Here is a 72,089-nt window from a genome sequence, read left to right on the forward strand (position 1 = left end):
CCCATCAGCCGATAGATTCATTTCATTTTTTTTCTTTATATCAGCGATGATATTTTCTTATTCCTCTTCCCACGCATGCTTTATTCCGGGAATTACAAGTTGACGTTGGTATTTGAAGTAGGTTGTTTTGCCGATTCCTTTGATACCCATGAACTTGAAGAAAAAAATCCAGCTGTTGAAATACGAGACCTGTAAGCAACGTGCAAGCTGCAATAAGGAGATTTCCAACAGGCATTTTCCCCAGGATTGGTTGGCTTTTCCAGGAGTTTTCATGGCCATTTATACACTCATAAAAAACTAACAACTGGCTACCTTCACTTTCAGATTTTCTAATTGTACTTATATCAATTATACTATTGCACGATTCTTCTTGGCATTTTGCACGCCAAAGTAACTCATCGAGCTGGCAATCAAAAACTATATATTTCTTTTCCTTGACAAATCTTGTTGGTAGTGGAATTTCAGATTCAACAGTGGATTCAATGGTCATATCACTCTCTGAGACATCCATACTGGGTTCATACATGGACCCGGTAGCATTGAAACCATCATCAGTTGGTGTCATAGGAATTGTGGAACTATTTGGCGTTTTAATTTCTGTTTCATTGAGCTCAAAGTTTGAAGCTCTTTTAGGAGTATCAATTATACCAGAAATGGGGGAAATTGAACTTGTTTCTAAAAAGCTTTTAGTCACTGAAGTAGTTGCTGCCGCTGGAGTTGAATGCAAAATTATATCCCGATCGTGTTTGACTGTGTAGGTATGGTCTCTCGTTATAACCTGCACATTGAAATCTTTTTGGGTTTCTATCTCCTTTCGAATATCCTCCTCTGTACATGTCTCAGTTCCTATTTCTGTAAAGTTTTTTACGCATTCAACTTGAACTGCTATGGAACTTGTTTCAATATCTACTTGAGTTGAAACAGATGTTGATGCGCATTTTGAACTCTGGTTTTCAAAAGTGTTTCCTGGAATACCTGAGCTGCATTTACCTTCTACCTCTTCTACACTTTGCAAATTGGCGGAATGTGATGGCAAATTTAGAGTTGGATATGCCTCAGGATGCAATTTCTTATGTATTTTCCAGTTCATTAGGCGCTGTTTTAAATCTGGTTCAAAGCATTCTTCAGCGAAATGAACTTCATAAACTCTATATGCGTGATCTTTTAAACTTGTTTGTGTTTCATTTGTTAAATGACCAGATTTAAATTCTTGAAAAGCTTCGTTATACATTTTTTTTTCATCTTCCCTTGCGTATTTAATCCATTTCTTAACTCGTTCGAGATCATTTATGAAGTTGGGAACTCGGAAAAAACTAAACGGGCTCTTGCCTAATATATTTTTAAATCCTGAGATTATACAATACCCCATTTTACACGTAGTACTGTTTATCTTTGAAAATTAAAACTTCATAATTTCACTCAACGTTAAGCCTTGCATCGGTTGTGTGTTGATAGCGAGCAGACGTTTGCAATGTTTGGCCACGTGACTAAAACGCGGCGCGAAGATTGGTTTTCAATTTTATCTAATAGACGAAGAGAAACCAGGAACATCACTTCTTGGTTTCAATTTTTAAAAATGGATTCGCGGTATTCGTGGAGTTTAGGTTGCTTTAATTACCCATAATTCGTAATTTTGGGTAAGCGAAATTTTTTTAACATTTTTCTCATCTTAATTAAACTATACTCTTTCGTTTAGGACCAAATTTTAGGAAAGGTGTTCTTTTCCTTTAACATACCTTATTTCCTATTTTATTAATGCATTGGCCAGCTTGAATAAGAATTATTTCCCTCATAATTTTACAAACTATTTTATCTTTAACGATAAAATTCGGTAACGTTCAACGGTGATGAAACTAGGGCTGCGTTCAGCAGAGCTCACCAAACAAGACAGCGGATTTTGGGAAACTTTTACCGGTGAGCTCTGTCGTCATAATGACGTCACAGCTTGCTGAACGCTTTTTCTAAGTCAACGGTGTTTTAATAATGACGAAAGCGCAATAAAGCGTTCAAGGTACCAAGGCTTAACAAAACTTGTATGAAAACCTATTTATAGAGATAAATAAGAACAACTTAGTAATTAAAATTAGAAAGACTAACATATCTATTAAAATTCTCGCGTGATCAGCAAGTTTCACGGCAATTAAATAGGTAGTCCCACCAGAATCTGAAAGAGCTATTTGTAATAATTCTTCCATGTTTTTTCGCAAAGCTGAGAACTACGCGTTTTACGTCACGCGATCCAAAAAACCGACTATTTTCTTTGGTGACCGCGCTGGCTCAGCGCTGAGCAGCGTGACGTCAAAGTCCAAAAACAAAATCCGTTCAATAGGACACAGCTAAAAGCGCTGACTTAGCGCTGAGCTCTGCTGAACGCGGCGTTGGTCTGGGAACTGCAGGTACCAGTCTTGGAAATAAGGATTTTTTTGAAACTAGTCATGTTACCTGAACTCTAACTTTAATTATATTAGTTTCGGGATTGTCTTAGTAACAGTAGGACTAATATTATAGAAAATAGCTGAAACTGAAACTAAAACTAACGAAGTGTCAATCGAAAACGAAATCACGAAAAGTTCGACTGATTTTACGTCTCATGAAAGTGAAATTGAAAGTGTTAAAACTTCTATGGATTTTCCTTACGAAAGTTGTTTATATCATCTCAAATCTTATCGGTATTCTATTTTAATTAATCAGAAGTAGTTCGTTAATTAGTAACGTAAATAAAATGAAAAAAAAAACAAAAATTGCCCCCAGATTAAGCCCTCATTGCCAAATTGAAGGATACTCAAACAGATTTTATAGTAAAATTAATCCACGTGAATACATTTGCAAATACGGTGCATCCGGCAAATGCAATGATGAAGGGTGCCAATATCAACATATTACTAACGAACACAGAATATGTCAAATTGAATGACTCGTGGATATTGTTTCGTACTGCCCTGAATTAGCTGGTGTTCGCAAAAATGATTCACCGTCTGTTACTCAAGCTAAAATTGGTAAGGATAAGTGTGAAACTTTATTCGTGCATACAGGGAGCCTAGCGGTTCTGTAATTCCTATAAAATCCTATATATTTGAACCTGTCCTATGTTATTATTCTATAATTTCATGAAAGGTCCTATAATCTATATCTATATAAATCAAGCCCTGACTGACTGACAGACTGACTGATAATCAACGCCCAGCCCAAACCGCTTGCCCTAGAAGGCTGAAAATTTGCAGGAACGTTACTCATAAGTAGTAGGCGCGTACTAAGAAAGATTTTTCCAATCCGCCGCCATCTTAAAAAATGGCGCCCAGAAATGTAAAAAATATTCTCTATGTAATGAAGTACTCGCGTTTCAACCGATTTCACAAATATTTAGTACACTGGTTTGCTTTAACCTCAAGACGGGCTAAATGGTCTTTCGGGTTCGATTTTTTGCCATCTTTTAAAATGGCGCCCAGAAATGTAAGAAAATATTCTCTAGGCAATAAAGTCCGCGCGTTTCAACCGATTTCACAAATATTTAGTACACTGGTTTCCTTTAACCTATAGACGGGCTGAATGGTATTTTGGGTTCTATTTGTTGCCATCTTTTAAATGGCGGACGGAAATTATAAACCCTTCTTTATGGAATAATGTCCGCGTGAAAAGTAATTAAAAAAAATTGACGGGCTGACGGGCAACGCCGAGTGACTTCGCTCCTAGGGTGCTACAAAAATATTAGTCAACAGAAAAATCTACACATTCTTTATATCATTTTAGATGGAAGTTCTTATTACACGCGAGCGACGCCGCGGGTAACGGCTAGTGTCCTATATATTTGACTTAGTCCAATTAAGCTTGCGTATAGTTTAACATCAAATTAATCAAAATTTAGTTGGCTCTTTTATCGAGGTGACATTTGACTAGATCTATTTGACCGAAATTGCGGAGTTTGCTCAGGCTTTCTAAATTATATTATATCAGGGATAGATTTAATTTTAGAAGTAGGAATGGAGAACGGTTAGTATTTACTTCAGTGCTCCTCGTAGCCCAGTATAGAGCCCCTCCCTCCAACACGTAACGAAAAGTTTAAATTATCTTATTGGCTGCTCACTTAAACCACGTTTTGATGACGTTGCTGACGGGGACGGCGAAAAATACGTAATTCCTTTTTACCTCTGTCGCTATGACCCGCCTCTTCTTTCATACCCCCCTCCCGTCCCGTGGAAGGGGGTCCGGGACTTCGATGCGCGCCCACATTACTCTGTTCTCCATCCCTACGTCTAAAATTAAATCCATCCCTGATTATATTATTTAATTAAGTTCCTCTGAATTTTCAAAGTAAAATCAAATTTGTTATTTTTTTTCGTAGATTTTTCTACATAGTTTAAACCAAAATAGTCTTATATATAAGCATGCATTTTCATTCCTACATTTTCCTATAAAACACATGCTTTTTTTCTCCAATAAAACCTATTTTTCCTATAAGGAATTTAAACTTTTGCTGGGCTCCCTGCTACGTATGTTTTAACTTATTATCTCCCTTTAGCCCAATTTTGCAAGAAGATTAAGAAAACCCTTAAAGTCAGTGGCAATAACCAAATGACAAAACTAAAGCAATTGTACACAGCTGTTCTTTGCGAAATTTCACTGAAACGGAAACTAGGTATATAGGTTATTTTGCACCATGACCCCAACCCAGCCTAACCAGATATCGAACCTGACTGCTTTCAACTTGCAGAAGCACCATACTTTGCGTCGAAAGTTCTGGCTAGAAAATTTATACCAACTTACTTCGACAGACTCAAAAAGAATGTTATGCCCCTATGATACTTGATGGTAAAAATCTGGCTCTGGAGCAGCAGAACCATTTTTGGAGAGACATAGATGAGGCAACTAACGTTCAAAACCATTATGTTGAAAAGAGATATTTTGAAGTTGACAAAAATGATAATAATGTTGACTCTTTGGAAAAATTGGTTCATTCGGAACCCAATAATATTGAAGTGTGGTTGAAATTGGCCAAATGTCACATGAGCCAGCCAAACTAAAGAGTATGTTCCTAAAAATACAGGGTTGCCACGGGTCAGGAAAACCTGGAAAAGTCACGGAATTTAAAAATGGGCCGGAAAGGTCAGGTAATTTTAAAAATTTCAGCAAAGTCAGGGAATTTTATTTTAATGGGTAAAATTTCTTGGGATGTCTTTATTTTAAAATCTCAGAAAAAGGTCAGGGAAAAAATTTCAGAAAAGGTCAGGGATAAAATTTCAGAAAAAGGTCAGGGAAAAAATTTCAGAAAAAAGTTCAGGGAAAAAATTTCAGAAAAAGGTCAGGGAAAAATTTCAGAAAAAGGTCAGGGAAAAATTTCAGAAAAAGGTCAGGGAAAAAATCTCAGAAAAAGGTCAGGGAAAAAATCTCAGAAAAAGGTCAGGGAAAAAATCTCAGAAAAAGGTCAGGGAAAAAATCCCAGAAAAAGGTCAGGGAAAAAATCTCAGAAAAAGGTCAGAGAAAAAATCTGAGAAAAAGGTCAGGGAAAAATCTGAGATAAAGGTCAGGGAAAAATTTTCAGAAAAAGGTCAGGGAAAAACTTTCAGAAAAAGGTCAGGGAAAAAAATTGAGAAAAAGGTCAGGGAAAAATTTGAGAAAAAGGTCAGGGAAAAAATTTGAGAAAAAGGTCAGGGAAAAAATTTCAGAAAAAGGTCAGGCAAAAAATCTCAGAAAAAGGTCAGGGAAAAATCTCAGAAAAATGTCAGGGAAAAAATTTCAGAAAAAGGTCAGGGAAAAATCTCAGTAAAAGGTCAAGGAAAAAATCTCAGAAAAAGGTCAGGGAAAACCTGGAAAAGTCAGACAATTTGGTTCTGAAAATTCAGAGGCAACCCTGAAATATATTCGTTTCATGCGAAATGATCGACACTTCAATTTATCGTAGGAATAACAATAATCGCTTGAACAAAGCGTTGGACGCAATGTCTAGAGCGTTAGAAGCTGACCAAGAAGATAAACGTCTATGGAAATACTACTTAAAGCTCTTCTCACTTCATCCCGATAACGCCGACGATATTGAATCGATGTTCGAACAGGCTTTAGACTCTGTTAATTCCTACAGCATTGGATATCGATATTTAGAACTTAGCAAATCGTTCGAATCAAAAAGCAAAATTTGCATCGATATTTCTAATCATTTGATAGTGTCTTCATCATCCTCGGAAGAGAACAGCGTTTCATCTGCAAAATCTCATCAGTTTTTAGAGATTTTATTTAACCTTTTACAATTGCAATTGTTGGTGGAGAATTCTGATAAAGCTCTTCATATTTTGAAAGTTAGTGTTCCTGTAGAGCGTTTTTCCAGTGCATATTGCACTTTATTCATATTCTCTGATTCCCTGTTATTGCCGCGGATTACTCGTGATGCCTGTTTAAATCCATTATTCCGGTGGTTTTTTGGTGATTATTTCTATTTCATTGATTTTAATTTTTATTTTGGATTTTCGAATTCCTCGATTGATTATGTGTGATTATTTCACGAAAGGAGTGATTACCGAGGTGATTACATATGAATACTAGAAAATCATGTGATTATTTCTGATTTTCTCAAGATTTCACGTAATTTTCAGTGATTATCGGAGATTTCTGATTACCTTTATTTACCCACAAGAATGATTTTGATTACTGATGATTTTCTAAGTATTCTAGAAATCAAGTAATCGATTTCTGCGGTTTTGTACACCCGATTATTCAAGTGACTAACCCCTCGTTCTCTTGCAATGTTTGAGGTCAATTTGTATCTCTTCTGTACTAATTCTGGGCACACTAATTATATTTACTCACATTGAAAATATGGGGTTTTTCAAATACTTTTAACAAAAGCCTGACCATATATGAATAAGACTTGGCTTCGTAAACTTGAATAGTAAACCATGCTTTACTACGTTTGCTGTAGCATTTAGAAAACCTGTAAATCAAGAGAGATAACATATTCACAATAGAACTATCACTTTTGAAAGAGTAGTTGTTGTTATAAATATAAGCAAACTATTTTGTTCGAATTTAATTTTATGTAAGTTCCGGAGCGAGCTACGCGAATTTTGGGGCTCTGATAAAATCCTAGGCAACACATTTTCTGGTCACCCTGATACTGTTATCCAGACTTTCAATTTCCCTTCAAAATATTTTTCCCTGACCATTCCAGTTGGTTTATGATCCGGTTCATGTTTATACATGACGCGAAATCAAAGCACAAACAATCCACGCGGATATCTCCTCGAAAAATGCTTACTGCTGTGATCCATCTTTTGATCTGGCTTCAGCACGGCCAGTATGGTGATTGCGATCAATTGCTGCTAACTTAACTCTCATGTCATATATTTTATAGCTATAATATTGATAGATAATTATATTTCACAAATACATCTAATTTAATTATGTTACCCTTACCTGAAAGCAAAACGTTTACTTGCGTATTTTAGTATCATACTATGATACGTTTCCAGAAATCCATTGTGCCTACAACAGTATATGAAATTTTACATACAATGATATGTAACAGAAAGTTTTTTTTTCCACAAAACTTACCTAAAATTTGCGTAATAACTTAAGTTATTTAGAACATATTTCTGTGTCACAATAGTCCTAATTTCTTTAAATTGTTCACATTTGGATTCTAACCATTGGTGCTGTTCAATTTGTTCAGGTGTTAGATCCTCATGCATACAACAAGTGGGGGCACCAAATCCCAATGGCAAATTCCATTCATGGATGTTACAGATGTGTTGCAATAAGGACAGCCACAAATAACGCATCGCACTAACGTCTCCATTACATTCCCGTGCACAAAACCAAAAGTGGTTTCGGATTAATGGTGCCCAATGGGCCATTGACACAAAACCTTTCTTCTTGGATTTCTCCATTAGTTTCTTAAGCAGATTTTTAGACGCATGCCATATATCCCAGGAATGTTTTACATTCTTGTATATTCCAGCCCTTGTTGCTAAATATAAATTCAGTAATAGTTAACTAAAAAAGCCAAAGAAAACTAAATTCCAAAAATAAATACCTAATAATTTTTTATTTGGCAATGCGCGTCAGTTACTATCTCCACCAAAAACGGATTTATGGGATAAGAACGTCGGAGTTAGCGAATTCACTCCCCATCCTCGCATACTTTATTGAGAAACTTCGTCTGCTTATATTTTGATTCCACCCACAAATTCTGTATATATAGCTACTTCTAGAGATCGAATTTGTGGGTGGAGTCAAAATATAAGCAGACGAAGTTTCTCAATAAAGTATGCGAGGATGGTACTAGAGGCTAAAGCTACGATCCGACGTTCTTATCCCATAAATCCGTTTTTGTCTCCACCACTTTCGTGTTTGATTTTTGACCTAATTCATGAACTTCCGCAGCTGCTAGTTCGAAACCCATAATTTCCATGTTGACACTCTTCCCATCTGCATGCCTTACATCCCGAGTTTTAACTGACAGTATTTTATGTGCTTCCGTATCAGCCATTGTATAACTGAGATACATAGAAGAATGTCCCGGGGAATCATTTCTGCCGTGTCCAGCCACAATAAGGTTCTTATTGGCCAGTTCCTCAAATGTTTCCTTCTGGGTCTCAATCCAAAACTCATCCACTGCAGGACTTATAAAATGATCTTGGTAGCTAAAACATAAGATATATGTATGAATAACTATAAGTAGGAAACCATATTGTGGATTTTCTAGTGACATAGGTATATCCCAAAAATATGTATGTCAGAATGCAAGGTAAATTAATATCGTTTCCATTGTCATTTCCCATGTAGCAGTTTTATTAGAGTGATAATTTCGAGGGGTTCAACATTTGCACCAAATCGCATACGCTTCTCGCAAAATCGCGAAATCTTTGATGAAATTACGAAACCAAAGATGAAATCACGAAATCAAAAATGAAATCACGAAATCAAAGATGAAATCACGACATCAAAGATGAAATCACGAAATCAAAGATGAAATCACGAAATCAAAGATGAAATCACGAAATCAAAGATGAAATCACGAAATCAAAGATGAAATCATGAAATCAAAGATGAAATCACGAAATCAAAGGTGATATAACGAAATCAAAGATGAAATCACGAAATCAAAGGTGAAATAACGAAATCAAAGATGAAATAACGAAATCAAAGATGAAATCACGAAATAAAAGATGAGATCACGAAATCAAAGATGAAATCACGAAATCAAAGAAGAAATCACGAAATCAAAGAAGAAATCACGAAATCTTTGGCGAAATCGCGAAATCCAGTACGCTTTTTTGGGAATGTCGGACCCCTCGGATAATCTATTGTGTATGATTGCATATAGGTCTAAAACTAATAATTGCCAGTTTTGCCAAATTATATACTTAGAGCCACTTGAGTTTTCAAGAGCTCCCAAAGAACCAAGGCCAAACCTCATTCAGTAACAATTAATTAATTTCAAAAGTTATTGGACTAAAGTTGGAATTCATAAACGTCGGACGCAACACAATTTAGTATAGGCAAAGGCAGGGCGTCGTGCGCAAACTTCCGCCTTTTGCGCACGACGCACTGCCTTTGCCTGTACTAAATTGCGTTGCGTCCGACGTTTATGAATTCCACCTCAAAACTCTTCTGAAAGTAACTTAGATTAATTTACCACTAATAATTCTTTTATAATCATGGGCTGAAACATCAATAATGTGTCTAGATTTATAACTACGCAATAAAGTAACGTTTACTTAGCTCGCCTGAAAACTTCAGTCGGCATTCAAATCCAACGCGCCTCCCTCCCGCCCATTTACTTCGTTGACTTTCCCAAGATAAAATTCCAAAAAAAAAACTTGGCTGAGTTTTTCTCTCTTGAACGCAGCCACGGTACTGTCTTTCCCCATTTAGCACTAACCCCCCCCTCCCGTATAGACAGCCAGCCTACAGTCTATGTCGCGCATGCATTCACTTATAGAGACTATAGGGTACGATGTTTTCTATAAGAACCTTGGGCAGAGCGCGCGTCTGGGGATGGTTGGGACCCGTCACGTGTGGGAGAAGCCCTCTAGTCGACCGGGATCTGCTTCGTTTTTTCATTTCTCCTTTATAACACTGAGTCTCCCCTTCGGATGACTCACAGCAAGGAAGAAAAGATATTCCCACTCTAACCTTGAAGGAGAGAAGAATGGAGTGGAAACCCCCATACCTATAGCGTTGCCTGTGTACCCCCACCTACGGCACCGTAGTCCTCCCAGCATCCTCGGCGGTTAGGTAGGGTCGTACTGGACGAAATTGTAAAGGGCGCTCCCTCTATCTTAAAAATAGAAGCTAGTTCTCATACAAATAAAATGGCGCTACGCGGCAGCGCTTAGCAATCGCCATCCGAAGGGTAGGGGCGTGCGTGAGGTACATTGGGGGAGATACGGTGCCGCAGGTCGCCCATCATTATTTCCAATCCATCTCAACTCCCTTATACCTGCTCTAACCATTCCGCTGTTGCATAGCCCAATCGATCACACAACCTGCTCGCTTTATAAAAGCGGGAAATTCAAATGAGGCTAAAATTATGGAAGGCCATGAGGTTTTTTGGGCAATATCTTCTGTTCTATTGATTTAAATTACATGAAAATTTAATGGCAGGTCTGTTTCAACGTATCGAAATATATCCAAAAATCCAAAATAATGATAGTTTCAGTGAAAACACTCGAATTTCATTCAGATACACTGGTTCGAACGAAATTGGAAGTAAATAGTTATTGAAAATATTTTCAAGACTTTATTTATATGATAAATACGTTGAAACTAAACTCTCGATGTTATTTGTATCACGAGAAAATAGGATATTACCAAAATAGAAATATAATTAAAAAGAAAAAGAAAAGAAGCATAAGAAATATTATTTTTGCGACCATATTGGAAGTTGGTCAGCCAATATTGATGTCACGTCCCCGTACCTCCTCCAATCTCAGTAGCTCTCAATAGCGTCGGTAGCGCGATCAAGTGAGCTAAAGACTGTAGCTAGGGTAGGGCTCGGGGATCGGTTAACTATTATTCAAACATATTAACATACCAAAATTTGTTAAACGAAGATTATATAAAAGTATTTCGTCTCGATTTGTTTTGAAAAAAGGTGGAGTGATGCAATTATTAATCAATGATATCCTCTTCAATGTTTTTGCAAATTGGTTCGGAGGAAACGAGAACAACAGTTTCGGGTGAAAGGTCTACGTTTGAACAAACGCTAGCACTAGGATTAACGTATCCCGGACTGACAACGCAAGAAAACGTTGCGAATTTAAAATCTTCTGACACGACTACAATTTCGGCTACGGTTTGAATTTCTAACAACGCGGAAGCGATGGGAAGTAGTTCAACCAAGTCAGGCCTTCTTTCTCCTAGGCTCAACATTTCTTCACTTTGAACAAGATTTGCGCGCATTTGGTCGTGGTATTAAACATACATCACTCGATTTGTCCGTGGAAGGATCAACAACGGTAGAAGTTCTAAGAATCGAGCTATTATTTGCAATGTTATTTTCACAAACAATGATGTGCTTATTAATAAGGGTTTTTTCACATATGCTGTCACTCTCCTTCACCAAATATTGCCGCTTCTGGGGTTGGCGTCTCCACTGTATAAATCCAAGTAGACCGCCCGGGTGTACTTGTGGATGGGGAACAGGGAACAAGCGTAGCCCACACCGACACACCCGATGTCCCTTTTCGGCAACATCACGTGGCCTTTGTAAATATGATATCGGAAAACTTGGATTACTTTGAAACAGTGATTGGACTCGTGTTTTTAACAGTGAAGGAAGTTGCCTCTTCAAAATTGGAGATGCACTATCTGAGAAGAAAAGTGCCAATGAAAATGTCGAAGACGATTGTAAATTGGGAAACATTTTGCAACTATCACCATCGTCCGTTGAACCATCGTTATTCTTATTGATACCACAACCGCCAATCTTGCTAACATTTTCTTACATTCTCAAACGATACTTCGACAAGGAAAGTTTCCATTTAGGCGCTGTTGAGACACTAGGCACGGTCGTCCTACTAACGGGACTCTTAGGAGTAGGTGGAGACGAACGAGGCCTATTTAACTGAATGCTTACTACAGATATTACTGTATGTTCATTAATATTTTCACAGTGCATCCGCAATATACTGTTGGAGATAGATCATAAGCCTTTCCCCTTTAAAATCCCCAATTAATGAAATATATCATTTTAACACAATTTTTCCCTTTTCACTCTAAGTGCGTTCATAAACACGTGCGTTGTACATTCGCATTGCACAGTTATAGACAAATCATAATCCCACACTTTGAAAATCAAAAATCCCTTTTTCACTCTCCCTTTAAAAAGACGAACCAAAAACGTTGTCAGGCGACTCAAAATGTTAGACAATGTGCCTTCCAAAACTGGAGGTCTAGAGAGCAAGCTTAATCTCTGCGTTGGATCTCGAGTAATTGTTAGGAGAAACATAAATTTTGAAGAAGGTGTTATTAACGGCACCGTGGGCATGATTCCAAAATAACGACAGTGGGAACATTACTGGTACCCGTAGCAGGGTAGATGGGGAACCAAGCGACGAGAAAAATAAGCCCGACTTTTTAGTCGAGAAAATGAGCGTCAAGTTCTTGCTAATGACCAATTTATACGTGAAACGAACGCAATTTCCGGTAATTTTGGCATACGTCATTACTATACACAAAGCCAGGGAATGAGTTTAAAATGCGTAATTATGGATTTGGGATCAAATTTATTTGGAACTGGCATGGCGTACGTTGCTCTATCGCGAGTGACTTCCTTGGTAGGTCTTCATCTCTTGCAATTAGACCAGGATAAAATTATGGCAGATGGACGAGCCATTGCGGAGTATAACAGGCTGCGTCAAAAACACAGACCTGATCTTCCACTTATAGAAATAGTGGGGTAGGAAGCAAAGAGAGGTACAAAAAGGCCAAAGCCGAAGAGTATTTTAGAAGGTGAAGGAGAGCGATCTGATGAAACGGCAAAAGAAAGACCAAATAAAAAGATTACACAGAAAAAACAACGTATAGGTTTTGAGCACATCCATTTGATTTAAACATGCTGAAAATCTAAACCCCTAGATTTGACGTGCGAAAACTAAACACCAACTAGTATCAATGGGTTTAATAGCTAAACATATGAAAACTAAACACATCAACGCAGTGAAAGTCTTTTGAAAACACGTTTAAAATTTAAACATATAGTAAAATGGGCATAAACCGAAACGCCAGGGTTTAAACGTGTTCAAAACAGTCTCTAAGTGCATACGATATAAACATAGTGACGTCATGTGATTAACGCGAGCGCATAAGGAAGAAAAATAAATCGTGTTTTTCGGTGAATCAGTTCTAACCCCTTCTCATACAGTTAAGCCGTTCGGCAGAAATTTCGGGCAGTGTTGCCAATGTGAGGAATACATCTCTTTTCGATCGTTTTTCGACCTGTTTTATAAACTTGAAGCATTAAAGTACTTTTTGTAAAAACCAGTCGAATTTGAGGAATTTTCAATAAGGACGGGAAAATTAATATTTCAGTATTTAAACTAGAAGTAGTGACGGATGAAGTGGCAACCCCATCCTATATCGTATTAACGTTGCCTCTGTGCCACACTTACGGCACTGAAGTCCTCCCACCATCCTCAGCGTTTAGGTCATACAGTATGCGGAATCGTAAAGGACGCCACCCGAGGGGGCCGTCATTACTCATGAGAGCGTACGAGATTTGAAATCTTTCTCGATTTTGATGATTTCAAAGATTTAAGAATTATTTGACTGATTTGCTGATTTGGAGCCGATTTGAATGATTTGGGAGTGATTTTCACGATTTTACGATGATTTCGATTCGATTTATGTGATTTGAAGGATTTGGAAATGATTTGAACGATTTGTACGATTTGAATGACTGCCCCAGTAGCACAAGCCTTCCGCATAACAGTCGGTTAAAGGTCGAATAGTCGGTTTACGGTCCAGTCGGCTGTACCATGCTTATTCCGACACTTTTCCGACTCATAAAGCCGACTACTTCTTATAGTTGGCAATGCCGACATCTATCTGACAGTTGGAATTGAGATGGTTTAAAGTAGGCTTGCCTACCGTCTAGAAAATTCCAACTTATTTTTTGCCAATTGATTACCGACTCTCTCGCGCTAGTCGGTATGGTGACGTTTAAGAAGAGTAAATTTAAAAGCAAAGTTATTCTTAGGCCGTTTAGTTACCGACATTTTTCCGACAGTTGGAACTGAGATGGTTAAAGTAGGCTTGCCTACCGTCTAGAAATTTCCAACACATTTTTTGCCAATTGATTACCAACTCCCTCGCGCTAGTCGGAATTGTGACGTTTAAGAAGGGTAAATTTAAAAGCAAAGTTATTCTTAGGCCGTTTAGTAACCGACATTTATCCGACAGTTGGAACTGTGGTGGTTTGAAGTAGGCTTGCCTACCGTCTAAAAATTTCCAACACATTTTTTGCCAATTGATTACCAACTCCCTCGCGCTAGTCGGAATTGTGACGTTTAAAAAGGGTAAATTTAAAAGCAAAGTTATTCTTAGGCCGTTTAGTAACCGACATTTATCCGACAGTTGGAACTGTGGTGGTTTGAAGTAGGCTTGCCTACCGTCTAAAAATTTCCAACACATTTTTTGCCAATTGATTACCAACTCCCTCGCGCTAGTCGGTATTGTGACGTTTAAGAAGAGTAAATTTAAAAGCAAAGTTATTCTTAGGCCGTTTAGTAACCGACATTTATCCGACAGTTGGAACTGTGGTGGTTTGAAGTAGGCTTGCTTACCGTCTAGAAATTTCGACTCACAAGCAGATGTTGATAATATTATATTTTTGGCAACACTAGAAACATAACGTTACAAAAAACTGCAAAGCAAGAAAACACATCTGATTTTCTAGTTTGAATTTTCCCTCCTGTAATTTCTCGGGTCAGGTGACACGCCTCTGTTCCATTGGCGTAACTAAGGTAACGCCATGCACGTCATTATCGAAGAGGGCGCTGCTAGTGCGAAAGAAAGTCAGCCTTTCCAGTATCTCTGACGCGGCTGGGTCGTTAGAATGTATAAGCGATATTTTTGTGGTTGAAAATGATTATTTCTAGGCTTGCTAACTTTTAACTTCATCGCTTAGGTTCTTTGTCACACTATATAAACTAGAAACGTCTTCGTTTGTCACGTAAGGTGTGAATTTTGTTATTGAATTATCAATTTATCTACCTCTTAGATTCAGTTTTATGCATAAGCCTATGCTTTTTACCTAGCTTCTCATCTGCTGGGAACCACACCCCTATAAAGTGAAACCAAAACTTAAACGTTTTAGTATACCTTCAGTTTCTTTGTTTTAATATAACAGAAGCAAGTGTTTTGGGGCGCTTGGAGTTCAAAAACCTTATATATTAAGTATTTTAAAGATTTTTGGTAGTGAAAATTATACTGAATTCCAAAATAGATCTCAATATGTTTTAGTTACAGAATTTTAATGCGGTTTCAAACATTTTAAGAGAAAAATGTGTAAAATAATACCCTTTAGAATTGTATGTTTTCTTTTTTCTTAAAAAAATGTGTAAGTGTATATTTTTCATTAATATTTCTGTAATTTAATAGATAGCAACTGACCACATCGAAGTTATTAACAATGAATAATAATAAATGCTTTAATTGATTAATAAAAAGTGTCTTTGTACACAAAGACGCAAAAAAGTAAGAGATAAGTGTAGAAAATTAATTGTTTGAAGTAACAGATATTCAAATTTTCATTTTTGAAGACGTGATTATAAAACATCAATTATTTTAAAAAATTTCTTATCTTAGTTTTTTTCACCAAAAATTCTTTAAGTAATATATTTTATCCTTAAACATGTGCATCATTTTAAAAATAGAAAACGTATGCATTTTATTTTTTTTTTTTTTTAAATTTAGAGATAGTTTGAGTATTCGGGCCTATAAAGAGAATAAAATGGACAGAAAATCGTTCATAGCAGACAAAATAAAATAAGCATGAAAACTAAACAAAACGTGTTCGTTAATTTTAAAGTTTTCGAGTTTTCAAAAATTGACGTGTTGTATCTTTCTCAAAAGATCACGATCAAGCTACATATCCTTTTGACTCTAATAACTACATCACAGTCAAAGGGCGAATGTAATTTTCGGTTCGCAATATTTTCAATTTTAAAATAAAAAAATAAATTCTTTTAGCTCTATTTTTCAGATATCCGAGTATTGGAACTTTCTCGAAGCAAATGTTTCAAGAAAATAAACAGTAGTATCAAGGTAGTTTCTCTGAAATTTTTGTGAAAAAAACTAAGATAAGAAATTTTTTAAAATAATTGATGTTTTATAATCACGTCTTCAAAAATGAAAATTTGAATATCTGTTACTTCAAACAATTAATTTTCTACACTTATCTCTTACTTTTTTGCGTCTTTGTGTACAAAGACACTTTTTATTAATATCTGTCACTTCAGTCTTAATATGAGTTAAAACTGTTTAGAAACTAGTATTTTAAAACTTATACTGAAAAAGCAGGCGCTCCATTTAAGTCTTGTGGTGTTGCTCGTTTATTAGTTACCGCGTTTGAACTAACAAGGCCCTAACCATCTATTATAGAAGTATTAATCTTGATTGCTTCAACGCCCAGTCCAACTCAAATTGCCTTCCCGTCGTTTTCACGTGCAAAGCACAGTGGATGCAATAATACAAATAGATTCCGAAGACTTAGGCTAAAAAATTATTACGTAGACCTGTGTACAAAAACAATCTATACACCTGTGCACAAACATATTCCATAGACCTGTGCTGGGTGACCACATATCCTAAATTTTTTCTATTTTCGGATGTCTTCCTATAATTTCGATAATTTCGATAATTTTCCTATATTTTCCTATTTTTTGAAATTGTAGATATTGTAGTACCTACAAGCACCCACAAGTACCCACAAGTACCTACAAGCACCCACAAGTACCCTAAGTACCTACAAGTACCTACAAGCACCCACAAGTACCTACAAGTACCTAAAAGCACCCACAAGTACCTACAAGTACCTAAAAGCACCCACAAGTACCCACAAGTACCCACAAGCGACCACAACTACCCACATGTACCTACAAGCACCCACAAGTACCTACAAGTACCCACAAGTACCTACAAGTACCTACAAGAACCCACAAGTACCTTCAAGCACCCACAAGTACCTTCAAGCACCCACAAGTACCTTCAAGCACCCACAAGTACCTTCAAGCACCCACAAGTAACCACAAGTACCTACAAGTACCCACAAGTACCTACAAGCACCTACAAGTACCTACAAGCACCCACTAGTACCTACAAGCACCCACTAGTACCTACAAGCACCCACTAGTACCTACAAGCACCCACTAGTACCTACAAGCACCCACTAGTACCTACAAGCACACCACTAGTACCTACAAGCACCCACTAGTACCTACAAGCACCCACTAGTACCTACAAGCACCCACAAGAACCTACAAGCACCCACAAGTACCCACAAGCACCCACAAGTACCCACAAGCACCCACAAGTTCCCACAAGCACCCACAAGTACCCACAAGTACCTACAAGCACCCACAAGTACCTACAAGTACCTACAAGAACCCACAAGTACCCACAAGTTCCTAAAAGCACCCACAAGTACCTACAAGCACCCACAAGTACCCACAAGCACCCACAAGTACCCACATGCACCCACAAGCACCCACAAGTACCCACAAGCACCCACTAGTACCCACAAGTACCTACAAGTACCTACAAGAACCCACAAGTACCCACAAGTACCTTCAAGCACCCACAAGTACCTACAAGCACCCACAAGTACCTACAAGCACCCACAAGTACCTACAAGCACCCACAAGTACCTACAAGCACCCACAAGTACCTACAAGCACCCACAAGTACCTACAAGCACCCACAAGAACCTACAAGCACCCACTAGTACCTACAAGCACCCACAAGTACCTACAAGCACCCACAAGTACCTACAAGCACCCACAAGTACCTACAAGCACCCACAAGTACCTACAAGCACCCACAAGTACCCACTAGTACCTTCAAGCACCCACAAGTACCTTCAAGCACCCACAAGTACCCACAAGTTCCAACAAGCACCCACAAGTACCTACAAGTACCCACAAGTACCTACAAGCACCCACTAGTACCTACAAGCACCCACAAGTACCTACAAGCAACCACAAGTACCTACAAGCACCCACAAGTACCTACAAGCACCCACAAGTACCTACAAGCACCCACAAGTACCTACAAGCACCCACAAGTACCCACAAGTACCAACAAGCACCCACAAGTACCAACAAGCACCCACAAGTACCTACAAGCACCCACAAGTACCTACAAGCACCCACAAGTACCTACAAGCATCCACAAGTACCTACAAGCACCCACAAGTAGCTACAAGCACCCACAAGTACCTACAAGCACCCACAAGTACCTACAAGCACCCACAAGCACCCACAAGTTCCCACAAGCACCCACAAGCACCCACAAGTACCTTCAAGCACCCACAAGTACCTTCAAGCACCTACAAGCACCCACTAGTACCTACAAGCACCCACAAGTACCTACAAGCACCCACAAGTACCTACAAGCACCCACACGTACCTACAAGCACCCACAAGTACCTACAAGCACCCACAAGTTCCTACAAGCACCCACAAGTACCCACTAGTACCTTCAAGCACCCACAAGTACCCACAAGTACCAACAAGCACCCACAAGTACCTACAAGCACCCACAAGTACCTACAAGCACCCACAAGCACCTACAAGCATCCACAAGTACCTACAAGCCCCCACAAGCACCCACAAGTTCCCACAAGCACCCACAAGTACCTACAAGCACCCACAAGTAGCTACAAGCACCCACAAGTAGCTACAAGCACCCACAAGTACCTACAAGCACCCACAAGCACCCACAAGTTCCCACAAGCACCCACAAGTACCCACAAGTACCTACAAGTACCTACAAGAACCCACAAGTACCCACAAGTTCCTAAAAGCACCCACAAGCACCCACAAGTACCCACAAGCACCCACAAGTACCCACATGCACCCACAAGCACCCACAAGCACCCACAAGTACCCACAAGTACCTACAAGTACCTACAAGAACCCACAAGTACCTTCAAGCACCCACAAGTACCTACAAGCACCCACAAGTACCTACAAGCACCCACAAGTACCTACAAGCACCCACAAGTACCTACAAGCACCCACAAGTACCTACAAGCACCCACAAGTACCTACAAGCACCCACAAGAACCTACAAGCACCCACAAGAACCTACAAGCACCCACTAGTACCTACAAGCACCCACAAGTACCTACAAGCACCCACAAGTACCTACAAGCACCCACAAGTACCTACAAGCACCCACAAGTACCTACAAGCACCCACAAGTACCCACTTGTACCTTCAAGCACCCACAAGTACCCACAAGTACCAACAAGCACCCACAAGTACCTACAAGCACCCACAAGTACCCACTAGTACCTTCAAGCACCCACAAGTACCCACAAGTACCAACAAGCACCCACAAGTACCTACAAGCACCCACAAGTACCTACAAGCACCCACAAGCACCTACAAGCATCCACAAGTACCTACAAGCACCCACAAGCACCCACAAGTTCCCACAAGCACCCACAAGTACCTACAAGCACCCACAAGTAGCTACAAGCACCCACAAGTAGCTACAAGCACCCACAAGTACCTACAAGCACCCACAAGCACCCACAAGTTCCCACAAGCACCCACAAGTACCCACAAGTACCTACAAGTACCTACAAGAACCCACAAGTACCCACAAGTTCCTAAAAGCACCCACAAGCACCCACAAGTACCCACAAGCACCCACAAGTACCCACATGCACCCACAAGCACCCACAAGCACCCACAAGTACCCACAAGTACCTACAAGTACCTACAAGAACCCACAAGTACCTTCAAGCACCCACAAGTACCTACAAGCACCCACAAGTACCTACAAGCACCCACAAGTACCTACAAGCACCCACAAGTACCTACAAGCACCCACAAGTACCTACAAGCACCCACAAGTACCTACAAGCACCCACAAGAACCTACAAGCACCCACTAGTACCTACAAGCACCCACAAGTACCTACAAGCACCCACAAGTACCTACAAGCACCCACAAGTACCTACAAGCACCCACAAGTACCTACAAGCACCCACAAGTACCTACAAGCACCCACAAGTACCCACTTGTACCTTCAAGCACCCACAAGTACCCACAAGTACCAACAAGCACCCACAAGTACCTACAAGTACCCACAAGTACCTACAAGCACCCACAAGTACCTACAAGCACCCACTAGTACCTACAAGCACCCACAAGTACCTACAAGCAACCACAAGTACCTACAAGCACCCACAAGTACCTACAAGCACCCACACGTACCTACAAGCACCCACAAGTACCTACAAGCACCCACAAGTACCTACAAGCACCCACAAGTACCCACTAGTACCTTCAAGCACCCACAAGTACCCACAAGTACCAACAAGCACCCACAAGTACCTACAAGCACCCACAAGTACCTACAAGCACCCACAAGCACCTACAAGCATCCACAAGTACCTACAAGCACCCACAAGCACCCACAAGTTCCCACAAGCACCCACAAGTACCTACAAGCACCCACAAGTAGCTACAAGCACCCACAAGTAGCTACAAGCACCCACAAGTACCTACAAGCACCCACAAGCACCCACAAGTTCCCACAAGCACCCACAAGTACCCACAAGTACCTACAAGTACCTACAAGAACCCACAAGTACCCACAAGTTCCTAAAAGCACCCACAAGCACCCACAAGTACCCACAAGCACCCACAAGTACCCACATGCACCCACAAGCACCCACAAGCACCGACAAGTACCCACAAGTACCTACAAGTACCTACAAGAACCCACAAGTACCTTCAAGCACCCACAAGTACCTACAAGCACCCACAAGTACCTACAAGCACCCACAAGTACCTACAAGCACCCACAAGTACCTACAAGCACCCACAAGTACCTACAAGCACCCACAAGTACCTACAAGCACCCACAAGAACCTACAAGCACCCACTAGTACCTACAAGCACCCACAAGTACCTACAAGCACCCACAAGTACCTACAAGCACCCACAAGTACCTACAAGCACCCACAAGTACCTACAAGCACCCACAAGTACCCACTTGTACCTTCAAGCACCCACAAGTACCCACAAGTACCAACAAGCACCCACAAGTACCTACAAGTACCCACAAGTACCTACAAGCACCCACAAGTACCTACAAGCACCCACTAGTACCTACAAGCACCCACAAGTACCTACAAGCAACCACAAGTACCTACAAGCACCCACAAGTACCTACAAGCACCCACAAGTACCTACAAGCACCCACAAGTACCTACAAGCACCCACAAGTACCCACTAGTATCTTCAAGCACCCACAAGTACCCACAAGTACCAACAAGCACCCACAAGAACCTACAAGCACCCACAAGTACCTACAAGCACCCACAAGTACCTACAAGCATCCACAAGTACCTACAAGCACCCACAAGCACCCACAAGTACCTACAAGCACCCACAAGTAGCTACAAGCACCCACAAGTACCTACAAGCACCCACAAGTACCTACAAGCACCCACAAGTACCTACAAGTACCCACAAGTACCAAAGGCAGTTGGTAACATAATTTATTAGTGTGGGGGACCTTTTCCAAGTTAACTTGTTAGCTCACACAAAGCTAGGTCCCCTTGTTTTTCAACCACCACGAAATTTGAACCAAATAGCTTTAAAAGTGCTAACATCATAGACTGACTCTTTACACTGCTTAAATATCGCAGATTGGAATGGTTTTGAAAATTTAAATTTAAACATACTTAGACTTAATTATAGTCAATGAAAATTGCTTAGCGGAATGTTAGGTGTTGTACCGTCCATTTGAAACCGTTCTCAAGTCTAACAAACGTGTAGTTTTTCTAATATCGGGGCCACAGGATCGTTTTTTTCAGAAAATTTCCCATGTTATTTCTATGGGAAAAATTCCTGTTTTTCAACAAAAGGTGTGATGAATTTTATGGAAATGAAAACCACCCTTAGCAACTTTATTTTTTATAAAATTAACTAATTAATGGATCTTTTTGAAATTTTAACCACATATTGTGGGCCAGAATTGTAGTTCTGTGGAATTTTTTCAATACAGTTAATGCAATACAAAAAAAGTTACATCCAACCAAAAAACCCTCCTTATACATTAAGAGCAGTATAATATACCGCTCTCTCAGAATACAATAAGAGCAGTATGAAGTCTTATCTAAGAGAGCTACCGCTCTCTCAGAATATAAATATTATACTCGCCCTGAAAAATTTTACTTTTTGTTAAAACCAATTAGCTAGGCAGCTAATATTTCCATTCGACTAGTCGTGTAATATCGAATACATTGTTTAATATTTGAAATTGTTATAATTGATGCTCAACCTGTATGTTACTTGAAATATTCAAAGTACAAATTCTAAAGCGATTTTCATTGAAAATGTAATAAAGAAATTTCAATACTAGGTATCAGTATCCTTTACTATAAGCGAATGAAGCCTCGAGTTAAGGCTTGATCGTCGCAAAACCGTTGGGCCTCGAGTTAAGGTTTGATCATCGCAAAAGCGTCGGACCTCTTGCTGACAGGCGGTTAAGTCGACTCTCAAACGTGTTGGATGAGAGTCGTATTTCATTCGTGTCGTGTAAACCAGTGGGCCGTCGTCCCACCGGGCGGACATTTCGATTTTCAAACTCTTACTCTACCTGCCCTTTACCGACGATTTACCGTTCCTATACTAAAAAGCCGCGAAATCGTCGGATTGAGCGCGGCTTTTGGTAGGCATCATGACGCCGACATATAGTCGGCCAACAGTCGTTATATAGTCGCTTCATAACAGTCGGAAAACCGGCGGGCCGTCGTCCCGCCGGGCGGACATTTTGACTCTTAAACCCTTACTCTACCAGCCCTATACCGACGATTTACCGTTCCTATACTAAAAAGCCGCGAAATCGTCGGATTGAGCGCGGTTTTAGGTAGGCATAATGACGCCGACATATAGACGGCCAGCAGTCGTTTTATAGTCGCCTCATAACAGTCGGAAAACCGGCGGGCCCTCGTCCCGCCGGGCGGACATTTCGACTCTCAAACCCTTACTCTACCAGCACTTTACCGACGATTTACCGTTCCTATACTAAAAAGCCGCGAAATCGTCGGATTGAGCGCGGTTTTAGGTAGGCATAATGACGCCGACATATAGACGGCCAACAGTCGTTTTATAGTAGCCTCAAAACAGTAGGAAAACTGGCGGGCCGTCGTCCCTCTCCCGACTTATTAGTGACTTTTTATCAACTCGTCGGTAACAGACAAAGCCGACCATGTAGGCCCTACGTCGGCAGTGCTACTAGGGTGGTGACTTAACGAGGATTTGAATGATTTGTCGAGGATTTGAATGATTTGGTGTGATTTGAATGATTTGGTAGTGATTTGAATGATTTGGTAGTGATTTGAATGATTTGGTAGTGATTTGAATGATTTGGTAGTGATTTGAATGATTTGGTAGTGATTTGAATGATTTGGTAGTGATTTGAATGATTTGGTAGTGGTTTGAATGATTTGGTAGTGATTTGAATGATTTGGTAGTGATTTGAATGATTTGGTAGTGATTTGAATGATTTGGTAGTGATTTGAATGCTTTGGTAGTGATTTGAATGATTTGTCGAGGATTTTAATGCTTTGGTAGTGATTTGAATGATTTGGTAGTGATTTGAATGATTTGGTAGTGATTTGAATGATTTGGTAGTGATTTGAATGATTTGGTAGTGATTTGAATGCTTTGGTAGTGATTTGAATGATTTGTCGAGGATTTTAATGCTTTGGTAGTGATTTGAATGATTTGTCGAGGATTATAATGATTTGATGCGATTTGAATGATTTGTCGAGGATTTCAATGATTTGATGCGATTTGAATGATTTGGTAGCGATTCGAGTGAATTGCTTGTTATTCGAATGATTTGCTAGTGATTCGAGTGATTTGGCGTTGATTTGATAGTGATTTTAATGATTTCTTGATTTGACTGCTTTGTATAGTGATTTGACTGATTTACGATAGATTTCACTGATTTGAATGATTTACTAGCGATTTCACTTATCAGCGGTTTGAAGGATTTGATTGATTTCATAGCGATTTTAGTGATTTTCTAGATTTGGGAAGTGATTTATGTGATTTGATTCATTTAAAAACCCAGGTGTACGAGATTTGAAGGAGCAACGGCCCCCTCGACGCCACCCCTCTTTCTCAAAAACAGAGGCTAGTTCTATTACGAAAACCATGGCACTATGCGGCACTAACATTTTGCACGGAATTTTAATTCCGGTAAAATTTAAGAAAGGCCATCTTGTTTATTCAAAAAGTCTCCACGCATATTAAAAAAGCCAAAAGGGAAAGTGAGCCAGTCGCCATTCGTTTTATATATTTTTTAAATTATTTTGTTGCCTTTCCGTGGAATTTTCGGAAACTAGTATAGTCTATTTTAGTGGGAGAAGACTGAAAAATAAACGTTAAAAAATTCTGGAAATTTATCACGCCCCAAAATTTTATCTGGGAAATGATTGATTTTCGACTTTAAAACATTGACAACGCTGCTTTAGAGTCTATTTACTCGCCGGTGCTTCACGAAATCTACAATTTTCTCATCTAAGAAAGCAAGATTCTGAGTTCGCAGATATTTGGTAAGTAAACTTGCTTATATTATTATTTTAGTAAGGCTTATAATAGGACTTGGTTCAAATTTGGGTTACAATTATTACGATATGCTGTATTTCTATATATAAAACCTACATTTCCAATTCTAATTTTAAGGTAAGTTTTGCTCATTAAACGGCTTGGTTTGAGTGTTAATTTTGGTGTGACCTATGATTTTAGAATAGACCCTTAAAGAAAATCGTTCAAATTTCCCAACCGTCTTTTGAGGATTGACAGAGCATTCTGGGTAATCAGTATATTAATCTGATTGGTTTAGACGGCTATGGGCCGATTTTGCGCAGTAGTGGCAAGGAAGTGTACTTCAAAAATTTAATGGCGGAACTTGGGAACATAAGTTTCAGGTGAAAGTGATTTAGGAACTGTTTTAGAGCAGATTTCGCTTTACCATAAGCTCACAACGTAATTACCTTGTTGTTTTTAGCAATGAAGTCTCAAATCGTAGAAAGGTAAGGAGATTTCCAAAGCTTGTCATTGAAATTACACAGTTTTAGACTTTGGCAAAGGCTAAGTAAAGTTTTTATAATTTATTCAACGAAACGTTTCGCCACTAGATGGCGTTGGTACTCTATTCGAAAAATCCCGACTCGGCGATATAAGGTGTCCAGCTTGTTTATTTTCTTTAAGGGTCTATTGAGGTTTAGATATTAGAACTTAAAAAACTAGTTATCGTGGAGTACCACTTTAAAAACAAAAAGGTTTTTCTATTCAAAACTAAAATAATTCCAATCTTGAGGTAACACGTTGGCTGTATTACCATTTACCTTAGCAGAGCGGATAGTTGAAAATTTTAACCGGTGAGCTAAGTCGTCATATGAACGTCATAGCTTTGCTGAACACTTTTCCGTAGTCATAGGCGTGTTTTAAAAACTATGGAAGCTCAATAAAGCGTGCAAGGTACCTAGGCTTAACGAAACTTGGATGAATACATATTTGTAGAGATAAATAAAAACAATAATTTAATAATTATAATTGAATTTGAACGACTAAAATAACTCAAATTCTAGCGTGATGTGCTGGTCTCACGGCAATAAGGTAGTTCCATCAGCAAGGACTATTTGTAATAATTGCACCATTTCATATTTCGCCAAACTACGCGTGTTAGCAGGAGTTCATAATAACCCCCCTTCGGGGGGGAGTATGAAACTGGCCATAGAGCTAATGGTAAAAATCGCAAACAACAAGATTCTGTCGTTAAGCATAGAAAGGATTAGCCTGTTCATGAACATACAACTTACAGTATATCGTAGTGGTATCTATGCTCCTTGGTTTTCGTTTTAAAACTTCCGTTGGCTGGGATCTCCGTCGAAAAGAAAAATGGCGATATGGTGCACGTAGAAACACGTTTCAATTCTTACATTAAAGATACTGTGAATAAATTTGTCCAAACCGTTTTAATTTAACCACGGAATTCTCACTCACACATATCACAACAAAACATTATAGACGATCGTTTAAATGTTTTGTAGAAAACTAAAAACCCAGACTAAAAGCCTTCTTCTTAGCCAAGGCTTAATTTACACCGTTTCGACAGAAGCAGACGTGAGCCATTTTCGCTCCCAAAATCACAAGATAAAAATAGTGCTTAACCGGAAGTGTGTATGTTAATGCGCGTGAGTGCTAATAAATGGGGTAACTATTTCTTTGGGAGTTAAGCGGTGTATGAATCCGCTGAGCTTTACGGCGAAACTTTGTTGTTACGGGCTTTTTAACCAGTTTCGTACTTCGGGTTATTATGAACTCCTGGTGTTAGGTAATTTTTCGTAGCGGTTTGATTTCTCGGGGTAGAAAGGAACCGTGAAGGGGTTGAATAAGACCAAATAAAACCCTTTCATTGAACTAGTAAAAAAGTTCAAGTGCCTTTTATAAGTAGTTCCCGAGTTTATTTCGGGAAAATTATTTAATTCATTTATATGATCGTATCTTTAGCAATGACAGAAATAGTTAATAACAACAAAATAAAATATGGGAAGCAAACCCCAAACGCAAATTAGTAATATATCCTTGAAATGTGACAGCGAGAATAATATCAGTTTTAATTCCATTTCTAACTTAGGCAAACAAATTGGTTCAAAGCCATAATTTTGGATGGTTTAAATGGACCTGCAACACTTCATTGTGTGCCAATACTGTAGTTTCTTCACGAAGGACGAGAGAGTACTTTTAAAACATATTATTCGTTACCACAAACACTCGGCTAAATTACAGTTCCGGTGTAATATATGCGGCACAGTTTTTAAAAATTGAAATTCATATCGAAGCCACAAGTTTAGAAAACACCCAAATTTAGAACAACATGTAGAAATAGAAAATTATAATGAACCTTTAATTGAAGCTAATCCTAATGGAAGGTATAACGAACCTTCAAAGCCACAATTTATTGAAGCAAGTTATATCTTGAAACTAAAAGAAAAACATGGTTTATCTGACGAAGTAATTAACGATGTTATGGCCACTACATCTGATCTTGTAAAAACTTACAGAGCGAATGATATAGATATTAATGGAAGTACTATGTTTCAAGGCTTAGAGAGTTCATATAAAAGGAATAATTTTTTTAAATCTGAGATGAATTACATATCGCCGGTTCCGTTAAAAATTGGTTCTTACAACAAGCCAAGCCTCTCGCAACCCACTGCCAATATTAATAATGTGAAACCAGCCATTGCGTACTATGTTCCTTTTCTTGCATCGGTTAAAGTCCTTGAAACAATGCCAGAAATTGAAAGAACTCTATCTAATCACCTTACCCAATCTGATAATGATTTCATGTCAGATATATTTAGTGGGATTGCCCTGTTTCAGATCAAAAAACTTTATTGATTCAACTATACTTAGATGATTTGGAAATTGCAAATCCCATAGGAGCACACGCGAAAAAATATAAAGTAACGGTATTTTACTGGCAGCTCCTTAACATTCCTCCAGTTTTAAGATCAAAATTAACTTCAATTCAATTACTAGCGGTAGCAAAACAGAAAGATGTTATGGCATTTGGTTTAGACATTTTGCTTGAAGATTTTAAAAAAGGTATGATTTTGTTAAATTCTGGGGTTAAAATCATAGTTAATGGCGTAGAAAAAATTATTAAAGGAAAATTGGCGTACATTATTGGAGATACACTAGCTGCGCAGGAAATAGGTGGTTTCAAAGAGGGTGTTGGTAGCGCGTACAAATTTTGTAGAACTTGTGAGATTACAAAACCCGATATAAGGGACTGTATCGATGCTGGTGTTTTCCCATTGCGAGATGAGAAAGAACATGACGACCGCGTGCATGCTTTAACCGAATGTTCCCAGAAAACCAAAATATATTGGTCTAAACAGTGGGGGGGGGGTGAATAAATTGAGTCCCTTTGCTGGACTACCGGAGTTTAGAGTCACTAAAAATATTTTGCATGACCCAATGCACGTTCTTCTTGAAGGTGTTGTAAAATATGAAACTAAGGTCATGCTTCACCATTTCATTTACGAGCTAAAGCTGTTGACACTAAGTGAGCTTAATTATGCCATTCAGACCTTTACTTATCAGAAAAGAGAATTAGAAGCAAAACCCTCTTTAATTGAAGCAAAGCATTTGAAATTGAATGGCGAGCTTAAACAGACGGCTTCCGCGATGAAAACTCTTCTATTTCTAATGGCCTTGTATATCGGCGATGACACTCCAAAAACAAATCCAGACTGGGAAAATTATTTGCGCTTGACTCAAATAACACAAATCAGTCTATCGTCTCTCGCAAACAGCACGTCAGCCACGACTCTCCAATGTCTAATTGCTGCTCACAATGAAAACTTCAAAATTTTGTATCCAAATGTTCCTATAACGCCAAAAATGCACTATTTATTGCATTTTCCTGAACAATTAAAAAAATTATGGACCGTTAAGGTATCATTCTTGTATGAGGCAAGAAAGTAAACATTCTTATTTTAAAAACAAGAAATGGAGATGTTTTAAATCAGTGCCGAAGACAATGGCTTCAATGCATCAACGCTGGCTCTGCTTAGAACAAAGCAATGGAAGCGGAGGGAAAAATGAAAACTTTCTTAAAAATTTGGATGAAGTTAAAGAGGGGTTTATCTGTGATATTGATAAGGATATTAAGCAGTTATTATATTTATTTGATGAAAATGCTATTGAAACCAATTCCATGCATGTCAGCCCAGCTATTAGATTTAATGGACACTCGTACGAAAAAAATACAGTTCTACTTCAAAAATATTCCGAAGAAGAAGGTCCGACCTTCATGATAGTAATGAATGTAGTTTGTATCAACCTTTCATGTTACGTTATTGGTCTTTTAGCGGAATAAGAACATTTTGACGGTCATTTAAATCGGTACGTCTTGAAAAAACCTTTAAGTGGTAAAAGATTGTTAATGCCAATTAAGGAGCTTTTATTTAAATGGCCTCAAATTGCTCATATAAGAGGGGGAAAATTTTATGTTATGCTTTATAATACCCCAAATTTGGAATTCGTTTAAATAAATAAGCTAGAAAAAATCCGTAAAATCAAGTTGTTTTTGCATTATTATAAGACGCGATTCCCATGATAAATTTTGTCTTAAAAAAGCTATCGTTTCTGTTGCAGATTACGCCATAATGCTTTTTAAAATAACAACCTCTAACGTTAAGCTCAGAAAAGCTGTGATTACGGATACTTACGAAAATTTCATTAAACTTGGTAAATACAGTTTTAAATATTTCCTTTAAAATTTTCTAAATGCTATTTGTGAATTGATCGATTATGACTTGTCATTAATGATATTTTCTATCATATGGCGAGTGACTTTATAACTGTAAATAAAAAAAATACTTCCTTGAATTATTAGATTTTTTCATTTTTAGCGTGTGCAAAGCTTTGTTTATCGCCAATACATGGCGTAAAAGCCGTTTCAGAGAGCGATGGCACAGAAGTTGATGATTGGGACATTTTGTCACATTTTAGCAGTGAAACTATTATGATTCTAAATGGAAACGAAATTTACAAATCAAGTGGAATTGAACCCTCACCGAAACAATTGAATTCCTCAGAAGTTCAGGTTTCCTCTGATGTTCAGGTATAGAAACTTAAGTGAATTGTTGAAAAAGGGTTTAATTTATTCTGTTTTAAAATTGACACATATATTATTATTGCAGACTCTTTTTGTTCAAGATGTTTCGGTTGATATATCCAATTTAGATGTTCGTAAGGATGGATACTCTATTATGGCACCTGTCGAAAAGGAATCTCCGATTTCATTAATTGCTGAAGATCAAATAAAGATCGTGGTAATGTTTATATTTAAATAAACATTTCATAAGTATCTAGCTATACCGTCTTTATCATTAAAGACCCATTTAAGACTTGAGGAAACCAAAAACGGGGGGAACAACTAAGCTCGCGGCACTATATTTTTCTATTTCCCCTTTTTTCATGCAAAATATTTTTAATCACAGGATATCACTGACAATACTGCATCCATCCAAAAAGAGCAAGATCCTCTTCACTTGCCAGAGTTTTCAGACCTCATTGTAAAAAGATTAAGAGAGGGAAAGCCTATGGGCGTTTTTAAAGATCTCATCAACGAACTTGCGTATGGGTTTCTCGGGAAATTCGACATGAGAACAAAACATTATTACTAAATTATAGGCAATATGATGCTTCGAAAATATCCATGCATACAAGTTGATAAAAGCAGTCACGAGCCAGCGGTCAGTAAAAACATTTTTTTTAAATTATAGTATTTTATTTCATCAAGTATCAACTTTTTTAATACTTTTTTCAGAGGTTTTTGATCAACAAGCTCCTAACAAAAATACGCATTAATTAATTAGGATGTTGGAAAAAATGAGAGAAAGGAGGTTTGAAGAAAGAAGTGCGGAGGTGATCAAACATGGATACAGCAAACGTCCAAAAATTCCTGGCAAAGGAACGTCTTACACTGTTGAAATCGAAACTTCTGAAACTGAGTTGTAGTATGAGGATGCCATTCTTCAAATTCAAGTAGAATTTAGCGAAATTGATAAGGATATTCCGAAGCTGCTCAAAAAAACCCGCCAAACATTCACGAAGAGGCGAAACTGGATTGAAAAAAGAATCCATTAAATTTGAAGACATTGTTGAAAAATTCCCTCATTTCAAGGATGTGCGCTTTGTAAGTGGTTTAAAACCTAATTGCTTAAATGAATTACGCTATTTACTTGGTGAAATACATTGACCATACCTTGAAGCTGAAATGGATTTACTTCTAAATATAGAAAATTCAAAGAGCACGTTTTGCCAAAACTTTCAAAAACTCTCAGCCATTCTAGAGGAATATTTGGAAATGTTAAAATTGGGAAAATATTTAATGATTTATCAATTTTAAATATCTAATTTGCTTAGGATAATGATGCTGAAAAGAACCGAGAAATGGCACTGATTTTTTACTTGGAAAGTAAAATAAACTCTACACCACGAACCAAAGGCTCAAAGAAGCCTAGCGATAAAACTAAAAAGAAAAAATCGGCTCCATTCTCGATTATTAATGTTTCAGATGTTAGTGTTATCAAACCGTGTTAAGTTAATATTCCTGCATTAACCCAAGCCTTTACAATCTATGACTTAATTATTTGAACCATAAGTGGATAAAGAGATAAGTGTGTCAGTTCCCATTCTTCTAATGCAAAAATACTCAATGAAAGTCTGTTTCAACACAGACCATTTAAAACAAACCTTGTGTAAGGACTAAGAGCTCTCAGTGACTTTCTCTAGTGGTCTATGGAATTTTTAGATCAGTCTGTTCGAACTTAATTTGTTAATACACTGATGTTAGGGGAATGAGAAAACTTTTTAAGCTGCTTCCATAGTATTCTACATGTTCATATTTAGAAGTCAAACAGTATTGCGACCAATGACGATGGTTCTTATAAAAATAGTACACCAATAGAAAACACCAATTTAGATCGCCTTCCTACGACGATTATTGCAATGGCGGCTGAGAATCGGCTATCGCCGTCGGTGTGAGAGAGCTGGATCGTTAAATTGGTTATAAATAAATTAATTTGAATATTAAAATGATCAGTATACTGAAAACGTTTAGACCCGGTAGAGTTTCAAATTCTATTGATTCCGTCGCGAAAGATCAAGGTGTAAATCCTGCGCAATCTACTCCAATAATAGTAAGCGGGCCAAGGCTTAGTAATGTCAACAGTGAAAGTAGCGTTGAAAATACTGTAAACAGTATTGTTTCAGCGGGAACTTCTTTTAATACTAATAATTTTAGTGAATCTCATAGAGCTCAGGTATGTGATTATAACCCTTTTTGTTTTGTCATATATGATGACGAGTAAATGATTCTGAAATAATGTGTTAAGGAAACCGAAAACCTAGAGCGCTTCAAAAATAACATCGCTGTTCCATTACGAGCGTTAGTTTATGAGTTTAGTAACCTAAGAATTACAGAAAAGGAAACAGCTAATAAAGGGGTATGTTGGTTTATAGTATCCGCCTATTTTCAATTTAATTCTAAGTATTTAAATAAACATATAGATTATTTATGAGATCACGAGAAATGGGTCATACGAAGAAATGTATTGCAGTGAACCCTTCAAATATATCATCTCTAACCAAGGTGTTATGAAACTGTTTCTCGCGTCTCACGGTATAAAGGAAGAATTTCCAATCTTAAAGAATGGTGTGTTTTTGACTAACATTGTCAAAGAGACTTTATCAAAATTGGCAAACTCAAATCATGTCTTTTGTGTTGGTCTTGGAAACGATTCAAGAGAAATAATAAAGAGTTTAGTGACTACACCAAAACAATTAAGGACAATTGAATACCCCTACCCTCATCTTGCATCTAGCGCTTGTGAAGGGTGGTTTGTTAAACCAGAAAACCAGCCGATTGAAGAAGTCCGAAACTTATGTGCGAATTGTAAATATCTTCGAAGATATCTTAGGGTGTGTGGAAAGCGACGGCAAGAAGCTATAAAATCTCCAGCTCGACTGAAACGAATGCAACCATCTCACACTTGCCCAACAAAGTTCCTTTCACCTCCAACTCTAATGAAAAAGAGAAAGTTATCAAGCTTAGACACCAAAATATGAAAATTAAGGCGGCGAAACTTGCAACTAACGTAAAGGATTTAAAAAAGCCGCTTCATCATGAACAGCATAAAGAAATGACTGAAGTTGTGTCGACTTTACACCAGAGTTGAATGATGTCTTGAGTCATGAAGAAGGGGCTGATGAATCTGTCAAAGAATGCTACCAACGTCTTAGAGATTCTTGGAACGAAGATTGTGAAACATACTTAAAAAAGGAAAGGGAAGATTTCCTGAACGATCAATCCAGAAATGGTAATAAATATAAATATTGTAATAGGCTAAAATCATCCATCTTAACGACTGTTTTATTTCAAACTTTTAGCTTTTGGATCCAAGGGAAATCAATGGAGCCTGATCACTTATCGCATAGGTGAGTTTTTTTTCATTGATAAAATCTCAACTCTTCATGATTAAGAAAGATATATCGTCTTTAAAGCATTGGCAGTGGCGTGCAGGAGTAGAGCAGCGTATGAAGCTCTTCTCAGCTTTAAAATCTTGAATCTACCATCGTGGAGGTCTATTCAACGAAAAACCTCAAAAAATCTCGATGAGCCTGGAATAAACCATGCCTATTTGCGCGAACAAAAAGAAACTTACGACATATTTGTGAAGGAACAAATTTTGCTTGGACATGCTGAACCTAAATGTGACGGTGTCTTAGTTTTTGACGAAGTAAAGGTTTGCGGGAAACTCATCTGGAATAGTAAAAATAACCGCCTAATTGGTTTGTCAATGCCACCGGATGAATACGCGTTTCTGGATGATTTATACCAAGAGCTAACGGATGAGAAGGAGATTTCAAAAGCTAATTACATGATGCAATTCCTTTGGCGAGACCTTACGTCAAATTATGATATTATTGGACCCTATTTTTCTTTATCTTCAACTGCTGATGCCCACACAACCTTTGGTTGTCTTTTTCAAGCGCTGAAAGCGTTCCAAATTCACGGCTTCAATGTTTCTGGAGTCGTATGTGATGGAGCTTCAGCCAATCTCGCAGTCATAAAACAATGTGTTGGGTTGCAAGGAACTTTTAGCTACAAAAACACTGAAGAATTCAACATAAAAGTCAACGCTAGTTTCCCGAACCCCTTCAAACTTGGACGAAGCATTCATTTCATCATTTGCCCATCTCACCAAGTAATATTGTTATAACTAAACCATGGATAAGGAATGCGCGTGAGGAAATTTGTTTTCACTCTACAGGATCGGCAACTCCCTATCTCGAACGACAGCTTATTCTGTATATACTCACTTACAACATCGGTTGTCAGCACACGCAAAGCTAGTAGTCTATGTAACGTAGCTTTGTTCGTGCTGTCAAGAGACGAAACACTTCAGGATTTTCAGGATTTAAAATTTCCACGAGTGTTTTTCGCTCGAGTGCACGGACCTCTAGGCCTTAGTTTCAAATACGTGTGAAATTGCCTACATCCTACTACACGTATTTGAAACTAAGGCCTAGAGGTCCGTGCACTCGAGCTAAACAACTCGCGGATATTTTAAATCCTGAAGATCCTGAAGTTTTTTGTCTCTTGTCAGCACGTACAAAGCTACGTTACATAGAGACCTAGGTTTGGGCGTGCTGACAGCCGATGCTGTAACAGAGTATAAAGAGAATAAGCTGTCGTTCGAGATAGGGAGTTGCCTATCCTGTAGAGTGAAAACAAATTTCCTCGCGCGCATTCTTTATCCATCACTAAACGCTAAAACAATTGAACTAATCATGGGTATTTATTTTATATTTTCAGCTTAAAAATTTGGTTAACGCATTGTTTGCATCCCATTCTGATCGTGCAAAAGAATTTATCATTGATGGCACCGAGTTTGGTTGGAAACAAATTATTGATTTAAAAAAACGAGACGATCAGCGTAGTGCCAAAAGCATCCCAAGATTTGTTCCAAAATTGCTTCAAAGCTATATCGACCGAGATGCTTGGACAAAACTTAATGTCAAACCAGCCCGGATTTTACAGGTGAGGATTTCTAAGTCTAGCATGTAGCTCTTGGTTATCATCTCCATTTCCTTATTATATATTCTGATAAACTTGCTTTATTCCAGCAAAATGATGTTCTATCAGAGCTATATGAATATGCTAATCCGAAGGAAGGGAAACCTGATGACGCTCCCCAAGTTATGTGCACCTACGCATATTTGAAAGCTTGCCAATATTTATTTGAAGATGGAATGCTATCCAGAATGAAGGTTAAAAATATTACTAGCCCTACTCTCGAAAATCTAGACAAAGGATTGAATTACTTTACTGAATGGCTCAAACAGATTCTCAGTAAGATTGGCGGGTGTGATTGAACTTAATTATCGTAATGTTCGGTTTTTTGTTTTGGTAGATGATGATCCAGAGTATAATCCGAGTAACCCTCGTCAAAAGAAATTTCTTTCTTGGCAGGTGTGTGATAGTTTGGTTAGTTGTTTTAGGGAAGGAAGATTTATTTTTTCAATTACTTTTCTTAGTTTTGGGCTTCATTTCGACATAAACATTTTACAATATTATTATGTTTTTAGACTTGGGCTCTCTTAAGAATAATGGTTTTTGGGATGAAAAGCTTGGCTGAAGAGTTTTTCAAAACATATACGGATGGAAACTATTATTTGTGCCCACTAAGAATCAATGGAAGTGCGGTAGAGACGTTATTTTCTCAATATAAACATAGCGCAGGAGGTAAATTAACAAGCGTTAACTTTAATACATCCCGAAAAAATGTTTTAACAACTCGAGATGTCAAAGGACATCACAGTGGAAAGGGTTATCGCGATGTTCCTTTATATGTACGAGAGGCTTTTGACCAAAAATTTAAGACAAACAAATAAATGAGGTGGATTTATTTCACTGTATCATTAAAATGAATCATCACATTTTTTGGAATATCACATTTTTTTGGAATATCACATTTTTTTGGAATATCACATTTTTTGGAATATCACATTTTTTTGGAATATCACATTCTTTGAAATATCACATTCTTTGAAATATCACATTCTTTAAAATATCACATTCTTTAAAATATCACATACTTTAAAATATCACATTCTTTGAAATATCACATTCTTTGAAATATCATTTTTAAATGATCACTTGTTTAAATGAATACAGATTTTAGACATCATTACTTTAAAATTGTACATAATTAGATAAGTGAGCTGGAGCTCTTTTCTTCCTTTTTCCTAGAGTACTTCCAGACTTTTGTACGGGACTAGTTTGGTGGGTGGCTAAGCTATTGGTACCCGTTGGGTTTTTCTCTGGAGAATTTCTAGTTGAGGAATTTTTAGAAACTGCTTTCTTACAGCTTTGTTTAGGAACATGTTTTTCAGGTACATATGTGGTTGAGGAGTTTTCAGGAAGTTTCTTTGGATTATTTTTAGAAAGGACTTGCTTACAGCTTTTTTTAGGAACACGTTTTGTGGTTGAGGAGTTTTTAGGAACTTTCTTTCATTATTTTTCATCCCATTTTTAGCAATGACAAAAAGCTCGTCTCTTAATCCGTTTGCACCTTTGAAATTTTAATCCCTTGCTGTTAAAAATTTATTGCAAAGCGCGTGTGTAAATTTTCTTTGCAGTTCTTTCTTAATCAAAAGAGCTTCTTCTCCAGAAACCAGATTCTCAGCGCAACCCAAAAATGTTTCCGTTAAAATTCCATCATTGCTTGACACAAAATCTTTAACAGCCTATTCATTAACAAGAACACTGGTTTAACCCTAAACTTAGAAAATTTGTCTACTTACAAATAATAAGTGCATCCACTATTATGACATTACTTGTACAATTTTGTGTCCGTGGCGTTTAACACCGGCTTCACACAACTCGGTCCTTACTACTCTGTTCAATAATATGAAATATGGATTCAGTTGAGCTTTTGGAATGAAGAGGCCTCCTCTATCTCTAATTTTTATCCCCTCGAAAGTTATTTCGCTTTTTTCCGCGGACGTTTGCCGTACATTTAGTGCGGCTTGGTATAATTTGTTCGATTCCTCCACTTGGTCAAAAGATAGGTTTTGAACCTTTCCGGACATGACTCGCCTCTTGCTGGTTCACCATAATTCACCAATACACCCTCCACCAAGTGTCAAAAGTGATCTCGCATAATCTTTTTCTTCCTGCAACTAAACATAAACCGTGTCAAACCGTGAACCTAGATATTAATTAACAAACTTACGGTGGTTTCTTTTAGTTCCGTAACAGGAAGTTCTTTAAGATTATTCTTTTTTAAACACCAAAATTTAAACACTTCCTCTGCGTAGGTGTGAATGAGCGCAAAATAATCATCCTCGTTATACGTCAAGTCCTTTAATATTTCTTGAAAATTTGCGAAATTCTCTCGAACACTTTGATACCATTCGAACGTTGCTTGCGTGCTTTGAAATTTGGAATCTTTGGTGTTACAGTCTCTCCTTGGTTGGTTTTTCTTTATTATTTCCTCAAACTTTGAACTTAAATCACCTACTATAGTATCTAAAAGGCCTGCTGATACTATTTTACTATGGAGATTAGTTTTTTTAGTTCCCTCTCCAAAAGTATTTATCACAATTGAATTAAAATTATCACTTTTTAAATCCATAATAAATTCATTAATTCTGCTACTCCCGTATATCGCCGTTGCCGAAACTTTTTAAGCCTTGTTTAGGATCAAAACATATGCCTGAACCCTGAACTGACAGTCTAGTAGGCGGGGCTATAAGCGGATAGCGCGGAAGGATACTATTATTTCCGTTTTCTTGACTGACGTGTTTCCGATTCCGAGTTTAGCGATTACGCAATTGCTCTGCGACAAACTATCATTAACAAATGGCTTGGTCTGACACACTTATCTCTTTATCCACTTATGTTTGAACCTATAAAAAGAAATATTAATACGTGCATAAAGTAATGAATTATTTTCCTTTTTATAGTTTAAAACATTCGCCCATTATCTATCAATTGTATTATAGAAGATACGACCAATTAAATTTTCTTGGGAGTTAAACCTATCACGCAGTCTCAGAGACAAGAACGCAAAATTTATTGGACAGATCGGTCAGGTGATTCTAGTCGTCCAATAGAGGTGGTCCTCTTCGATGAGAAGCCTAACGCGCGGTGTCCATCAAGAAAACTTTATTGCTCGTATCTTCTTTAATAATATTGATGGAGGCATGCTTCCGAATTGAAATATTCGTTATTATCTAAGCTCTTTAGTGAGTAAAATTTTCATATTTTAGACAACAGCACCAGCTGCAACGCTGAAAAATGCACCCCAACTTGTTGCTTTAACAGATGATCAAAACATTAAAGTATTCCTTGTCTATGGAAACATAGAGATGGAATTGGAAATGACATTCGTTAACTGCATATATCATCTTTTAACATTTTACTATGTTATGGATTTGTCATATCCAACTGTATTTGCACAAGTTCTAGGGTTCTTGCAAGAGTACGTTTTGCAAGACCTTTCACAGAGATCATCATTTAAAAAATCCGCCAAATATTTCAAATTTGTGGAAGAATTTAAGATTGATGAAAAAATGTCGTCGAAAAACCAATTAATTCAAGCAATTCTTTAAATGCATCTTTGATTTTCAATTACGTTAAGCATATCAACCTCGACGTGATTAAAATGGGAGCACAATCCGTTTTCATACTAAACGCGTTGGCCGAACCAAACGTTTAAAACCTGACCATTCGGAAAGTCTACGTGCTTGAAATCTAAACATTTGAAACTTTGACATTCTTAAAACCAAAACATTTGAAACTTTGACATGCTTAAAGTGGTTTTAAACCAAAGCGTTTACAAAACTAGGGGCGTGATCATTCATAAAGGTTGATCTTTAAACCAAGGTCACTATCTGAATTTTATTCGAAAAGATAACAGCTGGTACGAGGTTGGTGATACAACAATCACCAAGCGTGACAGATTCGTCAGGAACTTGACTGATGTCTCAATCATCCTTCTGGAGAAAGTCTCTCCTTTTTAAAGAGAACCCAGCCAAACTAGCGTTGTTAAGGGTGATCACTAAAAAGTGGTAAATTAAGGAAACATAGGAAATTTGCCCTTGAAATATAAGGCGATATTGGTGTAAAATGTAAGCGACAAAAAATTAAATTGTAGGGAAAAAACTTGGAAGAAATTGTGGGTAAAAAAATAGGAAGAAATTGTGGGTAAAAAAATAGGAAGAAATTGTGGATAAAAATCAGGAATAAATGGTAGGGGGAAAAATTAGGAGGAAATTGTAGGGGGAAAATATAGAAGGAAATTATAATGGGAAAAAACTAGGAACAGATTGTAGGGGAAAAAAATTAGGAAGAAATTGTAGGGGGGAAAAAACTAGAAAGAAATTGATGAAAAATAAGCGAAAAGTACAGAAATAAATTATCAATCAAAATCTCATTTCAAATGAAAAGTAGAAACTTTATTATAATTTCATGGTTTGAGAGTTCTACAAAACTAATCAAAATCAAATGATATAACTTTACGATTAAGAGTTAAATTCCAGCGATTTTGAAGTTCTTCCAATTTATAGGAAATAGTTATAGTTATTTAGAAATTATCCACAACTTCCAAGAAAGTATTTGCCTGGCGTCTATTGCTATATATTCCCCGCAAACGAAGAACTCTTTCATTTTTAAATTTCGCAAAATCACCAGCGGCAATTAAATCTAACAACATTCCATTCTATAATGCTGCCAAACAAAACAAGAGGATCTAGCTCAAAATTAGGCCACATCACTTGCGATCTCTCGTTATCCCTGATTCAATCAATTTTGTTCTACTGAAATATCCTCTAGTATTCCGGTGAAAAAAGGGTGGGTGCCGGTTTATTTTTCCTTTCCCTGTGATGCAACGTGGATCACACGTGTTCACGGCCATACTTCCTCATATCCGTTAAAAAGATAATCTTCTAAGCAAGCGCCTATACGACCCTCTTTCCCTTCGACCGCTTCTACTTTTCCCCTCTCTTAAAGCTTTTTGGCACGGTTCAAAATATCATCTTCTAGTTCTTCTCAATGATAAATGTATAGAGTGTATAAAACCAATAAACATTTATATTCTACGTTTCAAATACTGTCATTTTTTAACTTACTTCATAAATAAGTACAACATTATATGCTTATCGGAATCTATGTTATTAGGTATAAATTAAATGTAATTAACGATACTCAAGTACTTCCTCAAACATTCTCAATGATAAATGTATAGAGTGTATAAAACAAATAAACATTTATATTCAACGTTTCAAATACTGTCATTTTTTGGCTTACTTCATAAATAAGTACAACATATTATGGTTATCGGAATCTATGTTATTAGATATAAGTTAAATTTAATTAACGATACTCAAGTACTTCCTCAAAAATTCTCAATGATTAATGTATAGAGTGTATAAAACAAAGAAACATTTATATTCAACGTTTCAAATACTGTCATTTTTTAGCTTACTTCATAAATAAGTACAACATATTATGGTTATCGGAATCTATGTTATTAGATATAAGTTAAATTTAATTAACGATACTCAAGTACTTCCTCAAAAATTCTCAATGATTAATGTATAGAGTGTATAAAACAAAGAAACATTTATATTCAACGTTTCAAATACTGTCATTTTTTAGCTTACTTGATAAATAAGTACAACATAATATGCTTATCGGAATCTATGTTATTAGATATAAGTTAAATGTAATTAACGATAGTCAAGTACTTCCTTAAGCTATTAGAAATGTATCAACCCCTAGTGTATGGCGGTAAAAAAAAAACATAAAATTATTCAAATTTTAATTATATTAAGACTGAAGGGACAGATATTATAAAAAAACGTCTTGGTTTGGACCAAGGCCGAAAAAACAAACGATATGTCTGAGGTTTATTAATTGACTGAAGTTCAGATATTGCAATTTTTTTTAAATTATTTTTATTCCTTTAATCCTTAATCATTATTTAATTCAATCAACTGATTTTACTGTTAATCGATCTATTCCCTCTAAATTAATATAAAAAATTACATATCTACGCTTTTTGAAGAATAATTCCATTTTCCGAAAATATTTTATCATGAAATTAATTATTTTGAAGGGATATCGTGTCGATACTCACTTACTTGTAAGCACCTTGACGGACATAGTTTTAATTAAGGCTGGCTTGACAAATTTTCAAGTTTGCACCAAAAAATTTTAAATCTGTTGTAAGTTGCTGAGAAGACTGATGTTCCATAAAATATGATAAAGAATTTATTTTGCTCAAATTAATTTATTAACTAATGTTGTCTACTTAAGACGAAGCAACAACCTTAGTACTCTGTGGTTTCTTTTAGTAGGTAGCTCTCCTTTTATGCACTGGAAAAATATGATATCGGTATAAATATTATAAAAAAAGTCTTGGTTTCGACCACGACCGAAAAAACAAACTATATGTGTGAGGTTTATGAATTGGCTGAAGTCTCAGATATTGCAATTTTTTTTAGTTATTTTTATCCATTTAATCCTTAAAAAATATTAAATTCAATCAACTGATTTTACTGTTAATCGATCTATTCCCTATAAATTAATTGAAAAAATTACATATCTACGCTTTTTCAAGAACAATTACATTTTCCGAAAACATTTTATCATGAAATTAATTATTTTGAAGGGAGTACGTGCTGAGGGATCAATAATGAATATTTGAAATACTCTGTCTAAAAAGACCAAGCGAACTTTGAGATAATTCGAAAGGAAAATGTAAATTTTTAAAAGTGGATTCCAAACCAGGGTGTTGCACTAATTCATACATTTAATTTCGTATATCGAAATGCTACATTTCTAATGTCGCGACTATGAAGGAAAGGTTGCACTGCAATTTCCCTCTTCGTACTTTAGAATTTGAATAGTCACCACCCCTTTCTACATTGTTGGCGTTACTTGTACACCGGTAACGTATTACGCATAATCATTTTAGCACGCGTAATTACCATTTCGGAAAACACACAGTGGCGAGGCCACCATTGGGTATTCTCCCTCGCACCAAGGGTCACCGCCAGACGGTAACAAAGTTGACTACAGGCAGGAGGCTAGTCAACTTGCACTGCCTATAGCGGTGCTTCTAGGCGAGAGAGAGAAGACCTTAATGGCGGCATCACACCTGTGTTTTAATTCTCTGTATGTAATTTCTAAAATGGTCTACTCACTTACAAATTTACACCGATTAGACTGAGTGATCGGTCCTTCAGGCGCTAGCGAGTGTCAAGCCACAACAATAATCATTCTTGTACACGAACGTTTTATAGTTTTAGGTTATTAAGGTTGACGGGCAAGTCCGGAGAGTCATGTACCGTTCACTAATGTGAAAAGGTTTCGACCTATATGGTAATATTTGCTGGGTGTATTGCGTCGGCTCAGATGACCCAAAACACTGGAACCACTGGTGATTGTAAAATTTTATATATTGGGGAAATGGAGGAAGGGGGGGGTTAAGTTAAGTGTGACCTTCTTCGTTTAAATGGTAATGAATGGAGATGAAACAAGCCATTGGTACTGAAACGTATTTCTTTTTTTGTAATCTTTACCCTTACCTTTGGTTATATACCGATATCATATTTGTCCAGTGTTACAGATAGCTACCTATTAAATGAAACCACACAGGATAAACGATGTTGCTTTGTCTAAAATAGACGACATTAGTTATTTAGTTTATTAACTAGTCTGAACCAAATAAATTTAAATTATCATATTTTTTTGAACATCAGTCTTCTTAGCAACTTACAGATTTAAACGTTTTTGGGTGCAAATTAGAAAATTTGTCAAGCCAGCAACAATTAAATCTATGTCCGTCAAGGTGCTTACACGAAATCCCTTCAAAATAATTAATTTCATGATAAAATGTTTTCGGAAAATGTAATTGTTCTTGAAAAAGCGTAGATATGTAATTTTTTCAATTAATTTAGAGGGAATAGATCGATTAACAGTAAAATCAGTTGATTGAATTTAATATTTTTGAAGGATTAAATGGATAAAAATAACTAAAAAAAATTGCAATATCTGAAACTTCAGCCAATTGATAAACCTCACACATCGTTTGTTTTTTCGGTCTTGGTCCAAACCAAGACGTTTTTTACCTCTCCGAGTGACGTATGTCACGGAGAGGTTCTAAAATCGACAGGCATGGGTGTGTGTGCGTTTGCATTACTATACTTATGAGGACCGCGACGAGAAAACACACCAATCCTGTGGGGACCGTAGTCACTTATGGGGACGCACACCCCGGTCCCCATTAAACCCAAAAATAACATATGCTCAAATTAATTATTTTTTGATTTTAATTGCTTATATATATATATATATATATATATATATATATATATATATATATATATATATATATATATATATATATATATATATATATATATATATATATATATATATATATATATACATATATACATATATATACACATATATAACTGTGACGGGCAGTTTTTTGGGAAGCAAAAGAGTTTTCTTTGCTCTGGAAATTGCAAACGCAGAATTCACGAGGGTTGCAGTAGCAAATCTTCCTATACGTGCTCGCACTGCAAATCCGCTGCAAGGAATTCCAGAAGTCCCATTCGTAGGACAAGCACATTAGCAGACATGCATGAGGCCTTTAACAACCTGCTTAAAGTTGATAGCCTCACGCGCGAACCGGACTCGGTCCTGGACGTAATATTACTGAAACTTGACTCCCTACAAACCCAAATGGCGACTTTGGAATCCAAAGTTATTGCATTGGAAGCAGACAAGAGCTACCTGGAAAAAGAAAACGCCGAGCTAAAGGCCACTATCGAGAAGGGTAGGCAAAGCTGCCTCTGTGCCAAAGGTACATCGAACACTGGTCATACCTTTACGGCTCCCTGGGCCACAGCTTCGACTCAACCCCCATGGCTACGAGCACCACCAGTCCCTGGTGGTGGGGCAATTCTGAATCGTGGTCCAATTCCCTATCAAACGGCTAGGCCTACTATTGTAAATGCAAGAGTTCCACAGCAAGTTACAACCGGAAAAGCCACCGAATCACGTATTAAAACGGCCCCCAAAGTTTCTCGAACGCCTCCAAAGGCCCTGTTTGTCAGCCGGCTTGCGAAATCACTCCTGTCCACGGAATTGCAGGCGACGCTTAATGAGGTAGCCCGGATCAATTCTTCCCACTGCATAAGACTTAAATCTAAGAGCCCAACGGCGTCACATTCCTCGTTTTACGTTACCTGCACAGACCAGAATGATTTTGACAAAATAAGCGACCCTGAAATCTGGCCAGAGGATTGTATCATGGCCCCCTTTCACGGCGTTCCTAGACCGGAACACAAACACGAATCGGAAACAAAACCACCGGATTCCTCCGATGCCGATCAATGAGCCAACTTAAAATTGCTTACCAGATCACTCGGGGTTTACGAACCAAGGCTAATGAATTCTTGGACAATATTATTACCGAAAACTATGACCTTATTTGTATTACCGAAACTTGGTTTAACAATCAACATTTCTCAGATGACTATTTTCCAAACACTTATCGGGTTTTTCGCGCGGATCGACCTGATCCAGACTTTAAAAATGTTCGCGGCGGTGGAGCTCTGATTGCGATCAAAAAGTCATTTGTTTGCACGCGAAGACGTGACCTCGAACTTTTAGATGAATGCATTTTTCTGCAAGTTAAAACTGCCTCTGGTGGGTCATTCCTTATTTCCAATGTATATTTTCCTCCTCACTCCACGGAAATATCTTACCAACTCTTCTCTCAGCATCTGTCTAAGGTTTTAGCTGCTAACGACCTTGACCTCATCCTATTGGGTGATTTTAACCTACCAGGGGTGGATTGGGCTTTAACGTCCACTCAGGGCTGCACCTCCGTTGTCAAGTCCAAAGCACTTACCGTCTTTGAAATGTGCTTTTCCCTTAACCTATTTCAACTAAATGCATTTCCGAATAGTCGCGGTAATATTTTAGATCTATGTCTGTCAAATGTCAATGGTCTTATCGTCAGCTCGTTGCCTGTCCCCTTAGTCAAAGTCGACGACTATCATCCCCCGATTCAAATCGATTACTCTATAGAACCGTATAAACAACTCAATCATACCGAGCCATCCTACAACTACAAAAAAGGCGATTACGACGCTCTTTACAAAAACCTAAGAGACCATAATTGGTCTGTTATTTCAAACTCGGATAATGTTGACATATGCGTTGAACATTTAACATGTACCGTACAAGCTGCCATGCGTATTTCTATCCCTCTGCGACGTCCTATCTCGAACTCTCAGTTCCCGTCTTGGTACTCTTGGGACCTACGGCGTGCTCTTAAACAAAAACGCTATTTCTTCAGAAAACATAAGCGGACTAATGCTTTGTCAGACTTCATTGAATTCAAGAAATATCGTTCATTGGTAAAACGGTACACAGTAAGAGATAGGACCACGCACACGCGGTCGAAATGCGAGGAGGCCTTGTCCAATCCGAAAAAGTTTTGGAGCTTCGTGAATGGCAATATCAAGGACAAATCTAACTTAACCTCCCTCAAAGTAAATAACGAATTGATAACAGATAACACAGAAATTGCCACTTTATTTCAACGACAGTTTGCTAGTATTTCAGTTGACCAAACCGATTCAAACACCTTGTATCAATTTGACAATCCCAATATGTTTTCGAATTCTTATACAAATCAGACACTGTCGCAGAAAGATATATACGACTCGATTAAGAGACTACCTGCTAAGCTTTCTACAGGGGTAGACGGAATCCCCGCATTTATTGTGAAGGGTTGCTGGGAAATCTTGCTACCAGTTTTGGTATACATATTCAATCTGTCCTTGAGATCGAAAATCTTCCCTACACAGTGGAAGAAAGCAATTTTGGTACCAATCTACAAATCTGGTCCTGCCCATCTTGCAAAAAATTATCGCCCAATCTCACTTTTACCGGTATTCGCTAAGATCTTTGACATGTCTGTCCACACTCACCTCCAGAATTGGTTTGCCACCTTCCCTAATGATTGCCAACATGGTTTCCTTAAAGGAAAAAGCGTCGATACAAACCACGCTTGCTTGATGAATTATATGGCTCCAGTCGTGGAATGTCGTGGCCAGGTTGACGTAATTTACCTAGATCTGGCCAAGGCATTCGACCGAGTATCGCTTGTTATCCTGTTGCAAAAGTTACGACTGCTAGGGGTGGATGGAGAATTATTAAGCTGGATAGGCAACTACCTAACTGGACGAGTAAATGTAATTAAATGTAATGGCACTATAACACCAACAACTTACCAAGTCCCATGCGGCGTTCCCCAAGGTTCCTCCTTGGGGCCGTTGCTGTTCAATATTTATATTTATGATCTTCAATTCTCAGTAGTAAACTCTAAATTACTTCAATTCGCAGACGACAACAAAGTTTGCAAAGTTATAAATTCCGCGAGAGATAGCGAACTTCTCCAACAGGACCTTAATGCTATAGCAGATTGGTGCCAGAAAAACAACCTTCCAATAAACCCCGAAAAATCGGTACACATGATATACACTAGAAGGATTAGTAGAAAGTTAACTACTACATACACTTTAGAAAAGCTCCTCATTCCTCAAAAGCAAACCATCAGGGACCTAGGTGTAATATTCGACAGCCACTTATTATTTCGGGAGCACATAACTATGACTTTTAATAGATGTCGCCGTACTTTGGCAGTGGCCTTGAAATTATCACGAACCCTGCGTTCGCCGGCACATTTTCGAATGTTATACTTAGGTCTTGTACGTTCACGCCTGCTATATGGATCAATAGCATGGGGTGGCTGTAGCCTATACCTACGTAACAAAATAGAGGGCGTGCAACGCAAATTCACACACAATATGCACACATATTTTATGCGCAACATAATCTACAATTATGAGGACATGTTGACAAGATTAAATTTAAAAACTACCCAACATACTTCAAATGTTATAGATGTTAAGTTCCTATGGAAATTATTACAAAATCTGATTTCATTACCGGAGCTTCTTGTGGTCCTAAGCATCAATGTACCTAGGAACACAAGAAACCCCAGTACCTTCTACGTGGCACATAAATCTTTAAATCCAATGTCCAGAATGCAAACTGTCTGCAACCAATTCGATGAAACCATTGACATTTTCAGCACTAAACATGGGTTTATCAATTAATACTACTTTCATTGTCTGTTTTAACTGTTAATTTATTTGAAATGTGTACAATCTCGTGAGCCGTGTAAGCTTTTTTTGTGCACAATAAACAATTATTATTATTATTATTATTATTATATATATGTATATACATATATATATATATATATATATATGTATATATATATGTATATATATATATATATATATATATGTATATATATATATATATATGTATATATATATATATATATATGTATATATATATATATATATATATATGTATATATATATATATATATATATGTATATATATATATATATATGTATATATATATATATATATATATATATATATATATACATATATATATATATATTACTAATTTCCATTACGACGGAATATACCAAAACTGAGAGGTTCTTAAAGTCCATAACGGAGCTAAGAAATCAATATCTGAATACTTAATGGGTAACTTGAGGTGTACTATACAATGCCTTATTTTTAATATATTTAAACGTTTAGTTAATAAAAAAAACGTTGGGAATAGGGTCCAAATTTAAACACAAAATTTGAATATTTCGAATTTCAATTTAACAGAAAGACATCAAAAACACGAAGATATTTCTACTTCGTTATACGATATCTAATTAAATCGCATTATTTTCACCAAAAGCAAAAAACATGAAAAACCGTTGGCTCAAAGGTCCCCGTAAAGGACTTAAAAATCCAAAATTAGACACAAAATTGTGTAATTTATAAATTTAATTTATAAAGGTTTTTTTAAACAATTTTCGATACGACAACTTACGAAGTTTACTATTATTCATTTATATGAAAAATAATAATACAACGTTAAGAAAAGGGTCCCCATAGCGGATGTAGTAATTCAAATTTAAACACAAAATGTGATTTATTACAAATTTCAATTTAACAGAAAGATATCAGAACCACAAAGATATTTCTACTTCGTTATACGATATCAAGAATTCTAGATACATCGCATTATTTTCACCAAAAGCAAAAAACATGAAAAACCGTTATCTCAAATGTCCCCATAAAGGATTTAAAGACACAAAATGGTGTAAATTATAAATTTCAAGTAAAAGGTTTTTTTTAAATAATTTTATACACGACAACCTTCGAAGTTAACTTTTATTCATCCATATGAAAGATAATAAAATAAACATTGGGAATGGGGTCCCCATAGCCGATGTTGTAATTCAAATTTAAACACAAATGTGATTTATTACAAATTTCAATTTAACAGAAAGACATCAAAAACACGAAGATATTTCTACTTCGTTATACGATATCTAGTTAAATCGCATTATTTTGACCAAAAGCAAAAAACATGAAAAACCGTTGGCTCAAAGGTCCCCGTAAAGGCTTTGAAAATCCAAGATTAGACACAAAATGGTGTAAATTATAAATTTCAAGAAAAAGGTTTTTTTTAAATAATTTTATACACGCCAACCCTCGAAGTTAACTTTTATTCATCCATGTGAAAGATATTAAAAAAAAACGTTGGAAATGGGGTCCCCATAGCGGATGTAGTAATTCAAATTTAAACACAAAATGTGATTTATTACAAATTTCAATTTAACAGAAATCCATCAAAAACACGAAGATATTTCTACTTCGTTATACGATATCTAGTTAAATCGCATTATTTTCACCAAAAGCAAAAAACATGAAAAACCGTTGGCTCAAAGGTCCCCGTAAAGGCTTTGAAAATCCAAGATTAGACACAAAATGGTGTAAATTATAAATTTCAAGAAAAATGTTTTTTTTTAAATAATTTTATACACGCCAACCCTCGAAGTTAACTTTTATTCATCCATGTGAAAGATATTAAAAAAAAACGTTGGAAATGGGGTTCCCATAGCGGATGTAGTAATTCAAATTTAAACACAAAATGTGATTTATTACAAATTTCAATTTAACAGAAAGTCATCAAAAACACGAAGATATTTCTTCTTCGTTATACGATATCAAGAATTCTAGATACATCGCATTATTTTCACCAAAAGCAAAAAACATGAAAAACCGTTATCTCAAATGTCCCCATAAAGGATTTAAAGACACAAAATGGTGTAAATTATAAATTTCAAGTAAAAGGTTTTTTTTAAATAATTTTATACACGACAACCTTCGAAGTTAACTTTTATTCATCCATATGAAAGATAATAAAATAAACATTGGGAATGGGGTCCCCATAGCGGATGTTGTAATTCAAATTTAAACACAAATGTGATTTATTACAAATTTCAATTTAACAGAAAGACATCAAAAACACGAAGATATTTCTACTTCGTTATACGATATCTAGTTAAATCGCATTATTTTGACCAAAAGCAAAAAACATGAAAAACCGTTGGCTCAAAGGTCCCCGTAAAGGCTTTGAAAATCCAAGATTAGACACAAAATGGTGTAAATTATAAATTTCAAGAAAAAGGTTTTTTTTAAATAATTTTATACACGCCAACCCTCGAAGTTAACTTTTATTCATCCATGTGAAAGATATTAAAAAAAAAACGTTGGAAATGGGGTCCCCATAGCGGATGTAGTAATTCAAATTTAAACACAAAATGTGATTTATTACAAATTTCAATTTAACAGAAATCCATCAAAAACACGAAGATATTTCTACTTCGTTATACGATATCTAGTTAAATCGCATTATTTTCACCAAAAGCAAAAAACATGAAAAACCGTTGGCTCAAAGGTCCCCGTAAAGGCTTTGAAAATCCAAGATTAGACACAAAATGGTGTAAATTATAAATTTCAAGAAAAATTTTTTTTTAAATAATTTTATACACGCCAACCCTCGAAGTTAACTTTTATTCATCCATGTGAAAGATATTAAAAAAAAACGTTGGAAATGGGGTTCCCATAGCGGATGTAGTAATTCAAATTTAAACACAAAATGTGATTTATTACAAATTTCAATTTAACAGAAAGTCATCAAAAACACGAAGATATTTCTTCTTCGTTATACGATATCAAGAATTCTAGATACATCGCATTATTTTCACCAAAAGCAAAAAACATGAAAAACCGTTATCTCAAATGTCCCCATAAAGGATTTAAAGACACAAAATGGTGTAAATTATAAATTTCAAGTAAAAGGTTTTTTTTAAATAATTTTATACACGACAACCTTCGAAGTTAACTTTTATTCATCCATATGAAAGATAATAAAATAAACATTGGGAATGGGGTCCCCATAGCGGATGTTGTAATTCAAATTTAAACACAAATGTGATTTATTACAAATTTCAATTTAACAGAAAGACATCAAAAACACGAAGATATTTCTACTTCGTTATACGATATCTAGTTAAATCGCATTATTTTGACCAAAAGCAAAAAACATGAAAAACCGTTGGCTCAAAGGTCCCCGTAAAGGCTTTGAAAATCCAAGATTAGACACAAAATGGTGTAAATTATAAATTTCAAGAAAAAGGTTTTTTTAATAATTTTAGATACGACAACTTACGAAGTTTACTATTATTCATTTATATGAAAAATAATAATACAACGTTAAGAAAAGGGTCCCCATAGCGGATGTAGTAATTCAAATTTAAACACAAAATGTGATTTATTAAAAATTTCAATTTAACAGAAAGACATCAAAACCACGAAGATATTTCTACTTCGTTATACGATATCTAGATAAATCGCATTATTTTCACCAAAAGCAAAAAACATGAAAAACCGTTGCGTCAAAGGTCCCCGTAAAGGATTTAAAAATACAAAATTAGACGGAAAATGGTGTGAATTATAAATTTCTATTACAAAGGTTTTTTAAATAATTTTATACACGACAACCCTCGAAGTTCACTTCTATTCATCCATATGAAAAATAATGAAAAAAACGTCGGTAAAAGGATCCTCATAGCAGAAGTGGTTAGTGAAATTTAAACATTAACTGGAAATTATTACGAATCGGCAATCTAGCTTAATTTTCTGCAATAGGTAATCTAGCTTAACTTCCTTTAATCGGTAATCTAGCTTAACTTCCTTTAATCGGTATTCTAGTTTAATGATAATAATGAAATGAAATGAAATGAAAAGATTGTTTATTGTGTATACAAAAAACCGCGAGGGTTCACGAGAATATACACATAGGGCTTATACAAGTTACTTACAGTGCAGTACAATGAAAAGAAAAAAATGGCAATAGTGCCGAGACATAACTACATACTTTGTTAAAATAGTTTACTTTGTTACATAATAGTTTGTTATTTCAAAATTGTATAATAGATATCAACATATGTTATATTTATTTATCGAATATCTTTATAATGCATGCAAAACAAGTCGAAAGTGCTACCAAAAGAATCATAATGTCGTTGCATACGTTGCATGGGATCGAGTTTGCGGTTCTTGACATAAAACGTCTGAGTCCGTCGCAGACTTTTAGGGACTAGAAAATTTAGTTTGACTAATAATGCACTCAATGGTATAATATTACGAACTAACTTGAATAAAAATTTAACATCGTTAATTTTCATGGTGTATTCCAAAGACTTAAGGTTTAGTTCATTTAAAAGAGATTCGTAAATATATGGTAAATGACTTAGAAAAAAACTATGAACGTACTCGATAAACTTTCTTTGTATTCCTTCTATTCGATAGAGAAGGTACAGACTACACCCTCCCCATACCAGAGAACCATACAGGGCACGAGAGCGCACTAGACTAAGGTACAAAATTCTAAAATGATGTAATGACTTAAGTGAGCGAGATAGTTTATAACAGACAGCTAGCGTCCGCCTACATCGATTTACACAATTGGCTATATGCTCGCGAAAAAATAGTTCCCTATCAAAAATAACTCCCAAGTCATTTACTTGCAATTTTTGCGGAATTACCGCGCCAGCAACACTATATGTGGAATGCACCTCGCGGCAAAACCTTCTTGTGAAAGTCACGTGTATGGACTTGGAAGGGTTGATCGCTAGGTTGTTGCGAGTGCACCAATGGGCAATGGCATGCAAATCTTCCTGTAGCTTCGCAGAATCGTCAGGTGTATTTATAATATGACAAACTTTGTTGTCATCCGCAAATTGGAATAGGGTACAATGCTTAACCGAGGATTGCAAGTCATACAGATATATATTAAAAAGCAATGGTCCTAGCGAGGATCCTTGCGGTACCCCGCAATTCACCCTATAAGACACATCTGAAAGTTGACCGTTACATTTTAACACATTAACACGGTCTGATAAATAGCTGCGTAACCAACCAAGAGATTCACTGCCAATGCCCATAAAATGAAGTTTTTGTAGAAGGACTCCGTGGGAGATGCGGTCAAACGCCTTAGCCAAATCGAGATAAATGACATCGACTTGGCCTTGCCCCTCGACCACAGGTCCCGCGAAGTCCAAAAAACATAATAATAATAATAATAATAATAATAATAATAATAGGCTTTTATTTAGGATATACCTTTAAGAATTTTCTTATTAACAAAAGCGTCCTGCTTTTAAGTTAAGATTTTAAGATTAAAAAAAGAAAAGCTCTAATTTTTCTGCTATTACTCAAGACTAGTAAGATTGTTCAAATAATTGTTTATCTTATCTATAACAAGTTTATAAGATTGTTTTTGTTTGATGTCCATTGGGAGTCTATTCCCGAGCTCTATACCCTTATGCTTCAAGCTTTTATTTCTATATCTGGAGACGTTTTCCGTATAGAAGTTATTTGTTGTGCCACGAGTTTTTACGTTATTATTGGTTGTTTGAAACCATCCTGGAATAAAGTCAGGGTAATAACTAATTTTTATCCTGTACATGAATTTCAACACTTCTAGGTGGTAATTATGTTGCAGAGATGTAATATTAGCTTTTGCGCTGGCAGCTGTGAGTCAAATTTTTGCGCTTTAGCTATTATCTTGATACACTCTTCATGTTTAGCAGTTCCCCTGCTATGTTCACAAAGCATTCGTTAAGCATGTTTGCTACAGTTTCTGGATCTTTGTTTTTATTGGCCTTGTATTCCATCTCCGTTATAGGTTTGGTATGCTTTTGCTTGAGGTATGGCTTAATGGTTTTCCAAATACTGGTCGTTTCATTACTGCCGATTCCAATATTAATTTTGAAGTATCTTGTCTTCTCTTTATGGATAAGAGCGTTGACCAAGTTTGTCTGTTTCCTGTACATATTTTGGTACTTTTCCTTATGACCATGGTTTACTGTTCTTGTCTTTGTCTTGAATTTGTCTCTTATGTGAATTTGATGTTTTATATTTGAGGTTAGCCACGGGGCACTTTCAATAGATACATATTTTTCTCTTAGCGGAGCATGCTTGTCCATGTGGTTAATTATTTCAGTTTTTAACATCTGTAAGCTCCTTTCTGGGCTGTCAATGGATTCCTCAGCCTTGTTTAATTTTCTATGGAGTTCTTGAACGAATTTCGTCATTTTTATTTTCTTATAGTTACTGGTGGAGGTAATTTTATTATGCAGTTTTATACTCATTTTCTTCCTTATGATCCATTTCATGTCGTGGTCAGATGCTCCACATGGCTTTACTATGACCTCTGTGACTCGTTCCGGGTGATTTACATAAATATTATCAGTCAAACTTGTTGAGTTTAGGGTAATTCTGGTCGGGGATGTTATCATTTGTATGAAATTCCCCAGTGTCTTGAGAGGTAGTCTTGCCTTTGCCGATAGCGTGGTGGCTTTGATGTTACAGTTCGTGTCCCCTATGATCAGAATTTCGTTGTTTGTCTTAAACAGTAAGAAATCAATGTTACTCCTTAGTTTAATGCCATAGACTTGTGCAGAGCTGTATTCTTAAAGAAAATTAATTAGATTTCAACCGAGGTTATCGACTCGCGAACAGACAGCGCTTGGATTCAAGCTTACTTAACTTTCTATAGAGTATTTCATCCATAAAACTTTAAATAGAATTACTCCAATTGTTTTCAACCACTAAACGCTAAAAAATGCGAGTTTCGAACGTGCTGTCAATTTCTAATAAAACAGGGCATCATTGAAAAAATCGTAAATCGAGGTATTTTTGAAAAACTAAAACTAAATATACTTAACATAAAAGTTTCTGAATATAAAGTAGAAAAGGACCTAATATAAAGATCTTATGTTCATTTAAAAACGTTTTGAATCCTAAGAAATTTATAATTTTTGGAATATACGGTCCAGAATTTGGCTTTTTTTTTTATAAAAAATCCAATGTTATTTCAATGGGAAGTTTCGAGTTTTTTTCCAAAAAGGCTGATTAATTTTATGTTAATGAAAACCACCTTTAGCAAATTGACTTTTTATAAAATAATCTATTAGATGGATCTCTTAGAAATTATAACCACATTGTGTGAGTCCGGGTTGATGTTCTATAGATTTTTTTAAAAACAGTAAAAATAATACGAAAAAGGTTAAAACCAATAAAAAAAACACCTCATTAATCATTAAAGGCTGTATGAAGTCTTATGTAAGAGAGGTTCCACTCTCCTAGAATTATAATAAGTTTCAGATAATTTAATGACAATCGAAAACTGCATAAAGCCAATGCTATGGTACTTAACAATTATAGACCGATTTCAAAAGGGGCGTCAAAGGAGCTGCTATCCTCAGTAGACTGATAGAGACATAGATCCGGTGAGAAAGGGGGTACTACTTCAGCGGGAACGAGTACGCTCTGCCTGCTCAACCCCCTTTTTAAATCGGTCTGCGGAAGATATTTTTAAAACGTCGCGCTTGCGCCGAGAGAAACATAAACGAGCTTCAGTCTCAACGCCGAAGGTCGGTACGGGGGGGCTATAAACTCGTCTCGTTTGCTCACCGTAACGCCCGCCAGAGAAAAAATGAAATGTGGAAGCTAAAAATTGGGAGTTTTCTCTTGCAAAGAGAAATATCAATTCAGCTTGAATCCCTTTTCACTCCCGCAATAATATTTAAAAAATTTTTATAGCCAAAAATAGAATTTTCGTGAATATTATATAATATAGCTTAATGGGTTGGGAGGAAAAAATTCGGTTCGATATTCTAATCAAGAATTAAATCTTTCCAGAGCAATTTTTTAAAAGAAAGGTTTTTTATGCATATCCACAATAAAATAGGTTCTAGCACGCAGTAAAAGTATTTGAATATTTTCTATTTATACTGAATTCGAAATCGTTATGTTAATCTCTATGAAGCTTAACATTACGAGGTGGATAATAGTTTGCGAGTTAGACGTTATTGTTGTAAAATTTCGAATCATAGGAAATGTTTGAACTCCTCAATTAAAACCAAATTTCTCTTATTGATAAAACTGAAATTCAAATTGTAATACATGTAATAGTTTCCAATTTCTGGGCCTTTGTGAGTTTACAAAACTGTGGCCAATGATTGTCTATATGTGAAGTTTTTTAAGCACTGCGAAGAAAAACTCGTTTTTGTATAATATACTGTATTTCAATTTTTATAGTCTAATACACTAAAGAATGACAAAGGTTAGAAGAATATATTTACGAATGGCATCGTCAATTAAACTTAGAATAGGGTTTTTAATAACTTCCTCTTTTATCAAAATATTTTTAATAACTTCCTCTTTTATCAAAATATTTTTAATAACTTCCTCTTTTATCAAAATATTTTCAATGCTTATTTTTTACTGCAAAGTGTTTTAATGGTTTTTCATTTTTTTTATTTGTGCACTTAAAAAATAATCATTAATTTGATAAAAACACGGTTTAGTTGATATTGAGAGTAAATTCTATTTTGTGTTTCATTTGACTTATTACATCTATAATACTTTTGTACCAACTATTTTTCACTTTCTTTGCTTTAAAGGAAAATTTGAAGAATTTATGATTCATCTTGAGTTTAACTGTGAAATTTTCATACCCGAGATGGCGACTTTTCGTCTTTTTTCTTTTAATGAATATTAAAAAACTTCCTCAACCAAACGCACGAAAAATGATTACAATTTTTGATGTAAACCTGTTTAAATGAAATGTTAATAAAATCCAGTATTGTGTCTAATTGTTACTATTTACACCTGTTATATGGACCCTTCTTCCAATGGATTTTTATGTTTTTGCTTTAGATAAAAACTGGATAATTTCCGAAGGTATCGTATAACCGTAGCCTACGTTAATCAAGGCCCGCGCATAGTGTTCTGGCTATGGGCGGCATTGAGAGTACGCGCCTGCTTGTTTTTTTGCACTTGATTCTCGAAAGGGGCGCATTTAGATAGTAAATGTCAAGGGATCTTCCATTTATTTGAATTTGTTGAGCGGGAAGATTAGAGGGATCATGCATAAAAATGTTTGGACTAAAATATTTATTTAAATATAGGAAAGTCATGCATTTCTTATATATTATTATAATAATTATTAAAAAGATGATAAAATTTATAATAATAATTATTAAAAAGATGATAAAATTTATAATAATAATTATTAAAAAGATGATAAAATTTATAATAATAATTATTAAAAAGATGATAAAATTTATAATAATAATTATTAAAAAGATGATAAAATTTATAATAATAATTATTAAAAAGATGATAAAATTTATAATAATAATTATTAAAAAGATGATAAAATTTATAATAATAATTATTAAAAAGATGATAAAATTTATAATAATAATTATTAAAAAGATGATAAAATTTATAATAATAATTATTAAAAAGATGATAAAATTTATAATAATAATTATTAAAAAGATGATAAAATTTATAATAATAATTTTTAGAAAGATGATAAAATTTATAATAATAATTATTAGAAAGAAAAAATTTATAATAATAATTATTAGAAAGAAAAAATTTATAATAATAATTATTAGAAAGAAAAAATTTATAATAATTATTATTAGAAAGATAAAATTTATAATAATTATTCTTAGAAAGATAAAATTTATAATAATTATTCTTAGAATGATAAAATTTATAATAATTATTCTTAGAATGATAAAATTTATAATAATTATTATTATAAAGATAAAATTTATAATAATTATTATTATAAAGATAAAATTTATAATAATTATTATTATAAAGATAAAATTTATAATTACTAAATTAGAAAGATAAAATTTATAATTACTAAATTAGAAAGATAAAATTTATAATTACAAAATTAAAAAGATAAAATTTATAATTACTAAATTAGAAAGATAAAATTTATAATTACTAAATTAGAAAGATAAAAATTATAATTACTAAATTAGAAAGATAAAATTTATAATTACTAAATTAGAAAGATAAAATTTATAATTACTAAATTAGAAAGATAAAATTTATAATTACTAAATTAGAATGATAAAATTTATAATTACTAAATTAGAATGATAAAATTTATAATTACTAAATTAGAATGATAAAATTTATAATTACTAAATTAGAATGATAAAATTTATAATTACTAAATTAGAATGATAAAATTTATAATTACTAAATTAGAATGATAAAATTTAAAATTACTAAATTTTAAAGATGAAAATCATGTTATTTTTATTAGAAAGTTAAAATAATTATAAGAGATAAAATAATAACTATGTAAGAAATACAATATTTATAATTATGTCCTTTCCACCCAGCTGTTATAACGCTAGAGGCAGTTTACGCGCCTTGTTCTCTCCCTCTAAGCCCTCTCTCCCCGTACGAAACATGATTTGGATTGCGACACGTGTTCCAATCACCCGCGAAAAGCAGATTTTAAATTTAAAACCGTAATCCTAAGAGCGCACCAAGCGGCGACAAGCGGCGATCCAAAATGCCAAAAATAAATCCTCGAAATCTAGGATGCGCGGGCCTTGATTAACGTAGGCTACGGTATAACACATTAAAGAGCCTCGAATATTTGATATCCACCTGTCCTGTTTCATTGAAATGCATAATACATCTCATTTTTGTTCAATTTTGAACTCTTATATCCACTATGGGGAGCCTTTTTCAAGCGGTATTTCATTATGTTTCTAGTTAGTAGTCTTTGTAAGTAAATAAAATCAATTTTCGATATATCCCTGTTGAATTGTAATTTTAATATCACCCATTTTACACTATTTTTCAGGTGAATAGTAAACTTCGTAAGGTGTCGTATCTAAACTTTTTAATATATACTTTTTTAATTGAAATTTAAAATTTACACCATTTTGTATCTAATTTTGGATTTTCACACCCTTTGTGGGGACCCTTGACCCAACGGTTTTTCATGTTTTTTATTTTAGGTGGAAATAATACCATTCCTTAAGGTTTCGTACATATAACGCAGTAGAGCTTTGTATTTTTGATATCTACCTGTTTAATTTAAATTTGTGATAAATAAAATTTGAATTTAAAATTGACTTACTACATCCGCTGTGGGGACCCTTTTTCCAACGGTTCTTTGTTATTTTCCTTGTGGATGAATAATAGTAAACTTCGTAAGGTATGATGTCTAAAAGTTTTGATATATACCTTTTTAATTGAATATTATAATTAACACCATTTTGTGTCTAATATTGAATTTTAAGCCCTTTACTGGGACCTTTGACCCAACGGTTTTTCATGTTTTTTGCTTTAGGTGAAAGAAATGGGATTTTTTGAGATATCGTATAACGAAGTTGAAACAGCTTCGTATTTTTTATATCTTCCCGTTTAATTGATATTTGTGATAAATAAAATTTTCTGTTTAAATTTGACTTACTACGTCCGCTTTTTCATTATTTTTCTTTGGTTGAAAAATAGTAAACTTGGTTAGGTGTCGTAACTAAGATTTTTGATATATAATGTACTATATATAAGGGCTGTGCGAGTCTTGATTTTTTGGTTTCGAGTCGAGCCTCCCGCCTCTCTTTTTTCGGTTTTCGAGCTTCGAGCCGAGTCTCGAGTTTCTTATCGAGCATCGAGCCTTTAGCTGCATGTTGAAAATCTGGTTTCGGGCTTTTATCGCGCCTTAAATTTCTATGGCGAGCCTTAACGACTTTCAATTTTAGCTCTTAATTTTCAATACTACTGTTTTATACATTTAATTACTTTTCTTAGGAAAGAACACTATTAAGTAGTAAATATAACAGATATACTTTTTTTGACTATAAATACACTTGAATCCTATTATCACTTTTGTAATTCCCTATAAACAGAGAAAAAACCACATGAAAATTGTTAATGAATTTTCCCATATTGGATGTAAAAGTGACAAATTAAACATAAAATTGGATTTATTAAAAATAATAATAATTTTAGAATACCTCAAAAAAGCGAGCGGTTTTAAGTGTAATAGGAGATAGCTCGTGAAATTTTCGACGAAAAAATGTATAACCGTTATAACAAGGGTCCTCAAAACGCGTATAAACAGTCAAAAATAAACACAAAAAGGGATTAATTCTCAATTTGAAAAATAGAGGTATATATCAAAAATTTTAGCCTATTTTAAGTACACCATTGGGCATCTATTTAGTTAATCTAAATCATATGAAAACCCTTGGAACAACGATCAGCATAACGGACGTAAACAGTTAGAGACGAGATGGGACATTTCTGGATTTCAAGTAAATAAGATATTGAAAATACAAGGCTATATTAAATGTTTTATACCTTTGAAACAAAAGTTCAAATTTCTGTGCATAGCATTATGAAAACACTAAAAACCGTTGATTCTGGAGGTAAAAATCAAAGTTAAAAACAGGTCCAGATTTATTCTAGATTTCAATTAAACATTATATCTAAATTATGATTCTAATTTACTGCATGATTCAGAATCTTAAGAAATTATCTACTTTCATCCAAATTCTAAAATAGATTTCATATGGAATTATTTTAAATTTCAATTTAATATGTTTATATATTAAATTCGAGGCTATTTTCAGTGCGTTGTACCTTAGGAGATTTAATAATTTTCAATTTTCAACAAAAAAAAAATAAAAATCATGAAGAAAAAGGTCCCAAAATTGAATGTAAAACCTCAACACCAAAAACATTTTCGATTGATTTTTAAGTCTAATGAATTTGGAAGATAGAAGAAATACCTGGCTTGATTAAGTGTGATATTCATCTTAAGCAAGACCACGAAAACCTGTAGGAAAAAAGGTCCCCATATCAAATGTAAAAACTAAAATAAAACACAAAGTAAGATTTATTCTCAATTTAGAAAAACAGATGTATATCTGGATTACGATTCTTACGTAGTGCATTACTTGATAGCTTAAGAAATTATCTAGATTAATAGAAACTAAAAAAACATGAAAAATCTTTGGAACTAGGGTTGCCACTGCGGATTTAAAAAGCCGAAATTGAATTTTCTATTTATTTCAAAGAAAATTATATATATCAAAAATGATAGGTAAATTTTAGTGCGTTGTACGACACCTTAATAAGAAATATAATGAAAAACCGTTAGAAAAGAGGTCCTTATACCGGATGAAGAAAGTCAAAATGAAACAAAAATTGTATGTATTTTTAAATTTTAATTAAATAGGTAGATATCAAAAATTCAACGTACTTGCGATACCCTAAACCTTACGAAGCTCACGTATTTTAATCGAAAAAAATTATGGAAAAACGTTAGAACGAGGGGTCACATAGCAGATGTAAAAATTGAAAATTACATACAATATGGGATGAATTATACATTTCAATTATAAAGGTATATATCAAAAACTCGAGTCTATAGATAATTCTTTTAAATCGAACTTATTGTTTAGGTTTAAGTTGAACCTGGTCCTTGGTCACCCTCAAAACATCCCTCATTTTTATAATGGGCACCATAGTGTCAGCCTATTGTCCAATTCTGAGATTGCCTATACCTTTGATGGCTCGTTTGACGTGCGTTTGTAAGTTTCGATAGAAATGTATCCCTTAACATCTTCGGGTGGGACTACACTCTTAATTTGAAGCGGTTCCTCGGAATCCACATAAGCAATAAACTTCCTCATCAATAGTAATATTGTCAATTTTTCTTTCCCAATTTTGCATAATTTCGATCATTGACTCAGAAAGTAATGTTTGTTGAGTAATTTCATCAGAGAGTTCAACATCTCCATTTGGAATTTTAAGAATTTTCATCAAACGCAAAAAAACTTCCAAAGTCATTAAGAAAAAGGGTTCCAAAATTGAATTTAAAAACTCACACCAAAAATATATTGGATTGATTTTTAAGTCTAATGAATTAGAAAGATGCGAAAAAAATACGTATTTTGTATGTATATAAATTATTATTTATAATTTTCATCTAAAGCAAAGACCACAAAAAGCTCAAGGAAGTGAAATAAAACACAAAATGCGATATATTCTCTATTACAAATAAATGAACCTCTGATTACGATTCTAATTTATAATCATTTAATACGTTAAGAAATTATCTAGACTCATTGAAACTAAAAAACATGAAAAACCAGGTATATATCAAAAGTATGAGGTTACTTTTTGTGCGTTATGCGATACCTTACGAATATGACTAATTTGAATCAAAAACAAAGTTTATGGAAAACCGTTCCCGAACATAAATTGGGGCTGTGTGTATAGTTGTAAACTATAGCTGTTTTTAGAATAGTTGGCTGAACCTTCTCTGAACCTAGACTACATTTGACTGCAGACTCATCCTGCAAATTATTTAGCTAAAAATCGATCTGCATTTTTCTGCTAAAGTTGATTAAGAGCTGCATTACAGCTGCTAGTTCAGCTTAACTGACTTAAATCTTGCTGCAAAGGTTTTAAGTAGCCATATAGCTGCAGGTATTAAAATACTGTAAATTCAATGTTTCTTTGGACCATTTTCAAGTTACCCCTGTTAGATGGTTGGAAAAGCTTTGCAAATAAGTCAAATTGATGATACTACAACATGACTGAAATCAAACTGTAATGGTAGCCCATGAGATATGCCTTAATATAGATGCACTCAAGCTCAGTAGAAAGGAGTTTGCTAATCTCATTGACTGGAATAACAACAAATACATCTGTAATAAAAATAACATAAATTAAAATAAGATGCTGTATCTTAAAAACAGACTTTATGAAGCTGTGCTAAATTTCTGCACGTAATATCTGTCAGCCAATAAAAATGATCGGTATAGGGGCAAAAATAGGTTAAATTACATAAGTTTTTTTAATTAAAGCTTATCACTATAAAAACACTTTTATGTGATCTTGCGTCTTTTCGTTTACATGAGGGCCCTGAAAGGGATAGAATAACTATAACGGTGCTTCCAATGGGGCTTCAGTGATTAGCTGTAAGTGAGTTGCAAAAGGGCTGTAAGTAGACTGCAGTTTGGGTGGAGATACCTGTCAGTGGTCTTGAGCCGCTTTGGTTTATTGCATGTTTAAGTGCACTTGTACCAACGTGTATTATTTAATGTAATTCATTGTTACATGGAATACTGCAGTGCCGTAAGAATCCTGCAGATCAGACAAGTTTTCATTACATTCGTTCATCCCATATTAACCGGGCACTGGGTTTATAGTAAGGATTATTGTCCTTAAGTGAACGGGCAGTAGAAAGAGCTTCGGAGTGTTACACCTTATTAGAAAGCTATCATAGGTGCTGTTTGAACGTTTAAACTTTAATTCTGATATCAGAATAGTAATTTTTCATTCTCATTCTAGAACATTTAAACTTAACCTCTATTATTAGGACATTAACAGAATATGATTTAAAGACGGAAAATTAACGAGATATAGTTTAAAATCGGTACATTTCTGAATCATATTCTGAAAGCAGAACATTAGTTAAAGGGTCTGATAGTAGAACATAACGGTTCCATGTCTAATTCCAGAACATTGTTGGTTTAATCTAGCTTTATGGACAAAACATTTATGGTTAATTTTGACTCAATCGATTTTCAAACCATAATACACCTAAATTTAAACTATAACTGGTATGATGTTTTAGTTTAAACCATGAAGAGACCATTTTTAAACCTCTAGTTTTTACAGTAAGTAGCGAACTGAAAGTGGGCTGGAGCGATCGTTAAGTAGAAAAGTAAATCATATTATAAATTTATGTTAAGAAACTGTATAAATTGTACAATATATACATTGTATAGACTTTCCATTAAGGTATTGTAGAAAACAGTAGAATCACAATTCAAACGCCTTTAAAAGATTTTCTGAAAACATTAATAGAAAATTAGCAAACATCGTATATTAAGTTGTGGAAAATAAGTTAAAATAATTTATAAAATTTCTATAAAATATGCTTATAGAATATAAACATAACACTTACAGAAAAACGCAAGGTGGGGCAACCTCACGCGCTGTATGTTTATTCCTATAGGACCGAGAAAAAACCTTGACCCGCCTTCAGAATTTTCTGTTTTATATAAAGTCTATAAAATGAAGATATAGAAAGTTTATAGATAAGTCTAAAGATAAATAAATTGGAATAGAGCCCCTTACGCACTACACTCTATTGAATTTTATATATTTTTATGGAAATTTCATAGAACATTTTCGTACGGGCAATAGTCAGTGAGAGGGCTTCAACTGTACTTCAATTAGCAGAGGCAGCGCTGACCCCGATTCTGCTATATTTTAGCCAGCTGGTTACCGAGTTGCAGTTTTTTTATATATTGGATTCATTGCTGCACTATTACTGCCTGATAGCCTAAGCGCAGCGAAGAAGAAAATTATTCTGGTTTTTTTTTTGGTAAGGCTCGTATCCTTTTTGCAAGCCCACATTTGACTGGTGTAAATATTAGTTCCACTTTTGTGCATAGAAAAAAGTATAAAATAATTGGAGTTTTATTTTTACTTTTACTTTTGGCCCGTTTTGGGTATAGAAAAATACGATTGAATTGAATTATCAATGCGATTGTCAGTTCACGTAAGTACTTTTAATAAGTGATAAAAGGATTCAAGTGTATTTATAGTCTAAAAAGTCTATCTTTTATATTTACGACTTAATAGTGTTCTTTCCTAAGGAGAGTAATTGAATGTATAAAACGATAGCATTGAAAATTAAGAGCTAAAATTGAAAGTCGTTAAGGCTCGCCATAGAAATTTAAGGCGCGATAAAAGCCCGAAACCATATTTTGAACATGTAGCTCGAAAACCAAAAAATCAAGGCTCGCACTGCCCATATATATAGTGCATTATATATCAAAAATCTTAGTTACGACACCATACCTTACGAAGTTTACTATTATTCATCCACAAGGAAAATTATAAAGAACCGTTGGAAAAAGGGTCCCCACAGCGGATGTAGTAAGTCAAATTTAAACTCAAATTTTATTTATCACAAATTTCAATTAAACAGGTAGACATCAAAAATACAAAGCTATTGCTACTGCGTTATACGAAAACTTAAGGAATGGTATTATTTCCAACTAATGCAAAAAACATGAAAAACCGTTGGATGTTAAAATCCAAAATTAGACACAAAATGGTGTAAATTATAATTTTCAATTAAAATAGTATATATTAAAAATTTCAGATACGACACCTTACGAAGTTTACTATTCACCTGAAAAATAGTGTAAAATGGGTCATATTAAAATTACAATTCAACAGGGATATATCGAAAATTGATTTAATTTACTTACAATGAATACTAAAAGGGCCGGATTAAGTAATTTTGCACCCGGGGCCGAGATAGTGTGCGCGGTATAAACGGAACAGCAAATGTCCCTAAGGGGGAATAGTTAAACTCAATGCGCCCCCAACAAGCCTTGCACCCGGGGGCCAGTGCCCCCTTGCCCCCCTTTAATCCGGCCCTAACTACTAATATTCATCATTAAGAAAAATAATGAAAAACCGTTTGAAAACTGAAATAAAAGAGATAGATAATAATAATAATAGTAGTAATCTAAGCTTTGTCTACGAAGGGATTTCCACACTAAGCCTGTGGCTTATTTACAGGTGGGTCCCTTTACAACGCATAGAGGGGTGGTGGCTAGCCCCTTTCCCACAGCTAACCTACAGCGCCCTATACTAACTATTACCGTTAACCTCAGCAAATTTTGATATCTGAGGCTCTTTTAATTTGTTATACGATACCTTCGGAAATTATCCAATTTTTATGTAAAGCAAAACAAAAATCTATTGGAAGAAGGGTCTGAAAAAAAGGTGTAAATAGTCACAATTGGACAAAATATGGGATTTTATAAAACAGGTTTATATCAAAAATTCTAATAATTTTTTTGCGTTTAGTTGCGGAAGGTTTTTAACATTCATTAAAAGAAAAAAGACGAACAATGCCCATCTCGGGTATGAAAATTTGGATTTATTTTTAATTCTAATAAATTAAGGAGATGCAAAAAGTGTATGTCAAGATAAGTCAAAAATTGTTGGAATTAAAATATTATAGATGTAATAAATAAAAGAAACACAAAATAGTATTTACTCTAAATATCAATTAAACAGGTATTTATCAAATTTATTATTTTTATTTAAATTTATTATTTTATAATATCTAGCTACATCCTAAATAAAAAAATATGAAAAACAAACCATTGGAACACTTTGCACTTTCTTAAGGAAGTAAAACATTAGCATTGAAATGGGCTCTTTGAATAATTTAATAAAAGAGGAAGTTGTTAAAAACACTATTTTAAGTTTAATTAACGATGCCTTTCTTAAATATATCCTTCTAACCTTTGTCATTCTTTAAAGTGTATTAGATTATAAATATTGAAATATATTATACAAAAACGAGTTTTTCTTCGTAGTCCTTAAAAAAAACTGTACATATAGACAATCCTTGGCGACACTTTTTCAAACCCACAAAGGCGCAGAATTTAGAAATTATTACTGTATTACAATTCCAATATAAGTTTAATCAATACGAGAAATTTGGTTTTAATTGCGTAGTTTAAGCATTCACTATGATTCGAAATTTTACAACAAAAACGTCTAACTCGCAAAAAAATATCCACCTCGTAATGTTAAGCTTCAAAGTGTTTAAAATTACGATTTCGGATTCAGCATAAATAGAAAATCCCTGTGCTCTAACCTATTTTATTGTGGAAATGCATAAAAAACCTTTCTTTTAAAAAATAGTTCTGTACAATTTTTTTTCTTGATTCGAATATCGAACCGAATTTTTTCCTCTCAATCCATTAAGCAATATTATATGATATACACAAAAATTCTACTTTGGCTATAAAAAAATTTAAATATTAATGCGGGAGAGAAAAGGGATTCAAGCTGGATTGATATTTCTCTTTGCACGAGAAAACTCCCAAATTTTAGCTTCAACAATTAATTTTTTCTCTGGCGCGCGTTACGGTGAGCAAACGAGACGAGTTTATAGCCCTTTCGCCCCCCACCGTCCCGACCTTCTGAGTTGAGACTGAAGCTCGTTTATGTTTCTCTCTGCGCAAGCGCGACGTTTTAAACTTATCTTCCACAGACCGATTTAAAAAGGGGGTTTAAGCAGACAGAGTGTACCCGTTTCCGCTGACGTATTACCCCCTTTCTCACCGGATCTATCTCTCTATCGTTCTACCGAGGACTGACGCCCCTTTTGATATCGGTCTATACTCGTTAAGTACCGTAGCATTGGCTTTATGCAGTTTTTGATTGTCATTAAATTATCTGAAACTTATTATAATATATACTGATCTTCACCATAAAATAGTGTTTGTGTGCTATTTGTCCCGCATTTTTTCGTTAAGCAAAATCCAGCACTGTGAATCTGGAGCTTTATGTTTTTAGCATATATATAATGGAAAACGGCATCACTGTGTTCTGAAATATTTCCAACGATGTGTAGTACGTAGTTTCCAACCAAAGAAGTTAAAAGAAAGGAATGGAGTCGGTAGGTCAGGGTTTGGTTTGCATAACAACTTCCAGTAAGAAAACGTGGCGCTAACAAGGCAGTAGGAATGTAGCAACCACAGTTTACTGGAAGGCAATTTCCAAAAATCCTTAATTCTTGAATCCTTTTGGGTCTTCAGGTGTTTTTGTTATACTGCGGAAGGCAGGGATCAGGAAAAGTTTCCATTCCTTACTTTTATATTATTTATTCCAACAGACCTTAAGTATAAGCATGAGCATAGCCCACGCGCTTGCTTTTATAGTGGCAGCAGCTTGCGTCGTGATGCGCGTGATCGAGTGGGCTATGGCATGAGAGAGGAAAAAACTGGATGAATAAAAGTTAACTTCGAAGGTTGTCGTGTTCAAAAAAAACTTTTACTTGAAATTTAAAATTTACAACATTTTGTGTCTAATTTTGGATTTTTAAACCCTTTACGGGGCACTTTCAGCCAACGGTTTTTCATGTTTTTTGCTTCTAGTGAAAATAATGCGATTTATCTAGATATAGATATATATCTATATATATATAGATAGAAATATCTTCGTGTTTTTGATGTCTTTCTGTTAAATTGAAATTTGTAATAAATAATATTTTGTGTTTAAATTTGAATTACTACATCCGCTATGGGGACCCCATTCCCAACATCTTTTTATTATCTTTCATATGGATTAATAAAAGTTAGCTTTAAACGTTGTCGTGTATAGTACTATTCCAAAAAAAACCTTTTACTTGAAATTTAAAATTTACACCATTTTGTGTCTATTTGTGGATTTTTAAACCCATTACGGAGACCTTTGACCCAACAGTTTTTCATGTTTTTTGCTTCTAGTGAAAATAGTGCGATTTATCTAGATATCGTATAACGAAGTAGAAATATCTTCGATTTTTTGATGTCTTTCTGTTAAATTGAAATTTGTAATAAATCACATTTTGTGTGTAAGTTTGAATTACTACATCCGCTATGGGGACCCCATTCCCAACATTTTTTTATTATCTTTCATATGGATGAATAAAAGTTAACTTCGAAGGTTGTCGTGTATAGTATTATTCATAAAAAACCTTTTACTTGAAATTTAAAATTTACACCATTTTGTGTCTAATTTAGGATTTTTAAACACTTTACGGGGACCTTTGAGCCAACGGTTTTTCATGTTTTTTGCTTCTAGTGAAAATAATGCGATTTATCTAGATATCGTATAACGAAGTAGAAATATCTTCGATTTTTTGATGTCTTTCTGTTAAATTGAAATTTGTAATAAATCACATTTTGTGTGTAAGTTTGATTTACTACATCCGCTATGGGGACCCCATTCCTTAATTTTTTTATTATCTTTCATATGGATGAATAAAAGTTAACTTCGAAGGTTGTCGTGTATAGTATTATTCAAAAAAACTTTTGCTTGAAATTTAAAATTTACACCATTTTGTGTCTAATTTTGGATTTTTAAACCCTTTACGGGGACCTTTGAGCCAACGGTTTTTCATGTTTTTTGCTTCTAGTGAAAATAATGCGATTTATCTAGATATCGTAGAACGAAGTAGAAATATCTTCGTGTTTTTGATTTCCTTCTGTTAAATTGAAATCTGTAGTAAATCACATTTTGTGTTTAAGTTTGAAATAATACATCCGCTATGGGGACCCCATTCCCAACATATTTTTATTATCTTTCATATGGATGAATAAAAGTTAACTTCGAAGGTTGTCGTGTATAGTATTATTCATAAAAAACCTTTTACTTGAAATTTAAAATTTACACCATTTTGTGTCTAATTTTGGATTTTTAAACCCTTTACGGGGACCTTTGAGCTAACAGTTTTTCATGTTTTTTGCTTCTAGTGAAAATAATGCGATTTATCTAGATAACGTATAACGAAGTAGAAATATCTTCGTCTTTTTGATGTCTTTCTGTTAAATTGAATTTTGTAGTAAATCACACTTTTTGTTTAAATTTGAATTACTATTTCCGCTATGGGGAACCTATTGCCAACATTTTTTTATTATCTTTCATATGGATGAATAAAAGTTAACTTCGAAGGTTGTCGTGTTTAGTATTATTCAAAGAAAACCCTTTACTTGAAATTTTAAATTTACACCATTTTGTGTCTAATTTTGGATTTTTCAACCCTTTACGGGGACCTTTGAGCGAACGGTTTTTCATGTTTTTTGCTTCTAGTGAAAATAATGCGATTTATCTGGATATCGTAGATCGAAGTAGAAATATCTTCGTGTTTTTGATTTCCTTCTGTTAAATTGAAATCTGTAGTAAATCACATTTTGTGTTTAAGTTTGAATTACTACATCCGCTATGGGGACCCCATTCCCAACATTTTTTTATTACCTCTCCGTGTGACGTAGTCCAGGAGAGGTTCTGTAACGGCCGTGTCTGTCTGTCTGTCTGTCTGTCTGTCCGTTGTTACACCCACGTGACCGCGTTCGCAGTTTGCGTATCGGAGCAAACGTGTTCGCCATTTCAGAACTGCTTTCACAGTCACGGAAATGGCTTTCTACTTGAGTTCTCACACCACCATCTTCTGGTCTTTGTCCATCCCACACGGACACCAGTCTGTTCTTACTGGCTTCTAATCACCACCATCTTCTGGTCTTTGTCCATCCCACACGGACACCAGTCTGTTCTTACTGGCTTCTAATCACCACCATCTTCTGGTCTTTGTCCATCCCACACGGACACCAGTCTATTCTTACTGGCTTCTAATCACCACCATCTTCTGGTCTTCGTCCATTCGACTTGGACACCAGTCTGTACATACTGGCTTCCAATCACCACCATCTTCTGTTCTTTGTCAATCCCACATTGACACCAGTCTGCACTTACACTGGCTTCTAATACCACCATCCACTGGTCTTCCGTCTATACCACATAGACACCAATCTGTATCATTGGCTTCTACTCCATTATCATCGTTCGGTTTTAGGATATACGCGGCGATCAGCTAGGGTTACGAGAAACGTCTAGCCTCCCTAAGGTGGGATCGCCACCAAAGGTTTTCGCAATTGCGCTTTTTCCTTACTATTATAATGGAAACGAATCGTATATATACCCCAAAATATGAAGGAAGCGGGCAAGAGGGGGACCCTTCACTTTAAACGTCAATATTAGCAAAGTTTGAGATGATAATAGGTATAACTGTATTTTAAACGATTTAACTATTTTTAATGTTTATTATTGAAGATTAATATAATTAAAAAAAATTATATTTATTTAAATATCAAAGATAAACCTCTCGTGCAAAGAGATAGATTATCATTGCCTCCTATATCTACCAAGGCCCGTGCATGCGATATATTTCCTTCATTGCCACCTATCTCTACCAAGGCCCGTGCATTGTGATACATTTCATTCATTGCCTCCTATATCTATCAAGGCCCGTGCATTGCGTTATATTTTTCAAAACAACAACAAAAATGGGAAGCTCCACTCAGAAACATAATAATTTCTTATCTCTGTATATGAAATGAAAATATGGATAACATTGCGCTCCTTCTTTAATGGTATGAATCCTTGCCTGTCTATTAATATTTTACGTAGGAGTAATACGTTTTTAGCGAAGTCTAGAGAGGATAAACATAAGCGAGATTGTTTCGGAAAAAAATACTGCTTCCATTAATGGGTTTATACTCCTTGTTACTGTTGTATAGAGTAATCATGATAAAAGCTTAAAAAATTACGAGAGGACAGACCTTTTTTATCCTCTTGTTTTATTCTTAATAAGAATATAATACATTTATTTTGTATCAAAAAATATTTTTGGTGCTAAGATTGCTTTAAAAAATCCAAACGGTTAGGCATTGGTAAAAAAAAACAAATGACATTTTTCAAATCTAATGAGATAACGCCCACCTAGTTGAAAATTGCCCTTTTTTATCCGCGGGAGCCATTCTTAATGAGAATTTCGATGCTAGTAGGTTGTCAATTAAACTACCGGTATATTATTGTTGTTGGAAATTGGATATTAAGTCAAATTAAGTGGTTGTGAAGAGCCAGCAGGTTTTTGCCGCTTCTTTTTGTGAGTATTTGATTTTTGTATGTAAAATGGAGGAAGATAATGTTGAGAGTAAGGATGAAATGCGGAATCGCAAAGCGCGGGAGAGAATGAGGGCAAAATGGTCGACGTTTTCATTGGATACTTAAGTTTATATAATCTTCTCGACACGGAGAGGTAATATTTTGGTTTTCCCAACTTGTTATCTTTCACATGGATGAATAAAAGTTACCTTCGAAGGTTGTCGTGTTCAAAAAAAACCATTTACTTGAAATTTAAAATTTACACCATTTTGTGTCTAATTTTGGATTTTTTAACCCTTTACGGGGACCTTTGAGCCAACGGTTTTTCATGTTTTTTGCTTCTACTGAAAATAATGCGATTTATCTAGATATCGTAGAACGAAGTAGAAATATCTTCGTGTTTTTGATTTCCTTCTGTTAAATTGAAATCTGTAGTAAATCACATTTTGTGTTTAAATTTGAATTACTACATCCGCTATGGGGACCCCATTCCCAACATTTTTTTATTATCTTTCATATGGATGAATAAAAGTTACCTTCGAAGGTTGTCGTGTTCAAAAAAAACCTTTTACTTGAAATTTAAAATTTACACCATTTTGTGTCTAATTTTGGATTTTTTAACCCTTTACGGGGACCTTTGAGCCAACGGTTTTTCATGTTATTTGCTTCTAGTGAAAATAATGCGATTTATCTAGATATCGTAGATCAAAGTAGAAATATCTTCGTGTTTTTGATTTCCTTCTGTTAAATTGAAATCTGTAGTAAATCACATTTTGTGTTTAAGTTTGAAATAACACATCCGCTATGCGATTTATCTAGATATCGTCTAACGAAGTAGAAATATCTTCGTGTTTTTGATTTCCTTCCGTTAAATTGAAATCTGTAGTAAATCACATTTTGTGTTTAAGTTTGAAATAATACATCCGCTATGGGGACCCCATTCCCAACATTTTTTTATTATCTTTCATATGGATGAATAAAAGTTAACTTCGAAGGTTGTCGTGTATAGTATTATTTAAAAAAAATCTTTTACTTGAATTTTATAATTAACCCCATTTTGTGTCTAATTTTTGATTAGTAAATTTGAATTAGTAAAGTTCGTAAGATATCGTACAAAGCACTAAAAATAATTTTTATTTTTAATAGGGCCTATATATTTTTTAATTGTTTCTAAAATTGAATTTTACCACCCTCTATGAGGCCATTGTTCCAACCTTCTTTAATGATTTTTGTTCTTGATGAAAATTTTGATATATACCATTTTAATTGAATTTTATTTGACATTTGGTAGGTGGATCATTGTTCCAAGTTTTAAGTTTTCAAGAGTTTGTTTCTTG

The 72,089-nt window shown here is 35.2% G+C and overlaps 4 protein-coding genes and 1 long non-coding RNA gene across 6 annotated transcripts; 3 read left to right on the plus strand and 2 right to left on the minus strand.

Annotated features, from left to right (window-relative positions):
- Window positions 1–7,322: 7,322 nt before the first annotated feature.
- On the minus strand, window positions 7,323–7,592 carry LOC149630952 (uncharacterized). Its single transcript, XR_016374069.1, has 3 exons — window positions 7,540–7,592; window positions 7,402–7,470; window positions 7,323–7,339 (listed from the first exon to the last, which is right to left on the minus strand). It is a non-coding gene; the product is annotated as an uncharacterized LOC149630952 (long non-coding RNA).
- A 24,275-nt stretch (window positions 7,593–31,867) lies between these two features.
- Window positions 31,868–32,988, plus strand: LOC149630953 (uncharacterized). The gene is made up of 3 exons (XM_089851154.1): window positions 31,868–32,095; window positions 32,168–32,278; window positions 32,343–32,988. The coding sequence occupies exons 1-3, from the start codon at window positions 31,868–31,870 to the stop codon at window positions 32,898–32,900; spliced, it is 897 nt and encodes a 298-aa protein (XP_089707280.1). The 3' UTR covers window positions 32,901–32,988.
- Window positions 32,989–34,885: 1,897 nt separating this feature from the next.
- LOC149630954 (uncharacterized) lies at window positions 34,886–35,729 on the plus strand. The gene is made up of 3 exons (XM_089851155.1): window positions 34,886–35,187; window positions 35,249–35,307; window positions 35,424–35,729. The coding sequence occupies exons 1-3, from the start codon at window positions 35,037–35,039 to the stop codon at window positions 35,727–35,729; spliced, it is 516 nt and encodes a 171-aa protein (XP_089707281.1). The 5' UTR covers window positions 34,886–35,036.
- Window positions 35,730–44,252: 8,523 nt separating this feature from the next.
- LOC149630955 (uncharacterized) lies at window positions 44,253–45,832 on the plus strand. The gene is made up of 2 exons (XM_089851156.1): window positions 44,253–45,483; window positions 45,660–45,832. The coding sequence occupies exons 1-2, from the start codon at window positions 44,253–44,255 to the stop codon at window positions 45,830–45,832; spliced, it is 1,404 nt and encodes a 467-aa protein (XP_089707282.1).
- A 6,652-nt stretch (window positions 45,833–52,484) lies between these two features.
- Window positions 52,485–54,065, minus strand: LOC149630956 (uncharacterized). 2 transcript variants are annotated; one of them, XM_089851167.1, is made up of 3 exons: window positions 53,913–54,065; window positions 53,516–53,839; window positions 52,485–53,443 (listed from the first exon to the last, which is right to left on the minus strand). In XM_089851167.1, the coding sequence occupies exons 1-3, from the start codon at window positions 53,938–53,940 to the stop codon at window positions 52,929–52,931; spliced, it is 867 nt and encodes a 288-aa protein (XP_089707293.1). In that variant the 5' UTR covers window positions 53,941–54,065; the 3' UTR covers window positions 52,485–52,928. The 2 variants fall into 2 exon arrangements, with proteins under 2 accessions (XP_089707293.1, XP_089707292.1); XM_089851166.1 differs by having other exon boundaries at window positions 52,486–53,839; window positions 53,913–54,062.
- Window positions 54,066–72,089: the final 18,024 nt, after the last annotated feature.

This window comes from Phalangium opilio, unplaced genomic scaffold (assembly GCF_054372755.1).
Source record: "Phalangium opilio isolate 3A_F unplaced genomic scaffold, DU_Popi_V2 ptg000101l_1, whole genome shotgun sequence".
NCBI lineage: Eukaryota > Metazoa > Arthropoda > Arachnida > Opiliones > Phalangiidae > Phalangium > Phalangium opilio.

Bases quoted from the DNA above. Each gene is read 5' to 3' on its own strand.
- LOC149630955 (XM_089851156.1), top strand. From the start codon at position 44,253: ATGAGCCAACTTAAAATTGCTTACCAGATCACTCGGGGTTTACGAACC. The intron at 45,484-45,659 runs GTATTTCAGTTG...TTTATTGTGAAG, and splicing joins ATTTCAACGACAGTTTGCTA to GGTTGCTGGGAAATCTTGCT.
- LOC149630956 (XM_089851166.1), bottom strand. From the start codon at position 53,940: ATGGATGAAATACTCTATAGAAAGTTAA. The intron at 53,840-53,912 runs GTAAGCTTGAAT...ATTTTCTTTAAG, and splicing joins AATACTCTATAGAAAGTTAA to AATACAGCTCTGCACAAGTC.
- LOC149630953 (XM_089851154.1), top strand. From the start codon at position 31,868: ATGATCAGTATACTGAAAACGTTTAGACCCGGTAGAGTTTCAAATTCT. The intron at 32,096-32,167 runs GTATGTGATTAT...TAATGTGTTAAG, and splicing joins GTGAATCTCATAGAGCTCAG to GAAACCGAAAACCTAGAGCG. The intron at 32,279-32,342 runs GTATGTTGGTTT...ATAAACATATAG, and splicing joins AGGAAACAGCTAATAAAGGG to ATTATTTATGAGATCACGAG.
- LOC149630954 (XM_089851155.1), top strand. From the start codon at position 35,037: ATGTGCACCTACGCATATTTGAAAGCTTGCCAATATTTATTTGAAGAT. The intron at 35,188-35,248 runs GTAAGATTGGCG...TTGTTTTGGTAG, and splicing joins ATGGCTCAAACAGATTCTCA to ATGATGATCCAGAGTATAAT. The intron at 35,308-35,423 runs GTGTGTGATAGT...TTATGTTTTTAG, and splicing joins AGAAATTTCTTTCTTGGCAG to ACTTGGGCTCTCTTAAGAAT.